The sequence below is a fragment of the Ruditapes philippinarum genome, unplaced genomic scaffold, assembly GCF_026571515.1.
Source record: "Ruditapes philippinarum isolate M1 unplaced genomic scaffold, ASM2657151v2 ctg280_1_1_1_1, whole genome shotgun sequence".
NCBI lineage: Eukaryota > Metazoa > Mollusca > Bivalvia > Venerida > Veneridae > Ruditapes > Ruditapes philippinarum.
This window is the reverse complement of record NW_026858315.1, coordinates 1-72,089: the sequence shown is the minus strand read 5'-3', so window position 1 is coordinate 72,089 and position 72,089 is coordinate 1. Positions and strand designations below refer to the sequence as shown.

Sequence of the window (72,089 nt, the reverse complement as noted above, 5' to 3'; positions counted from 1 at the left end):
ATCAAAGTAGATTAGAAATATAAAAGAGCAAGTGAAGTACTTACTATTTACGACCAAAATGAAAATATAAAACATAAAGATGTTTCTTTGACAAAACGTTTATATAATAAGGAGAAAAAAATACTCGCAACGAATTAAAATGAACAGGAAAAACTATTTCAGAATTCTAATGTACATAAATGTATTTTTTAGATAAATTCATTTTGCACTGGTTGTTTGCGATGCGAAACAATCATTTTACATATAAAAATTATAGGATAGTGACTAAGAACATAGATCTTTCCAGGTCCCTCCTAATTCCGGACATGAGTCTATCCACTACAGTAACTATAAAACTAACAGTGAAATTTTACCAAATTTATTTTACAATAGCATTGTGCAACGAAATCTAAACATTTTAAAAAACAACATACACACAGAGTATTTTATTTATCAATCAATGACTTGTTTATTTCACAACATAATGTCAATAAGACATCAACTGCTCTGTTCCATACATGCATCTAAATAACGTGTAAAGATGATAAATTTTGTGGCAACAAATGTGCCAAATGAAAGACGATTATATCTGTATAACTTAACCGATGATACTAACTTAAACGTATCAAATCATCAACTGAGTTGTTTGCCAAATATAATAATGTAAAGTGATCGAATTGCGCCGACTAAAAAAAAATAGTGACAAATTTAAAAGTATGATAATATTTTGAATTTAAGATAACCTTACACAGTTGATGATAACTTAATAAACCCGAATAGAAAATTATCGGACAAAGTTCGGTTCATTCTGGAATTTCCCTCGGAAAAAAAATCTATTTATGATCTATTACTAAAGTAACCTGTAAACATGTTATGTTTAATTGTGTTATAGTTTGGGGACCTTTCTGTTGCAAATGTGTCAGAGTTATTTCGTATACATATACATGCACAGTGCGTTAACTGGAGTGCAGGTATTAGTTGCCCGCACTCAAGAGCATTGATTCAAGTTGATTGGCTCATTTTTGCTGGAGTTTACTTATTGTGTCAGACGACAGAGAAAGGGAAATCGATAGAAATATCATATCCAGATGTTCCTTCATTGGTTTCTTTTTTCTTTGGTTTCATATTGTGACAACAGGGAATGTGTGTTTATGTTTCACTATGGCACAAAAGAGAAAGAACATCAAAACACTCGGCAATCTGATTAATACTCGGGGGTTACGGCCCCTCGTATAAATCAGATAACCTCGTGTGTCGATGCTCTTTCTATTCCTTGGAGTAATGTGATGCAGGCGTCACACTGTCCCGAATTAGGCATCAGATGGACACACGAATAAGGAAATGTTCAAATTCAGTTCTGGTCGTAATAACATCGGGCCATTCGAATGGCCATTGCAGGCTCCGGCAGCAACTTCGTGAGCGGTCGCAAAATCTTTGGCATGCCAAAAAATTGCCGGAGGACATTTCGAAGGTTCATTTTTGTGTTGAATTCGCCAATTATGCGCTTCGTAAGGTCGTCGTGAGGCTATCTTGTCAAATCTTGTAGCCTTCGTCTTGACTTCGTGTGATCATCGGTGTAATCGCCTAAAAAAGACAATACGAAGGAAACACGAAAATTCCCGATTGACTTTAGAAGGGTACACGACTACGTGAAACCCCCGCAATACCGTCGTGTCGCCATCGTGGTTTGGTACGATGTCATCGAGATGGGACTACGATGAGTAAGAACAAAGCAAATTGAGAAGAGGAAGCGTTGCATATTTATCATGGTGGACATATAAAGACCTAGCCTCAGACCATCTTCCTCATCTGTCAGTCTTGCACATCTCTACAGAGACATAAAAAGCTTCCATTATTTGCAATTAATTTACAATTATTTTCTGTTTATTCCCTGCAGAATTTCATGCTTTGATAATGAGTCAACCGAGAAAAAGAAGGCAGCAGTACTGCTAATTTTTATACACCTTAGAAAACATGATGAGCAACTCCTACAGGCCCTCCTTGGGCGACCTGATAAATTTTTATCAAATATGATAAACAAGATCAACAATGAAAGGCAGCGTTCAATAAATGCAACCCCACAAGACGCAGCAACAAGAACTAGATTTGTTTGTTTGTTTGATTTTACGCCTTTTGCCAACAGTATTTCAGTCATATAGGCGGGTAGTTTCCTAACCATCGCTCCTGGAGAGTTACACCAGTACTAGAATACCTTTCTCCGCGCTAAACTACCAAAGCATCTCCCGGGCATCGAACCCACGCCAGAGAAGTAACTGGATTAGAAGTCATCGACTCTAACCCTTCGACCACGGAGGCGTATACACAAGAACTAGAAGCAAGGAGCCAAGGAGGACCCCAAACAAAAAACAGGACAAAGCACAAGGCAGAGCAAGGACAGACTAATAAATAAAATGATACATAAGAAGAAACAAGAGTAACCGACAAGGAAATGAAGAAAACAAATAAATGATTAATTAATAAGCCCACAAAGCAAGGACACAGGGGAAGGGGGTAAGAGATTCGGAAGGGGGGAATAAAAGAAATAAAACTAGGGGCAAAAGGGGAGATACTTACAATAAACGAGAATATAAGGGACACAGACAAATATGTCACCAAAGCAGTATGAAAGAACAAAGACATACATTTGAGGAACACAGAGGGGCGCCGCCTTGGAACGGTCAGCAGCATAAGTACTGCTGGGGAGTTTAAACCGGTTAATGATGCACCAAACCTCACTCTTAGCCCCACCATGTTCCTATAAACGAGACAGTGAAAATAAAATGAATTTCTAACAGTTGTTATGGTAACAAAAGGTGAACACCGAAATGATCATGTAGAAACATATAAAAGAAAACCCATTGACCATAACAAATGTACTCAATGTCTTAAAGGAAGACAGAGCAACAAGAAAATCACCTACAAGGGCCCAACGAAGCAAGACAGAAGACGAACATTAAGGCAATTCAGTCCCAAAGGACTTTAAGAACTCTCCATCATTGAGTCTCCAACTTGGTCCGACAGATGTATTCAAAAGAGGAAACTGTAGCGTCCAACTGTAAGAGTGTTGAACACTAAGCATGCGGTAGGGTCATAACCTCTTTTAATAAAAAGTTTAATAATTTTAGTAAAGACAACAGAAGAATAGCAATGACCCAAGATCATACGAAGTTTGTTTATAACATCCCATTAAAAATCACGCTGGATAATCCCTTGTCGGAGAAATGTTATTAAATCAATATTTAATTACGATTGTAACATTTTGTAAAATATTTACGCGGTAGCCCTGTTTGAGTAGCTTGCTAGTAATGAAAATATTTTGCTCGTTAAAATCCTCTTGTGAATCTTATTAACTGAGATACATATACCCCGTTAGATGTTGCATGCTGTTCGCCTCCATCTAAATGTGGATAATTTACTATACCAAAATCAAATAATCTCTTTTACCATAGATTTTTGTGTGAATAAAATTGTTTTTGATATTAATATGAAGATCCAAAATAAAGTTTAAACTTAGTTTAGCTCCCAATATCATCTGCCATTGAAATTTGCCGCGGTTGACCGAAGGTTTTATACCACCTGGAGGTCACTTGATGCCTTCGTAACCACGTACGAACGCATCGTACTCAAAATACGACGTCGTGTGCCTTTCCCGTGACCTTCGCGTGTCCTGTGGGTAAACTACTTGGTAAAACTTTGCATCTTTGAGGTGACTTCGTGTGTGGATCTGATGCCATCGCCTGACCTTCGTGGATCGGATGCGATCGCGTGACCTTCTGCAGGAATTGTACTTGCTTCAGCTGTTGAGGGGATGTCGACCAATTTCGGGGCCATCTTCGTGCGAAATTTCAAATTCCATATTCGTGTGACCATCTGGTCCCTGCATAAGGGAACGATTTCAGATAACTTGATATATGAATAAATTGAGGTGTAGAGGTCAAAGCACAAGCTTTTTTTATTCACATGAATATTGAATTTACCTTAAAAATGAAACTAAGAATATTTGTCAGTGTTATAACAAGTTTTTAACAAGTTTATTTATCTTTTTCCAGAAGGTCATAGACCCATGTGGTACAATATGCAAAATGCAAAATGTAACAATTACAATACAGCACATACTATTAGAACTTGATAGAGGGGCTAAAAGGTCCAGACGGGACGAATAGGACCAGATGGAAAAAACTGGCAGTTTTTTTAAGAAAGGACCATTTTTTTCTTGAGCTTCCCATAAATAGTTTATACATTCGTTTATTCAAATTAGACATATTCAGTAATATTTTCATAGATTTCAATGAATTTATTTCTGCGATAAAATTATTTTACTCAAAGAGGAGCATAGTATATCATTCAATGATATTTTGCATGATTAGATAAATGTAAATTGATTTGCCTTTTTATCAAACCATTTTAAATAATTCAAAAATAAATGAAATGAATAATGTAACAAACACTTGCATTTTTAAAACTTTTTTTTTCAATTAACTGTCAATGAAAACAAATGACAGGTAAAGCGTTCGTGCACGTACTATAAAATGTGCTGACTATACATTCAAGCAAATAACGTAGTATATGTTTTTATTAAATGTATAACGATGTATTCAATAGTACCTTTTTTGTCAAATTAAACGGCACAATGTAATCGTTCAAGCAAAGTCAGAAGAATAATGCTTGAAATATTGTGTACGTATCTTATATTATGAACGTGCCGATGTTAAACAGCGAAGCTGATCGAAGACAAGACACTAGAGGAATCTTATGATTGTGACTTTATGTATATTTAGTTGATTTATCCATGCAATTTAAATGACATATAAAACGCTTATTCAAATAGTTTCTTCTACGCAACAGATGTGTACATATACTGTTCTTTAAAACCGGACATAGAACGGTTTTATGATCATCGAATCTGTAATTGCAGATATAAACTAGATAAGATTTCCTGACATAAATCCATAGGTTTAAGTGATCTTTGAGAACATTTCATTGCAAGCAACAGCAGTATTACATAAGTCATAAATTTGTGGGTTGATCAAGTACTTTTAAAATTCGTTCTTATTTCAACGTCATAATTTCTTTGCAAACACTTCAGTATAAATTGAAGGACATGCCATTGCATTGAACATATTAAGAATGTTTTTACATTTTGAATTAAATCATTGAACTTGAGTGGATAAATAAAAGCGCAACATTTGTCACTTATAAGACACATATTTCTTAAGTCGTTCACAATAAAACCAAACCTTAAGGAGATACGACAATCCTAAACTTATGTGCTACAGAGGACTTGCAAAAGTACATAAATACGCCCGGAAATTATTATGAAATCAGATCATGACTGACATTTTACTTTGTCTATTATACCCGTGTAGGATATTTGTCATTTCAAACCTGAAGAAATCAGAACATCAGTTTGGAATCAGTTTAGATGAGATATAAATGAGAAATCAATCAGTCTGTGAAGTTTTACAATGCTATATTTAACAATTCTTTTTGGTAAGGCCCAAAATAAAACTTCATTGTGAACATTTTTTAAAGGCATTTACTAAAAAAACTTATATATTCATCAAAAGAGTTATCGTCTGTATGCATTCCACTTTTCCTGAAGCATAATTAAAATGTAATAACATTAAAACTTTGCAAAAACAGTTTTGACTCTTGGGGACAAAATTCATTCTTAATGAGATGGCATTTAAAGGGTTAATAACTATACAAAGTTAATACACGAACATCACATTGTTTAACATTTGAGCCATATTCAAAGAAATCCTTATAGGGGTTAAGGTTTAAAAGAGTGGAAAGTTGGCTGTCTGTTGCTCAAACTTCAAGTGTTCCTTCACCATGAGTCGGCACAGAAGTGGAAAAGAATCAACACATAATCCTGAGACAAGATTGAAGGAAATCAAGAGGTTAAAGATTTAAATTATTAAATACAGTCCACAAATTTATTGATTTTTATTCTAAAAAAATAAAAATCTTATTTCTTTTCGATGTATAGATTTACAGACTTGGCAACACATGATTATAGTTCAAGAGTTGGTACCTGGCACAAAGAAGAGCGTTTCATTATAAGGAAAGACAGCTTAGTTGATACAAAAGTTACAGCAAAGGTCTACGTAATCGTCGGTAGTCCCTGTTAAATGGCATTTTTCAACATAAGTTAATTAAGTTGGAAGTTTTTATCGACATCACTACAAGTCAATTCGGCGTTAAACGATTTTTAACGACTTAATTGATGGGTTCAGTAATGTTTGCTCTCGTTGAAGCGTTGAAGAAAATCGTTTCTTTGTTGTGTAATGCGATCCAAATGAGCATTGCTGGTATTTAATATCAATAAAGTTAATTAATAAATATAAAGGTCAAACAAGATGACGGTCACAAAATATATGTAAACGAAAAGGAAAGTTTTGATGTAAGGGAATTTTTTGTTGACACATGTTTACTTTATAGTTTACCTTCAGGAATGCCGAATATCAAACCTTTTTACAAACTTTCGAAGTTATTTTATAGAACGATTATTGTCATTTGTCACTTCAACAACCATTATGAACCTCTTGTTAAAGTAAATTAAGAGTGTAGAATTAAACGTGGAACACAACTTCTTACAACCGAAATTATTTCTCCGACGCAATAAATACATGCAATGATTTATGATGGACGGAAATATTTTAGTACAGAAGTGTATTTTTATTGAAATTGATATTGCAATTGATGTTTACGAAGCAAAACAATCATTTTACATATGAAAAATATTAGACGATGAGTTAGAATTAATATTTGAGATTCAATCATGGTCCCTGATTATCGCTGACATAATGAACAAAAATAAAAACGAGTCGATCCACGGAAATTTTACCAAATGACTTTAAACAATATCATTGCAAATTGAAATATAAAGATTTGAAAAGACAAAGTACTTTCAGAACAAATTGAATAAATAAACATTGACTGTGTTTAATTTATAGCGTAATATTAATAAGATATCAATAGTTTTGTTTCATATTAAATTTATCTATCATGTTGACAAAATTTGTGGCCACAAATGTGTCAGATAAACACGATAATAACTTTATAACTTAACCGATGATATGTAATAAAACGTATCAGATCATCAACTTGGTTGTTTTGCCAAATACAGTGATCGGATAGCATCGACTGCAAATAGTGACAAAGCATAGTGATAAAAGTATAACAATTTGTATGAAATATAACAACTTATCGACAAAAAATTTATCGAACCTATAAACAAACAAAATCCGGTTATTTCTTGAACAACACTCGAATAATAAAAATAATAATTATTATAATGAAATACTCTTTTTATGAAAATCCTATTTAATTTAAAGGCATATTGAATTTACCTAAAACAATAATAAGACTATTTCTAAATTTGATACTGGTGCACTTGCATTGATTATCTTTGTTCAGTTTAATCGTGTTTAGAATCTAAGGACAATTTAAACAAATTGCATGTAAAGTGTTTATGTACGCACTATAAAATGTGCTGATTGAAACATTTAAACTTTATGCGTTCAAGCAAATAACGAATAAGATGTTAAATGTATTACAATTTATTCATTCGTTTTTCAAATTGACCTTGAACTTTTTTTTGAAATAGGCACATTGCAATTAAACATTGTCAGAAATACAATGCTTAAACTACTTTGTAGACAATGTTTTGTATAATAATATAAACTTGCCGATGTAAAGCAGCGACGCTGATCGTAGACGAGACACTCGAGGGATCTTATGAATGTGACTTTATGTATATTAGTTGACTTATAAACGCTTATTTGAATAGTTTCTTCTACGCAACAGATATGTGCATATACGTAAAGAACAATTTATGATCATTTAATTTGTAATTGTAGAAATTAAGAGTTAAGTTTTCATGAAGAAAATCCATTGGTTTAAATGCCGTTACTTAAGAAAAATTCAGTCAAAGAACAACACTATTTTATTTATAATAAATTTGTAGGTGTATTATGTACTTTAAAAAATTCTTTCTCATTTCGTCGTTTGATAATAATTTCTTTACAAACACTTCAGTATAAATTGAAGGACATGCCATTGCATTGAACATATTAAGAATGTTTTTACATTTTGAATACAATCATTGAACTTGAGTGGGTAAATAAAGGCGCTGCATTTGCCACTTAAAAGTCACCTGTGTCCCTTTTTTGCGGAAACAAACTAATCTAAACAATCTGCTTAAAGTTACCGAATATGCGAAACGGAACATGCTATTCTTTTTTTAGTAGATATATACAAGTATTTGATATTGATTTGTATTTAATAATTAATAGTCTACCATAAACCAGTTTCACCAGTTATATAGAGTATTCACTGTTGGATTGTCGCACAATACAACACGTAAATTATTAATTCAGAAAACTTCCTTGGGCATACATAAAATGATAACTAATTAATATAACACCTAAATATGATAATCATATACGAAGCTTGAAGTCAGAGCAACTGTTAAGTAATTAATTTGTAAGCGTACCAAAATAAATATTTACGACATGATAATGCTACTTTATGTCGTCTTAAGTCCATGAATATCTTTACTTTATGAGTTTTTTTTTGTTTTACCATATTAATCAAAGCTATATGCTATTTCACAATGTGTATTATAATATTAAATTTTGGTTAAATCGTCTGTAAACTTTGCTTGTTTGTTTGTATAGAGTTTTTTATCGTGCATACTCTGAAAAGGTCATATGACAACTTTATAGTTTTAATGGTGGAGGAACCCCCTAGATGCCCATTTATGCATTGTTTTGTTCCAGGCACGAGCGAACATCTTAGTAGAACCACAGCCCTATGCATTACAATCTATATAACCTGAAGTATCTATTACACATTGTACATGGTATGTACTATAAAATGTGCTGACCGAAGCATTATTTTACTACAATGAATTCAAACAAAACATATATCTGATGTTCAAAAACTATAGCAGTTATTTTATTATATCTTGTTCCAGCTTAATTGTTACATTACAATTAGCTTTTTACAAACAAAATCAATGACAATAACGTTATTATGCTTACTTTATTGTATGCAATCAACGCACTTTACTTAACAGATATACTTTTAAAAGAACGTATGAATATAACTCCATATCTTCAATTTTGTATCAAAAATATAACATTAATTAAAAGACGATAATTACTGCGTTTGTTCTTAACAAATTATAGATTTGCCGAGTATGCAAGAAAAAGCTTAAAAATCAGCAAGTATTACTAGACTTTTTAGAAAATGTTTACATGACATAGAAATGCAAGGTTTACATAAATTGTGTGTAAACATTTTATTTCTTAAGTGGGTTTGTACGATTTTCTTTAATATTGCATGCATTTGTAGGCGTGTCTTTAAATAAATCAAATTATGTGGCTTTATAATTATCTTTAGAAATATAGTACAATATATTGAAGTTCAAGTCATATTTTAGTGTATGAGAATCATTCTGACATTATTTTTTTTCAATTAATCAGTACAAGTGGGTAAATAAAGCCACAACAAATTACTTCAATATAACACTTGCATGTTACGAGTAAAACAAGCGTAAAACAACTTGTTACAAACATGACTACTAAAATAAAAATAAGGAACATACTCAGTAATTTTTTAAATACACTAAATAATATACAGCTATATGTCTGTTGAAAAAATGTGTTTGAATTTGAAAAAGAATACTTCTAAAATACCTGCCTGATATAAATGTGCAAGAGGGAATGCCGCATCGACATAATCTTCGATAAATGGTAAAAACTGTTCTAGATACTAGATATAGCAGCATTATATTTTGTTCCAAAGCATTTCATTGTATCTAAGTGCAATATCATGTGTGTTTTGTTACATAACACAAACATCCTGTCCCACAACTGTTTCAAGAATCAATCATATAATTATTGAAACAACGAGCCTCTAGCACAGAGTGTGACGGCTTGAAAGGCACTCTTAGAAGGCAAAACAGCCATGTTCAAGGCTATCTCATACTTTCCATATTGGCTCAGGTTAATGCACATTTAGGTTCACATTGGCCACCGTACAATGACCAATTTATGGCTCACAATTCATATCTTTGATTAATACTCCGTGGAAAATGCATCGAGGTAAATTATCACCGCTTTGTATTTCAAAATTAACCCTTGAAGAGCATGACCATACTCGACAGTGAAATCTACTTTTTGTGTCTTAATGGGCGGATGGATATTCACCTAGCATAGAATACATACAAACACTTGGACGTGATTTTTTTTATTCAGTAACTATGACATCATTATTTGTAGAGCACAAAGATATATTACTGTATTGTATGATTTGATAATGTATGTGAACTTTTAATAAATATGTTAATACATACGACAATAATTGCGTTTATACTAAATGCTTTAATTTGAAAATATATAACTTTGAAATGAACCAAGAACATTTCCAAGGTAGTGCTTTTACAAAATTGACATCTTGAGATATATATGATTTCAATACCAAAAAGAAAAAAACGGCTATTATAATGTTCAAACTCTAAAAAGTCAACGTAAAACATGAACTTAGTTGTACTTTGCACTCTTCAATTGACTTCGCAAACAATCTTATTATAGGCTAAAGAACAGGAAAGTTTGGTTGCATATAAACGTTCATATTGAAGTTATTTTGAAGTGCCTTTGAAAGATAGTATAAGTATGAAGTATGATATTAATCTTGTATAAGACAAGAGCAATATATTTCTAATGTGTTTTAAGTGGAAAGAAAACCAATTGAGTCAACATGTTCGTTTTGTGTCTGGTGATATTTCTTGACGTTCGATTTTTCATGTCTTTTTACAGGTTGTAAGTTTGCATTTAATTAAATATTTGACAAATGATATTCATTTATATTTTTTTCATTTGAAACATTAGTTCATGCCATTGTCTGAAGTAACGATGTTTTATGCTTTTAATAAATGATAATGTACAACACCAATAGATATACATTTTTAAGTTAAATGGGGAGTTGAATCAAATTAAACTGTTGAAGCTTTTGGTGACTGTAAGAAGTATCTTAATTTGATTAATGTCAGTGCAAATGAGATGTTGTAGTACTGTTGGTATATATGTAAGCAAATGTGATTTTAAATTTTCGTATAAACCTGTGGTGAAATATAAACCGTTTTGTCTAATAACTCAGTAGTATTAACAAATCTGTTTAACTTAATTGTTCTTCAGTCACTAACTTCTAGCATGTCTTGTGGTTATAGTTTGCTTGTCATTACAGAGGTAAAGATCAACGACAGATTACAACCCGCAAAGTCATGTGCAAATATTGATGACTAATTGTCAGACATACGCAATATCATACAGACATTTAATCTCATGGTTATAGATTTATGTGGTTATTCTTTCAGATAATTTATTTCTAATAAATACAGAAATTAACACACTCTTGGATCTTTTCTTATATATTTTCTTATATTTGTCATCATGTTCATACAAATTTGAAAAATGCTACTAAAAAGGTTGAAGGCTTGCTTAACGAAACCTTTGCAAAATTAAAAGACAATTTTTTTAAATAACAAGGATAGTATTGAAATTTAAAAGGCGCCTCTTCAATGTCTATTCTTAATATCAAAAAGACTTTTTTAAATCATACATTCACCTGAATTTGACTAGCAAATATTGAAAACAATATTCTGGCAGCAAATATTTGAACAAAACGTTAAATGAAATAGAAATAGACCATCAATATACATTTTGTTGAGAGACAAAAAAGACCCTATATGGAGTACTATTATAATAGTATTGATATAATAAAATATGAATTGATTAACAATAAAACACGTAGACTAGCAAATGTGATCATAGCACAACCGTGGCAGTGAGAATTTTACATATTACTAAAAAGCATTGTATAAAATAATTTAACGTGAGATTCTACATTTGTAATTGACTAGTGTCATATGTAAGACTTCAAGTATAAGGCATATGCAACAACACTCATTTTGACTAGCATTAAGAAATACTCGAGATTCTGTCATTGTTATTTCACATTTCGTTCAAATATATATCCCGAATTTCAGAAATACCCATTTAAAATCTCATATCTTTAAACATGATAAACGATTTCAAATGGAATGGAAGTTCCAGATTATCAATCTCTTTTTGCACATATCTTCCATGAGTAAGCGATTCTCTAATAGTCAATCGGGTGATACTTTGTAAACGCGGTGGTGATTTCAGAGACAATTTGATCGCGTGATATCTATCGTAAGATTTGTCTCGTCTGCTGCAGGATGAATGTGACGTCTGTTTTCGACGAGGATGGCACATTCGAAATCCAATAGAAGTAAGCTCCTTTGCTATACTAAGCCTTGTTTTTGTATGAAAGTCGTGATCATTGTGTGTATATTGGAGTAATTTTGCTAAAGGTGTTAGTCCTTTGAGATTTTCTGCATTAAAGCGACTTCCAGACTGTATGAGAGTCAAAATAGTTTCACGACAGGCGGCACTACAAGCAATGTGCAGAGGGGTGTCACTATTGATATCATCAGGCACATTGACGTCTAGTCCGTCTCGTATAAGTTCAACTAGAACCTCTGGTGCATCCTTTGCGGCAAGATGGATTGGCAATCTTCCTGCAGAAGACTTGACTAGAGGGTTTGCACCAATTGAAACAACTCGCCTTATTGTATCAGCCTTAAATAAAAGAAACAAATATATCTGAATATATATTGTAATATTGAATTTGTTTAATATTTAGTATTATAATCAAATAAATTGTAAGTGCAACATTCAATTTGTTTTACATTTAGATTTATCGTACCAGTATACAAAATAAGTTGACAAATAACAGGGAAATATATACCTGAATAAGATCATAGAGAATTTGATTGAAACAGCAATTGTTACTTTGCTAGATATACAATATCGTTAATTGTGTACACATTGAGGATGATAACTTGATAGTATGTATCTCTACTATTAGTTAGGATAAAAGTCTAAAACTTGAACGGTTTATGGATTATCGTGCACTTTTGTTTCTTTTTTTCTATTAAAAAAACAAGACATATCTGAAAGAGTGTAAGAATATAACAGGACTGTATTTTTCTGAAATCATTTTAGGCGATTTAAGTAATGTTTTAGGATTTATTTTTTTTAATCTGATATTAGTCGGTCGTTTACATGATCTCTTATAATACAGATTATGGATACTTAAATGTTAAATGATCTGTTTCTTATGTTATACTTTTTACACTGAAAAACAAAAACAAAACATATCTACCTTGTTCGTGAGTTTAGATGATATAATTGAATGTATAACATTATCTCCCCGTTTGTCAACACTGTGTATATCTGCTCCTGCTTTAACTAAATATGCAGCAACGTCCGTAAATCCGTAACTAGCTGCTAAGTGCAAGATTGGCTTTCCATTGAACAATCCATTCACATTAGCACCTTTATCAATTAGGTCTTTAACTATATCGTTGTCTCCTATTTTCACTGCACTACATAGCAACTTATGCAGTAAATATACATTGTCTTTTTGGCGGTTTGCTATCCTAATATCCTGGTCCATTGCAGACAGCATTAGCTTCATACACTGAACCTTGCCCTTTGCAAAAACATCGAGCAACAAAGAAACGAGTTCAGCTTTGAGAAGATGTTTGTGTAGTTTGAGATGTTCCTCTAAAGCTTTTGATTCCAGATTTTCTATGCACCATTTAATACACTGTAGAGCATATTCTGGTGAAGCTTTTGTATCGATAAATTCCATCTGAAACAAATGAATATATTATATAACAACTGTAGACAGAGTAGAATGTATAAATAGTTGCTATAGAACTACAAACTGTTCAAATGAAACTCCATTCATGTAGTTATATTTCTAATCTTTATTTTTTACCGTGTCTTAGTCTTAATATACAATTTTTATTATCAATTATTAACTCTAAAATGTTATGAAAATAAGACAATAATTCTTTTTTGTTTTAATTTTTATAGACTTGAGCTATAATCATAGAAAAAATTTATTAATATAGGTTATTAACTTGTGTTGTTACTTCAACCAAAAAAAAATAACTTGTTTTCCGTTAATTGCTTAATCAGAAAAAAAAACACAATAACATTTACCTTTATTTTCTCAGCTTCTGTAAATAATTCAATACATTAATAAATTATTATTTCTTTATACAAATGTACGATAACTGGCTGTTATAAAAAATCCAGAGTAATCTCGTGTAGGTTTTTTTTCTACTTCATTTTGTACAGTGAGTTCTTTCAACGCATGTTCGATTACTATCAAAAGCGTTTGAAAATAAAATATTTAAACCCCTACTCGGATCACATTTGACATAAGCCACAATGACCTTATGAATTAGTAAGAGCTGACTTTAAAGCCCGCTTGAATACACTGCAGTATACATTTCAATACAAATCAATACAGACACAGGGTTAACAGATTATATGTACAATGATATCAAATTCGGTCTTAAAAATTTAATTGCTTTGTTGAATTAAGAAAACATTCAATTTAAATAATGTTTTAATGATTGTGGTAAGCAAATAAATCTAAATAAACGTCAGTTTTTATCACTGTTTAAATAATCTTTACAATCAATCTTTTGTTCATTTGTATATTTATTTACTTTGCTACTTTATATAACAAATTAATGTTAAAAACTGCCTGATAAAGTAAGTATAAGTTTCTATTCCTTAACACTCAATAAGATGGTTAATGATGGATTATAAGCATTATAAATCAACATAATCGTCTATTTAGTATTATTATCCGTATTATTTGTAATTTGAACATAAAGTTTAACAATGACCTTTGCAACGATATATCTGTATATCTCGATGATTAAAACAAATTATCTGCAACAGTTTACTTCCTTCAATTAAGTGTATGCTATACATTCTAGTATATTTAATTTGATTAGAATTTATATAACATCAGCCCAGTGATACACCAGTTCTAAAATGATAGACAGCATTTCAAACATATTTTAAGTGAGGTGTGTATTGTTTATATGTTATTCTGTAAGCTTTGTTTGTAACACCATATAATTCTGTATTTATGGCATATGTACTTTATCAGCTTATTAATTTTGTCTTATTTTGATTGTGATGTATATGATACGTAAATAAACTATTTTATTTGATCATATAAATATTAAAATGACGTCGTATTCAACATGTTACTTCCAGTTAAAGTACCTACCTCTACAAGAACAGTTGAATATTAAATAATGGTATACACGTTGATTCAACATGTACAGAACGATGATATCATATTTTAGGGCGCTGCCGTAAAAAATTAAACTGCTCTAGCTCAGATGCGAAGTATCATATGGGCTTTAGATCTGAGTCTTTAGATTAATCCTACAGAACATAAACCAGAACCATATTGTCTGATGTCAAATCAATCCCCATTCTAAAATCTATACGTAATGACGAATGCAAACTGTCATATATAATGCTGAAGTATTTTCCTGACAACATTTGGTTAATTGACGTCATACTTTGGGGTTATTCGACATGTCAATGTTCTGAGACAAGGTTGCGAAATAATGCACTTGAAAAATAAGTCTTTGTATAATATAAAAAGGCTGCACCTATTACAAATAAATATAATAGCCGATTGATTCCATTGATGCATTTCATTTCGATAGGAAAGGCGCAGGTTATATCTATATATTTATTATAAATGAACATACTTATGTTCAAAGTACTCTTTGAAATTAAACTTAACCGCTTTGACATAATTTATGCTGTGTTATTCGTTAGTGTACAAACTGATATTGTAAAAACCTATATAAGAAAACTAACAATACTTTGCATGGAGGCGTGGACGGTACCTTGCACTTTCCAGTGCCGTTCATGAACAGGCTAAATCAAACCGAGCCTACAGCATTTTCCACTTTCCGTTTTTGACGCTTTTTTTATTCTTATTTTCTCTCTTTCCTAACATGCTTCAATAAATAACAATAAATTTGAAAAGTTTTAACATCATATAAGCTAAGGTTTAATTATGGAGAATGCCAAAAGACCTAGTCATATCCACCTACTTTGCTGAAATCAAGGCTGTGCACTTAAAGTCCGCAACTTTTTTTTTCAATTACAATGTAATTACGTTTCCAAAATTATACTTTAAAAAACATTGAGTCATGCAAGTTGAACTAAATATAACGTAATGTTAAGCATGATTATACTAATATTAAAATTATTCAAAAGTCGAATTATCGAAAATCCTTTTAGTGCAGTGTTAAAGAACTAAGCAATTTTGCGTGAAAGCAAACTAATTCAATTTTAAGCAGTAGGTTTGAAGTGGGCAGTTTTAAGTGGGCATTGACAATTTCTCGTAATGTGGTAGGCGATATTGTGAAAAGGATAAAAATGTTAACCAATGTTATTTTTTTTATAATATGAAGTCATGATTCGTTTGTTTACTTTAAAAATAAAGTAGATAAGTTAAATACTTTTCTGTTAATAATAATGTAAAAATAAATTATGAATAATGAGCGAACCAGATTTCACACCATTTATTATTAGCATACGCTTATCGTAATTCAATTATTTAAATACATGTAAAATATTTGTGTGTTTAAATGAAATAGCAAAAATAAAACGGCGATTTTGGCCAAAGTCAGTCAAAGTAACTGTATACTCATGGGCAGATGGATATAATTTCTCTAAAATAGAAACATGTAATAAATTTTAACAGAAAATAAACAAACTGACGAACTTACTTGTCAAACAATGTAAAGTATGAATGTATTTCATAGCCCCTTTCATGCACTTTATACTTATCATTAAATATATATATGCATATAAAACATTTAATTTCATTTGCAGATATGCTTGCATTGCAAATTCAAACAGAAACATACAATTTGAGCCTGAAACAATTAAGAACACAACAATAACCTTTGCAGAAGATTATCCATAATAATTCATTCCCCGAAGATTGAAAGAAAGTGCCAGATTGTTTCGATTGCATTTAACTTCATATTGGTTATGTTTGATTTAAATTCACCATCAGTTTGACCGCACAAAATTAATTCAACATACATTTAAAGATGAATGGTTAAAAGTGCAGGACAAGATTCACAAATTTGTGGTCCAAACATTAATTAAGCTCAACCTTAACCAAGAAGTACGAAACATAAATAACTTTAGTTTAATTATTAAACGTTCTTTGATCTGCCTCCTCAAGAACATGTATAACCCTTGTTTGCAATTTTACTTACTCTTTGTACTTTCCTAAATATAACTTACTCTTTTATGCTTTAATATTGTGTGTCGTTTTCGAGTACTTTGTTTTTGATGAGATTAATAGAGGTTTATTGTATGATAGCCTTTTGATAACCACACTCTCCTATCTTTAACCTTTATGTTTAAATTAAAGTATCTAAAGTAGGAGGTATTAACGTGATATGTATGTCAATATTTTTTTTCTTTGACATTCACTTAAAGGTAGAGGAGTGTATGAATCTATTCTATAGATTACCAATGAGTGAAGTGATTCAGTGTATTGGTTTTTTAACCCTCAGTTTATAGAAATATTTTGCAATTAGTCAAATTTTGAACTCATTGCTTCTATTAAAGAAAGTAAAGAAAGTTAAATACCGGTAATTCAAACTGATTCGTTATCAGATAATGTATGGGATCAAAACATTGACACTGAAAAGGAAGATTTGACATAATCATGTGAATGACACCTATTTATGAATGACACGACCTTCAAAAGTAATTTACGCACCGTTTATTGAATGCAGTGAAAAGAATGATTCACTCATAATGACTTTTCGAACGGCAAACGTTACAAATCACTTTTATTAAAGTTAAACTGTGTTTATATGACGTTATATCTGGTTTAGTAATAATTAACAATTAAATTTAATGTGATTATCATATCTAAAGAGAGATGAACAAATTGAGAAAATAAGAATCCTTAAAGAACGCCCTAAAACGGCAAAAATGAAAATGTTGCAGGCTCGGTTTGATTGAGCCTGTTCATGGATGGTACTGTCAAGTGCAAACTACCGTCCATGCCCTCTAGCACCGGCTAAAGCAGAATTCAACATTTAAACATGAAATGGTAAAATTTTGAATTTAGAAACATCCGCAAATGTGTACATACGGCGATTTTTCATGGAACCTTTAATGTGACACTTCCGTGACATTCCATGAAAAGCGGCGTATGGTCTCCAAGTTATAGAAAGTGTGTGCACTAAACAAGAACACAATGAGCGGAACTAAATAAAATTAAATTTTGGAAGGGGATCAAAGTCTATTCATATCTTGACATCTTTACTTCTGCTTTAAGTTTATTTATTTTAGATACTATTGCCATTTTAAGTGAACCATTTTTTACCCTTCTACTCCACCGTGGTGATTTTGTTCTTTTTTGGACTTGTGCTTACTGTACAATGATTAATTACACATTTGATAGACAAGGTTCTGTGGCTATGTTTTAAAGAAACTTGTCCTTGAAAATTATAATAAAAACTTTTAAATTGATGGCTGATAACGTGACCGTCTATCGGACAAACTGTTTTTAAAATGTCCTCAATCATAAGATTAATTTGTTGAAATACAGTAACAATCAAACAAAGAACATGCGTGTAAATAGAAATTATACCGAATAGCAAACTTTTTATCTAGATTGATTGGGAAAATTACCTTGCAGTTGTTACGTCAGTAATAAGTTTTTATCTTTTTTTTTTCAAATCATTTTTTGTCAAATAAGGCAAATTCAATTATAGAAACGGGACATAGATCACAGAAAACTTCACATGTAATTTTATTCAAACCAGTGTTAGATCTACTTCATTTCTTTTATTACCAGTGTAAGATAAGATATACATATAGTTAAAAACATATTGTCTTCAAGAAAGATTGCTGTCTTCGTGACATGAGTTTACGAAACAAGCAGTATACATGCACCAATTTCGCATTTATATTGCAAATGCAGAAATCCTTTTATCATGGTTTGAACATGATTAAAGTTTATAATTGTTTAATGTTTATATTGTTTTTGTCGGGTAAATAACTTAAATCGTTTTCCATGTCGTAAACATAGATACAGGTAAGATTTACTCCCCTTACTGAGAATAAACTATAAAACATTATAAATGTTCCTATGCTTCAAGACACTAACATAAACATCAGCAATTGTTTTAAAGCAATTCATCTGACTTGACTTATATACTTATCATTAAGTGTATAAACATGTATGTATAAATGTATGGTAAAAATAATTGGCACAGGTGTATTGAAAACATAGACCTGTTATTAGAAGAATTAGAAGAGTACGAAAGACCGGTGGTGACATTTCACCTTCTTGAATTTTTGGGTTCATCTTCACGAATTCACAATTTGACGATTTCAACATACATTATTCACGAATTCACGGTTTCAACTTTTTAATGAATTCATAGTTTGAAGTAGTGTAATATATCATCATGAATAAAAGAAAAACATGAGTAAAAGTAGTACATGTATTAAAATTTATTTTGGTAAAATTCACAGTTAATTATATCACACAACATAATATGTTTAACGACCACTGGTGGCTGTTCCAGTACATGGATCAACTCCATTTACGGGACCATTTGCGAATTGTTTTGACAGAACTTGTGCTCTGAAATAAAATGTAAATAAGTTTTAATATATGAGGAATGACGTGTAACTATGATATAAATTTAAACAATCAAATGGAACAATTTGTCGAACTAGAATATCTCCATTAATATTCTCCGATATAAGATATACAGATTTTTAAAAATAACTTAAAAAGAGACACGATAATATACATCCGTCATCGGCCGTAAAGACTAACAGCTAATGTACCAGTATGTCAAAATCTACAATAACTATATAATTACTGAAATTTCTAATATGATTTATCAAAAACTGTACATTCAACCTTATTTTAAGCACCGTGTGTCCCGTTATAGTTTGGTTTCATCTATAATAACAAAAATATCGATTTCCCAAATAGTCGCTTTAAAAAAATTGTTTTAAAATGATTTGGATATTTGCTGCAAAACATTACTTTACCCACTAATAAAAATTTCATAACAATGTTAGTTTATCATAAAAATAGAAATAATCTTACTCTTTGCAGACTCCAGCACAGACCAGTCCGGTGATAAGGGCATTGTGTCCGTCAATTTTGTCAAGAAGTGGTGGACATAATTCTCTTTCACACTGAGCTTCAGTCTCGTCACATCCGAACTGACTAAGGAGCTGATTGGCCAGATTGAGAACTGTAAAAAACAGATGATGGTTAAAACAAGTAGAAAATATAACGATTAGCAACTGTTTTTTTAATAAGTATATTCCTGCATTTTAATGGATAAATTTGTTTATAAAGTTCTTCACTAATTTTATAAAGTTTTTCACTATAAAAACTGTGTAAAACAAACTTGAAACTAAAATAAATATATTCAGCTTAAATATTTGCAGTCAAAAATTGAATTCTGTCAATCTGTATGGCACACATAAGAAAGTATTTGATACTTCAACAATTTATGCATTGTAAAACTAAAGATTGTATGTCATTTAACTCAATAATTTGAATAATATTTCGCGAAACAAAGACGATAATGAAATACAATTGTAAATTTTGAGATTTTATCTTTGATCATTATTTAACAATTAAATAGATAATATTTCACATGGAATTATCACATGGTGATTGCTTCATCTTCTTAAATGCAGCATTTGTTTTATGGTACTTTCATTGTAGGAAGAATATATACTGAATTGTACAAAACAATGATAAGTTAAAAGGATATGATGTTTTTCTCGTTTAAATGCATATGTATACTTGCTAATTCTTTATTTTTATACAACATAGTTTTTACACAATCATGTTACATTTATTTTGGTATATAGGTTGTATTGTAAGTTTTGTAGCATTGTGTCATAAAATATGAGCCGCGGCATGACAAAACCGACGTAATGCGTTTGCGACCAGCATGGATCCAAACCAGCCTGCGCATCCGCGTAGTCTGATCAGGGTCCATGCTGTTCGCTTACAAACTCTATAACAAGTAGAGAAACTGATAGCGAACAGCATGGATCCTGATCAGACTGCGCAGATCCATACTGCTCGCAAACCCATTATGTTGGTCTTGTCGTGACGCGGCTCATTTTATAGACATATCTTACTGTCATATCCTCCCAGTAAGCTCTCAATGAAACGTTTGTCGTCAATCTTTGCACTCATGGCAAATGGCAACACAGCAAGTAAAAAGATAGCAATCTTCATTGTTCCTGATGAACATAGAGAAAGTAATTATGAGTACAATATAAACAATAATGTAGATATGAAGATTAAATAAAAATGCAGAAACGTGTTGTTAGAGCTCAAAAAAGAAACACAACGTCAGCTATTTTTTTAGTTTTAGACGAGAGAAACATTAACGGCTTTTAATAGATGGTGGAACAAATTAAATTCTTAAATGGCATGAAGCCAAATTAAAAACAACTTATTATTTAAACTAATAAAATTTTGATTTAAAAACGTCAACAGTTATGTTGTGGAATTAACTCGACATAATTTTATGAAATGCTGCCTCCGTTATTTTAATGCACATAATTTAAGTAATATAATAAAAAAAAGAAATTTTCCCTATTAAAATATTCCATTTCAGAAATTCATGTAAAACCTGCTCATTCTCTCTCTGCCTATAACAAACATTCACAATTACTATATATCCTTAATACACTAACAAAGAGTAGATATAATAGTATGCATTTTTCACAGAATAATTAATCATATTCGCCAATTTTCTAAAGATTAATATTCTTCAATTCCAAAAACAGTTTAAGTTACGTATTCTATTCTATAAATCAATGCTTTTATTTATCTGAAACATCTATATTCTTGTTACCTGTTTTAGTAAGTCCGAGAGAATGATTTACTTGTATTCTTGAAGGAATCTCCGGTCCTTTTATAAGGGCGAGAACAAATCCGGCCACATAATTGTCGAAAATGGACACGATAAGAAAGGTCATTTGATGCAATGATAACAAGAGTTGACCATATTTATATACATTGAATAACAATATATATATATGCCTCATATTTCGTGCATTAACATCTGGAGACCCACGTGGGCGCATTTTAAGCCCAAGCCAGAGGACTAACCTGTAGATGTTGGTGCACAAAAAAGGTGCGTAAGCGATATTCTTGCATAAAAATATACATCTTAATCCTTTATTTTTTTATTTCGTATAATGAACCATTTCGCCATGCTTTCCAAGTGCATGTGCGATTGCAATGGACATTTGGCCGTCATTGCAATAAACTGTTTTTATATCGCGCACTTTCTATGTATGTTTTTTCTTGAATACCAGCGTGCGCAGTTTAAATACGAGTATAATTATTAATTCTCATATTTGAAATCATTTTATTTTCAATTTCTTAAGAAGTAAAAAAGGATTCGGACAACTTTAAAGGATATGTATATTAACAGAAATAGTCAATACCATATAATATATAAGAACCATTTGTAATTTAGATTGATCACTTTGTTGTTTTCTGTTTGGTTTGAAAGCAGTAATTTCAGCTTGCTGGATATTTACACTTACAATAGACACTTTCAAATGAAAAAAGTTCAATCAGAAACTGTGAAACTTAGGGATTTTACCACATTCAGTTCTGAAACGACTGTTCATGTTTAAAGAGTTTGGATGTATAAGGTAACTATAATTTTATGAATGATAATCGAATGATTTAAAAAAAAAAACAACATTGTTAAATAGCAATAGTAATGCTTAGTGACACTGCGACATTTTCCTTCTGAATGTTAATAAAATGCAGGAGTGTTTTAGCTATTGAACTTATAACATATTGAACATAAAAAAAGAAAACCCTTTTGCTTAACGTTGCTGAAATATCTTGTTGCATATGGTGAACGATACTGTTGTAGTTTAGTATGGTTGAAATACAAATCAACCAGTTACAACAAGGGGGTGGCTTTAAAACGTTGTCCCCTACTCGATATCATTGTTATTTTTCTGGTCAGTTGTCATCATTTTTATTACAATGTTCTTTAAGCGTTGTCGATTGAATACTGTTTAACCCATTGTATGTACGTAAGCGTAAGAAACATTGCATTTTAATGACTCTAAAACATGAAATAAGACATAATATCAATGCAGCATTACGTTAACAAATAATTGATTTGAGCCGTGTCACGACAAACCAACATAGTGTGTTTGCGACCAGCATGGATCCAGACCAGCCTGCGCATCCGCGCAGTCTGATCAGGATCCATGCTGTTCGCTATCAGTTTCTCTTCTTGTAATAGAGTTGGTAAGCGCAGGATCCTGATCAGACTGTGGATGCGCAGGCTGGCCTGGATCCATGCTGGTCGCAAACGCACTATGTTGGTTTTGTCGTGACGTGGCTCATTTGTTAAAACGTTCTATAGATGGACATAAGTGCTTTTAATTGATATGGTTGACAATGCTTCAAAATTATTTATTTAACGGCAGTTATATTATACATATTTTTCGATATTCATTGGACAAACATTTAGTCTCATAGAGTGTTAAGATTCATGATTGTTAATTTGCCAAAATGAGTAAAAATCGCATGACAAATTATGTTTATATTTAATATTTTATTTATTCAATTTTGCATATAAACATATTTAACGTCCAGAAATTCCACCAGTGCATGGGTCAACCCCATTGACTGGACCATGTGCAAAATGTTCAAAGTATTCTTTGAAATTAAACTTAACAGTTTTGACATATGCTGTGTTATTCGTTAGTATATAACGGATATGTACAAACTGATATTGTAAAAACCTATATAAGAATACTAACATTACTTTTGTATGGAGGCGTGGACGTTACCTTGCACTTTCCAGTGCCATCCATGAACAGGCCCAATCAAACCGAGTCTACAGCATTTTCCATTTTCCGTTTTTGACGCTTTTTATGGATTCTTATTTTCTCTCTTTCCTAACATGCTTCAATAAATTACAATAAATTTGAAAAGTTTGAACATCATATAAGCTAAGGTTTAATTAATGGAGAATGCCAAAAGACCTAGTCATATCCACCTATTTTTCTGAAATCAAGGCTGTGCACCTAAAGTTCGCACAGATTTCTTTTATTTTCAAAAAGAATTTAATTATGTTGAATTTTTCATGTGTCAAAAATATACTTTAAACCGCATTGAGTCATGCAAGTTGCGCTAAATATAACACAATGTTAAGTATGTTTATACTTATATTAAAATCAGTTCAAGCGTCGAATTATCGAAAATCCTTTTAGTGCAGTGTTAAAGAACTAAGCAAATTTGCATGAAAGTAAACTAATTCAATTGTAAGCGGTAGGTTTAAAAGTGGGCAGTTTTAAGTGGGTGATGACAATTTCGCATAATGTGGTAGGCGATAATGTGAAGGGATCAAAAAGCCGACCACTGTTATTTTTTGTCATATGAAGTCATGATTTGTTTGCTTTTAAAATAAATTAGATAGTTTATATAGTTTATTGTCTCATTTTTACATATCACATTACAATATGAAAAAAATACATAGCATTTAAATGTAAAAACCAATCTAAACACATTTATTGAGACACTTTTCATTGCTTAAAAACATGATAAAGTACTATCATATAGTTCATAAGAACAGAAATATTTCACTCTTCCTTTTGGATAACAAGTTAAGCATAAACTGTTCACTTCTTTAACTAACATAGTTATGTTCTGTTTATCTACCATAGAGACCTATTGACAGTACTACATTTTAAATATTTGATACAAAGTTTTGACCACTTAATTTTCCAATAGCATTACATAATCACGTGTTAAAGAACACTTGTATACATGTAAATTAATACCAACAAGGTCCGTTGAAAGGAAGGTCTTCATATTATATATAATTTATCAATTGCCTCTATTTACATAGTAAAATCTTTAAAAACTGCCATAAAACACATAAATCTTAAGAAACTGAACTTTGTAAATGTTACTCTAGTGTGTTTATAAGAAACGCTATAAAAATCAGATGTTATCTCTATCAGATCAAGGGTGAACGGACTAGCAATGTTTTGGTACACATGTTAGAAGATAATTTAAAACGTTTTGATGTTTATATCAATGTAAAAAAAATTGTACATAATGAACATACTAGATTTCTCAGCATTAATCATTAGCATACACTCAGCTCAATTCAATTCTTTAAATATATGTGTGTCTTAATGAAATATAACCAAATAAAACGGCGGTTAAGGCCAAGTCAGACGCAAAGTAACTGTATACTCCAGGATAGATGGGCATATTTTCCATAAAATGGAAACCAAATTTTGACAGAAATTAACTTATTATTGCCTTTCCATTTTCAAGCCATTACCACTGACGCTTGGGTAGAAATCTTGCCCCGAACTGTAAACACTCTATCAAAACTATTTTAATGTTTTTTATGCTATCACTGCAGATTCATGCAAAAACATGCACTTTGAGCCTTAAACAATTAAAAACACGCCATTAAGCTCGTTTAATATGTTTGATTTAAATTCACTAATAGTTACATTCATTTGATTGCATAAAATTAATCCAACATGAATTTAAAATTGAATGGTTTCAAGAGCAGTACAAGATGCACAAATTTGTGGTTCAAACATTAATAAAGCTCAACCTAAACCAAGAAATACGAAACATAAATAACTTGATTTTAATTATCAAACGTTCTTTGATCTGCCTCCGCAAGAACATGTATAATCCTTGTTTGCAATTTTACTTACTCAATACAACTTACTCTTTTATGCTTTAATATTGTGTGTCGTTTTGAGTACTTTGTTTTTGATGAGATTAATAGAGGTTTATTTATGACAGCCTTTTGATAACCACACTCTCCTATCTTTAACCTTTATGTTTAAATTAAAGTAGCTAAAGTAGGAGGTATTAACGTGATATGTATGTCAATATTTTTTTTCTTTGACAATGAATCTATTCTATAGATTACCAATGAGTAAAGTGATTCGGTATATTGCTTTTTGAACTTTCAGTTTATAGAAATATTTTGCAATTAGTCAAAGTTTGAACTCATTGCTTCTATTAAAGAAAGTAAAGAAAGTAAAGAAGGTTAAATAACGGTAATTCAAACTGATTCGTTATTGTCCAACAATATTGACCTGGCACTTCATTAATTTCCGTAAAGGTCAGGTGATAAACAGTGGTATCTAGAACAGAACAGTATTTAACAGAAATAGTCAATACCATATAATATATAATAAAAGAACCATTTGTAATTTAGATTGATCACTGTGTTGTTTTCTGTTTGGTTTGGTTTGTGAGCAGTAATTCCAGCTTGCTGGATATTTACACTTACAATATACACTTTCAAGTGAAAAAAGTTCAATCAGAAACTGTAAAACTTAGAAAGGGATTTCACCACATTCAGTTCTGAAACGACTGTTAATTGTTATGTAGTTTGGATATATAAAGTAACTATAATTTTATGAAAGATAATCGAATGATTTCAAAATTTCAGCAATTGTTAAATAGCCATAATGATTAGTGACACTGTGACATTTTCAATCCGAATGTTAATAAAATGCAGGAGTGTTTTAGCTATTTAACTTATAACATATTGAACATAGAAAAAAGAAAACCATTTTGCTTAACGTTGCTGAAATATCTTGTTGCATATGGTGAACGATACGGTTGCAGTTTAGTATGGTAAGCGTAAGAAACGTTGCATTTTAATGACTCTTAAACATAGATTAAAGACATAACATCAATGCTGCATTACGTTAACAAATAATTGATTTATTAAAACGTTCTGTAGATGGATAAAAGTGCTTTTAATTGATATGGTTGACAATGCTTCAAAATTATCTATTTAATGGCAGATATATTATACACATTTTCCGTTATTCATTTGTAATACATTTGAGTCGCATCACGACAAAACCAACCATGGGTTTGCAACCAGCATGGATCCGGACCAGCCTGCGCATCCGCGCAGTCTGATCAGGATCCATGCTGTTCGCTTTCAGACCCTATAACAAGTAAAGAAACTGATAGCGAACAGCATGGATCCTGATCAGACTGTGCAGATGCGCATGCTGGTCTGGATCCATGCTGGTCGCAAACCCATTATGTTGGTTTGTCGTGACGCGTCACATTTATTCTCATAGAGTGACAAGATTCACGATTGTTAATTTGCCAAAATTAGTAAAAATCACATAACAATCATGTTTATATGGAATATTTTATTTATTCAATTTTTGCATATTAACATATTTAACGTCCAGAAATTCCACCAGTGCATGGGTCAATCCCATTGACTGGACCATGTGCAAATTGTTTTGCTAGCACTTGAGACCTGAAAAGACAAAATATATTTGATAAATTATGTTAGAATTTGATGAAAATATTATTGTTTTACCATATAAAATAGGAAATAAACATATTTAGCAATGATTAAAATACAATTACATTTGATTTAGTACTTTTAAAAGACGTAGTATAGTGTGTTTCGTTTAACGAAGTGAAATGTTTCTTATATTATAGTTTACAGCATATGTCTAATTTGTAAGTTAATAAATATTTTAGATAGGTTTGGACAAAAAAATAGTATTTTTATTTTGTAATGTGTGTATACGAACTCTTTGCAAACTCCAGTACAGACAAGATTTGTAATGAGGGTATTGTGGCCGTCTATTTTGTTGAGAACTTGTGGACACAATGTGCTTTCACATTGTGCTTCAGTCTCGTCACATCCAAATTGACTAAGAAGTTGATTGGCAAGGGCAAGAACTATAAAGAAAGTGATAATTAAGATTTTATAACATGATTATACATTTTATAGTTTCATACATAAAATACAACTTTCATAAATAAAAACATTGATAGATTATTTTCATGTTTTAATACTAGCAGCTTAAATGTTCTATATTAAGTATTCCTAATGACAAGTCGATATACTTAATATGATATCATTTAACTTTTTAAAAGCTTATTGTGAGTGTTACAGTGTTCAAATTATTACACTTGACCAGAGCACTTTAAAATTTGCTTAAATTGAACATGGTCAAAATCCACTATTACAATGTATAGACTAAGTATGAACTACTATACATGTATTATTTTCCCCAATTCTTCAAAAGAAAATGTATTCATTTTAGGCTAAATGTGGCTTTTTCAGGAATGTTTCTATTGGACTGAATCTTACTGTCATATCCACCCAGTAAACTCTCAATGAAACGTTTGTCGTCAATCTTTGCACTCATGGCAAATGGCAACACAGCAAGTAAAAGGATGGCAATCTTCATGTTTTCAGCTACAAATGAATGAACTACTACCAGTTATTACTCTTGATGAAATAATTACGAACTATATGTATTTATCATTTATAACCGGAGTATTTTTAGTACATTCTAAAATCTGATTTTGTTTCTTAAACAATTTCATCACGATTTTCATAAATTTACTGATTATATCGGCCTGGAGTCGCATAATTTTTCTTGAAAAATAATCTCCAAGCACACTATTCTATATTAATGGATGGAACAAATGACACTTTTGATTTTATTGTATCATACATATAGAATACCTTGTAAATACATATACAAAATGTATGTGAATACAATGGAAATGGTAGGAATATTCAACCATATAAGACAGAAAGATAAGTACACTGTTGTTGTATAAGTGCTCATCAGACGTAATGGTAGAACTTCTATAAAACCGGTATAAATGAAATGTAAATAATTTCAGTTAAGTATAAAATGAAGAGAAAATGAGTTGCCTTGGTATTATGTGAAATATGAAAAATTGAAATAACAATGGCAATCAAAGAGGAAAAAGTAGATAGATAGTTATTTGAACAAACAAGGTCCGTCTTTATATTTTGATTTATATTATTCTGTAAGCGACATTCTTAAGAAAACCAATTGCTTCTTGCACGATGATAACTCTGATAATAATGTATTTGACATAAATTCAAAAGTAATCAAGGGCAGTGTGGGCTTTCTAAACAGGATAAATGATCTAGAGAAAAATTCTGTTTTTAAAAGTGGAAAAAAAACTATCGGATGATTATTTATTTTCGTATGTTACTAATAATGTGTATGCTATTAAATTAATTGTTTCAAGACAAGTTATAAATTGTGTATGATATTATATAACGTTAAACCTACATTTGAGTACTTTTGAGTTTGAACTTGTCATATCTTGTCAAGATGTTTTAGATTTTATTTTTGTAGTTTAGGGATAACTAGTTTGCATTTAAGAGTACAAACTGGCAGATATTACAAATATAAATATGTAAGAAAAGTTATGCTTCAGTTCTTCTGATATTGAAGATGAGTATCATTTCCATTTGTACATCCCATTGATATTCAAAGTAAAAGAAAATATTTCAAAACAAGATGTAATAAAATGTCCGTATTCTATAAGTTTATTTATTTTTATAAATATTGAATTCAGATACTAAAGTTGAAATAATTCAACTATCCAGAGTTTTATAGAGTCACTTACTATATGTATATGCAATTTTTTATTTAATGTTGAACTTTAAATAAATGATTGTTTATTATCTTCGTACGTCTTTTTACATTTAGTACCATATGTTTCAAGTTACATATACACATCTAAATAATAGTTTTGTTCTCTTCTAGTGGAACTAACATTGCTTTGAAACTATAGAAACAAATAAAATTTTTAGATAAAAAAACAACAGAAAATACAACTCGTCAATAAGCACTGTCTTCAAAGCATAATCAAAACTATTATGCCAGTTAAAAAAATCTAAAACATTATTATTAGAATTAAGAAAAGAAAGAAAGATCATTGCTACCTTTCAGATGGAGTCCTATCAGTGATATACCGAGGTGAGATGTGTCCTTTTTATACTCTATAAAAAAATTAGGACATACAAGTGTCATAAAATGACAACATGATAAGCATTGAATGACCTACATTAATTAAAGGTGACATTGTGATCATGTCATAACAAATACAGGACTAATGTCTTTTTCTTAAAAACACCAATAGTGCCAATACTTTCTATCAAATAGACAAATTGCAGCGAAAGGACTTTCCCTACACGGCACTATTTAATCATATTGCAATGTTTTGTGCTTTAATTTGGTTTTACGTATTTATACAAATATAATACAAATATAATTTTTAAGCTTTTATTTTTATCTTTAATGTATTAATAATTTAGTTTACTGTGTGTGTGTGTGTGTGTGTGTGTGTGTGTGTGCGTGTGTGTGCGTGTGTGTGCGTGTGTGTGCGTTGGTGTGTGCGTGCGTGCGTGTGTGGTTTCTGTTGTTGTTTTTGTTTTTCGTGTTTATACTGTTTTTCTGTATGTGTGTTGTTTTTGTTTTATTTCTTTGTTTGTTTTTTGTTCCTTGGGTTTTACGTCGCACGGACACCTTATAGGTCATATGGCGACGTTTCAGCTTCACTGGTTGAGGGAGATTTCAGGTGCCCTTCCATGCATTATTTCAGGCACCGGAACCGGATAGAACCATAGGCGTTCCGCAAGCTAGCTAGATAGCTTCCTCATATGAAAGAATACATAGTCCCTGTCGATATTCGAACTCACAGCGGTCTGAAGTCAACGACCTTTACCACTGGTCACGGGCGCCCCGTTTGTTAGTATTTCTCTCATCTTTAATAGACATTCCATCCATGAAAATATTACGGTAATTCAGTTTGTTTGTAAAATACCTTAGATATTCTATCAATTACATTTCTAATAAATAAGAAAGTTGAAGAAAAAAATGATGTCTGACCAAGAAGAAAAATAAATAACCAAACAGAAGAATTGTAATAATCTTTAATATAAGATGTACACCAGCAATGTAAACAATAACTTTCATTTGATAACTGTATTTAACGTCCAGAAATTCCACCGGTGCATGGGTCTACTCCATTTACAGGACCATGTGCAAATTGTTTTGCCAGTACTTGAGCCCTGAAACAAAATTAATGTATTTTTTTAAACAAACTAGTTTCAAGATATCCCTTTATATTACGAACATACATGTATTAAAACAAAATTTAGTGTTCTCAAGAAAAGAACAATAAATGTTTCCTTTCTAAAAGGTTTATTCTTTACGTTTAAGTAAATTGACAATCTAGTCGTAAAATACGTCTCTAAAGATATGTAAAACATGTTCCTAAATATCACCCTTAAACTCAAAATATTTAAATTCGGAAATGATCTTTTTAACTAGAGAAAGCATATTCATAATAAAATATTTGTATACGAACTCTTTGCAAACTGCGCCACAAAGTAGATTTGTGATGAAAACATTGTGGCCATCTATTTTGTTGACAACATCAGGGCACATTGTGCTTTCACATTGAGCCTCAGTTTCGTCACATCCAAATTGACCAAGAACTTGTTCAGCAAGTTGCAAAACTGTGAATAGATATAAAGGATTATAAACAAATATTTATCCGTTTGATATTTTCAGTCACAATCATTCATTTAACTTTCATGATATTAATGGTACATTTTTATGATTGTAGCAGTTTAAAAGTTATCATAAGATATTAATGGGTACATGAATGTACATAGTATGATTGTTCAAAACATTAAATTTAAGGGTGCAACTAAGATCTTACTGTCATATCCGCCCAGTAAACTCTCAATGAAACGTTTGTCGTCAATCTTTGCACTCAATGCAAATGGCAACACAGCAAGCAAAAGGATGGCAATCTTCATGTTTCCTAATTATAAATATTTTAAATATCATTACTTATTTTGTGCATTGATATGGAAAATCTCGTAAATCACAAAGAAAATGTTTTGTAAAAACTAAGATAATTAAATGACTACTGAACGAATTTGTTCGAAAGTGTATTAAATAATGGACAAGAAAGTTTATGTAAAAAGTATCGTCTTTCATCTTAGTACTTCTATGTTTTTATAGTCCTTCTGGATTTTTAATTCGAACATTTTAAGTGTTGAAGGCATTAGCTACGACTTGACTATATTTACTGTCTCTAATGGACAATCTTAATCAAATTGACTAGTCATGGACGTTCGTTTTTTTTCCAATGCTTTCGAGCATCTCTCATACATAAATGAGCCGTGTCACGACAAAACCAACATAGTGCCTGTTCGACCAGCATGGATCAAGACCAGCCTGCGCATCAGCGCAATCTGATCAGGATCCATATTGTTCGCTTACAAACCCTATAACGAGTAGGGACACTGATAGCGAACAGCATGGATCCTGATCAGACTGCTCGGGTGCGCAGGCTGGTCTGGATCCGTGCTGGTTGCAAACGCACTATCTTGCTTTTGCCATGACACGGCTCATTTCTTTAATCAGAAAACACTACGATAACTTAATAGAGTAACATGCTGTAGGAAAGGTTTGAAATTTAAAAAATGTATGACAATAAGTATTAAAAGGTCTATGTTAAAAGAGCCTTAGGGGTGAAGAATATTATGAATTTTGTAAACATATTTTAGCTGACCAGCGCTAGATAAATTAATGAGGGACTCCCAACTTCTCTGGTTTTCCTCATACATTCTTGCCTATACAGATTTTGTGAGTTCAAACATAAATGATCTTATATAAAAATGAATACCTAAAATTTCTAGTTTACCTGCTTATTGAAAGTCCAAGTTGTGTGACAAGAGAGCATGCGATCCCTTTTTATATTTGTATGTGACATAACATGGCATGATAAGAAATGCCAACGACAAATGTTACAGGGTTATCATAATACATGCATGTGTATATTATACATGCAATATTGATAGCGCAAATTGTTTCAACATTTTAGTCATCTATGCCTTGTCACTGAGTATATAAAGATGTAAATATACATCTTTGCTTATACCTAAATTTACTAACATTAAGTTTCTGTGCATTTAAAGTAAGAAAATGTTTTTAAAAATACAGTTTGTTTTGGAAGTTTTTCTTTCAAACATTCAAAATATCTGTGTCTAATACATAGGCATCCTTTAAATTGGGGAGTCATGTACCACTATTTATGGCATTGCCCAAAAGTGTTGAAGTGTTAAACGTTAATGTTAATCTTGTCAAATTGTTTTCTAATAGATTTTATTTCAGTAGAGCTAGATTTCGAATAAGCATTTTATTCTTAAAGCGGCCTTCAGCTTTTCTAACGATTAGATATGTTATTTTTAGACAAATTGTTACAATAACTGTCAAATCAAAAAGATTAAGAAACTGTCAAATCAAAAGGATTAAGATAAACAAAATGAAATCTGCCGACGATAAAATACGTAAACAATAAGGAAACCCTTCAATATCTATAATCTATCGGTATACTCTCTATATTTCAATTATTTAAGCCCTGGTCTTCTATTTTTAGACACGAATGTCACTGACTCGTTATGAAAAGCTCTCGGAACACTTGAAGAAGGTTTAACAATGATATATTACACTTCACCAAGAAAAAATTACTGAAATACTTAGTTTGAAACAACACAAAATTAAAGGAAAATAAAAATTGAAGGCCGCTTTAAAAGTGCAAACTGACGGATATGAAAATGACATAAAAGTTAGGCTGCAACTCTTCAGATATTGAAGACGAATACCATTTACAAGTATATATTTCATTTATATGCGTCAGAATCTGTCAGTTTACTCATTTTTATATTTATCAAAATAAGAAGTAAACATGAATCATTTTAACTATCCAAACTATCCAGAGTTATTAAAGGATCTCTCACTTTAAGAAATACATAGAGGATATTTGTTTAGTTCAGTGTAAGATCGGAATATATTTCACCGAGTGAGCACCAAAAGGTATATTTCACGAGTGGCGCAGAGGTACAAAAAGTGCAGTGATCACTTTGGTAAAATGGAGTATGTAGACTCTGTTTGAGAAACGAACAAGAATTATTCCATTTTTATTTAAGATAAATATATGAGTGTGATACAGTAACCTTCAAGTAAGCCAAATTTCACAATAATCCCTGTGACTAGGTGTCTAATGCCACAATTCACATTATCTTAAGTACTATGTTAAATAGAAGGGGAAAGAGAAAATAGGAGAAACGGGTTATTTTATAACTGATTTTTGTTTTGTTTTGTGAATGTAAGAAGATGGGTCTTTTTGCTTCGTTTAAGAGGTCAGTATCACCAAATAGATGTATTGTAAGTTGTAATATTTTGGATTTTCAAGAAGTTTAGCACGTTCTACATGTATATTTAAGTGTGGACACTTGCAAAAGTAATGATATGTGTCTTCAAATTCATCACATTCGCAAAGAGAAATAATGTTCTATGAAAATATATGTAGGATCAATATTACAGGTAATAATAATAATAATAATAATAATACTGATAATAATGATAAAAATAATAATAATGATGATGATGATAATCGCAAATACATGGTTAATTAATTCATTATTGATAGATCAATGGGAGTGCATTTACGTTTCTTTAAAAGACAAATGATTGCAGTAAAAGGTTTCTGCACGAATTTTTTCAAACAAATTGCAATGATTTTTTCAAAGTTTTACATTAAAAGAACCGTCCATGAACATGCTCAACCAAATCGAGCTTGCAATATTTCAATTTTTGCCATTTTGCACGTTCTGTAGGAATTTTTTTTTTTTTTCTCTATTTTATCGCTACGTCAGCGTTATTTGTGTCGTGCTGAGACCGTTAAATGTCGCCTCGTACTTTCAGTAAGAGTTGTTATATTTCTTTTCTTTTCATGATTGATGTTTTGTGGCTATTTTAGTTTTTTTTTTATTTAGCGTTTTATCTAGCTGGGTTGTTCCAGTACTACCATTGGATACTGTAATATCGCTATTGGCATATGTTGTCTACTTTTTTAAAATGGTCTTTTGTGTGACAGGTTATCCGTAATATACAGACTTTAAAACCTATGCCCCCTTTTCAAAAAATGTTTTATCATTTGCGCAATAATAATAAAATGTTTTGGGAAAACGTAGTGAGGGTACGTTCACGTCAATTCAGACCTTCATCGAATGGTACACAATTCTCGAAAATAAATACAGTCCCTTCTGTTTAAAAAAAAAACTACCTTAGAGGAGCCCCTTTATGGTTTTAGATTTTTTGTGCCGCGTGCTTCAATATCATCTGCACATTACAGAAATGATTAGTACCAAATCTTCTAATACATATCGACGACATTTACACTTTCTAGACCAATGATTTTTGTCAGATTTATGGCCCTTTATTACTTTTAATTCTAAAATTTGTCTGGATACCAGTACTGCAATTGCAATAAAACTTAACTGGATTGATCGGTAGTTCAAGTATTTGCACATTTAACATGGGTTTTCCACTCGAATGATTTTTACAAAGTTATGGCCCTTGATTAAAAGGTGTTTCTGGCCTGATAATGAATTTGTATAGCCATCTACACAGAAGCTGATACATCTACAAAGTCGCCACAACTTTATAGGGGTCCCTTTTATTGTGCTTATCGTCAGCATGTTCTGGTTCAACGACTTTGTCAAAGTTATGGCCCTGTTATGATTTTTATTTTTTAAACATTATTTCCGACTACGTCTCTTTTACCTCTTATGCAAATTAAATGAAACTTTACAGGATTGATCGCTAGATCAAGTCCTTGCGCATATTGCACGGCTTTTCCGCTTAAATCGCTTAAATGATTTCAAACTGAGTTATGGCCATAGAATGAAAATGTGTTTTAACCTGATAACAGTACACAGTTGGCTATAATCAGGCGATACATATGATCATTGATCGCTCTCGATACTGTTTTAATTTTATGTTCAGTACATAAGTAAAATAATGATGACTGATTCACAGAAAGTATTAAACATACAAAAAAAAACAGAAATTTTTAAGCATCTTTAATATCAGACGTTTACAAATAATGTAAACAATTATTTTAATTCGATATATGTATTTAACGTCCAGAAATTCCACCGGTGCATGGGTCAACTCCATTTACTGGACCATGTGCAAATTGTTTTGATAGCACTTGAGCCCTGAAACGAAATAAATGTTCTAGATAATGCTTGATTTATTTCGGAAAAAAAAATTCAAGATAAAATATCCACGTACATTTTAGAATTCAGAATTTGAAAGAAATGTGAAATAAACAATTCCCGATAAAAAGTAAAGTCTTTACGCCAAAGATGATTGACAATCAAGTTTAAAAAAAGTCTCTAGTGTGATGCATAACATGATTATATTCTAATTTAATAAATCTCCTAAAACACTAAAAATATTACATTTCGTATGACATTTTTACTTCAGATGAATTGAGCGTGTCATGACAAAACCAACATAATGCGTTTGCGACCAGCATTGATCCAGACCAGCCTGCGCATCCGCGCATTATGATCAGGATCCATGTTGTTCGCTTACAAACCCTATAACGAGTAGAGAAACTGATAGCGAACATCATGTATCCTGATCAGACTGCGCGGATGCGCAGACTGGTCTGGATCCATGCTGGTCGCAAACCCATTTTGTTGGTTTTGTCATGACACGGCTAAATTATTTGTATACGTACTCTTTGCAAACGGCGACACAAACTAAATTAGTGATGAAAGTATTGTGGCCGTCTATTTTGTTGAGAACACTCGGGCACATTGTGCTTTCACACTGAGCTTCGGTCTCGTCACATCCAAACTGACCAAGAACTTGCTCAGCAAGTTGCAAAACTGTAAATTTTAAGTAAAGAATTATATTAATATTAGTTTGTTGAATATTTCCAGGCACAATTTTTTACTTAACTTTCATAAATGAAACAAAACAACAATAATATTGATGATAAACCTTTTAGCTATACTTTTAGCTAATGCATACTGTATGCTATTTATAAAAGACTTTTTTCCCTCTAATTTGATATTTGAAAATACCGATAATTGCTATTTAGTCTCTTTTAAAATTTCAAATAAACATATTTTGAGTACACACAGAAAAGATGTGTGCCGCTGTAAATCTACCAACTATGTAAGATAAAACAGCATGCCGTATGAATATATATATAATGTCATTTAAAAACAGTCGTTTTATAAGTTCCAATAAATAATTATAATTAACCTAAAGATGAGCCTACTGAATCTTAAAGTATTAATAGAAAATATCAACATATGATTATTCTTGTTCAATAAATAGAAGTCATAATGAAAAGGGGCATGTTTTATTAAGCTAAGATCTTACTGTCATATCCGCCTAGCAAGGACTCAATAAAACGTTTGTCGTCAATCTTTGCACTCAGTACAAATGGCAACACAGCAAGTAAAAGGATGGCAATCTTCATGTTTCCTAATTATAGATTTAGCATATTAAAGATATTATTACTTAATTTTTGAATTGATCTGGAAAATTTCGCATATAACATTATACTTGTTTATATCTTGAAGGGAACAAAACACACAGTGATGACATAAATAAGTTCTGATTTCATAAACGTGAGCTGAACTTAATTGTAGGAATAGGTTGTAAATGGTCAAGAAATCGTACGTAAATTGTTTCCCTAATGTTTATAATCTCAGTGTTTTAATATTTATCTGATCTAACGCTTTACAAGACTGTTTCTTTTTAATTAAAACATTCTTGTTAAGTAACATAAATCATACAGATTTTGTCGGCTCCAATGTCAATTCAATAACATTCTCTTATATAAAAATAAATACAATGTATATATGAAATGTCAAGTGTACCTGTTTATTTTCTGTGTCCGACGCCAGTTGTGTGAATGTCAAGGAAGAATGCGATACCTTTTTATATTTGAATGTGACATAAAAGGGCATGATACGAACCCTGTGTTATCATATGCATACAACATCGGTAGTGAAAATCACAATGAGACGTATTAGATGATTATATGAGCCGCACCATGACAAAACAAACAGAATGCGTTGGCGACCAGCATGAATCCAGATCAGCAGTCTGATCAGAATCCATGCTGTTCGCTATCAGTTTCTCTGCTTGTTATACCGTTTGTAAGCGGACAGTATGGACCCTGATCAGACTGCGCGGATGCGCAGACTGGTCTTGATCCATGCTGGTCGCAAACGTATTGTGTTGGTTTTGTCATGGGGCGGATCATATGATGATTTAAAAAAACAGCTGACTGCTACAAAATTAACCAGTCATGTTTAATATATACCTAAAATATTTATTATTATGTCAAGTAAGAAAATAGTCTCGCCTGTTGCTTCCGGACCAAGTACACACATTTAAGCCGATGCTGGGGTTGGCAATAGACTGCCTAATCACATTCATTACTTTCTATTACTTCAGTCAGCTCAAGAATACAACATGTTTGTATTCTGTCGTGTTAAACGACCTTTCATGATTTTAGTTTTAATTTTAATTTTTGCTGTTATCAAACAAATTTTCTGGAACAATTAATGCTCATTTATTGGAAGTCTTAAAGATTGAAACTTGTCACTGAAAGAAAACTGTTTGGATTTTTCGATTTAACTGGAAATTTCCAATTGTACACCTATCATTCTATTGATATTAAAGTAAAGATAATATTTTCACTTTATAACAAAATAAAAAGGAGAACAAAAAAAACATTCCGGCACGAAAAAAAAACAACATTTCATTTGATTTCAGTTACATATATGCGTAAATTTTACACGCTGTTTTTAATAGTTTTGCACTTTTATTATTAAATGACAAATGCTCACATTATTTTGCCATGTGAATGAATTATCTAAGCAATCATTTGGACAAATATCTGTTCATTTATGTAAGTCACTGACCATTTCTTTCACCGAGCTTTTGTTGAAAAAAAAAGAAATTCTTGAACAACTAGTGCAAAACATAACATTTAAATGATATTTAATTACCTGTACCGGTCAATATGTTTTACGTATCTGGAATAAGCTGATCAACCTATTTACTGTATCATGTAATATTTATTTTTTTTTATAATCAGCATTTTATACGAATTGCATACTTCTTTACACTTAGTCTGCTTCGAGTGATCATATTGGCCTTTATAATCAGCTTGTAGCCAGACAAGATAATGAGTACTTCATCGTCTTCACAAGTCGACCAGACACCGAGTACTTCCTCGTCTTCACAAGTCGACCAGACACCGAGTACTTGAGCGTCTTCACAAGTCGCCCAGACATCGAGTACTTCCTCGTCTTCACAAGTCGACCAGATACCGAGTACTTCAGCGTCTTGACAAGTCGACCAGACACTGAGTACTTCCTCGTCTTCACAAGTCGACCAGACACCGAGTACTTCATCGTCTTCACATGTCGACCAGACACCGAGTACTTCCTCGTCTTCACAAGTCGACCAGACACCGAGTATTTCCTCGTCTTCACAAGTCAACCAGACACGAGTACTTCAGCGTCTTCACAAGTCGACCAGACACCGAGTACTTCAGCGTCTTCACAAGTCAACCAGACACCGAGTACTTCAGCGTCTTCACAAGTCGACCAGACACCGAGTACTTCAGCGTCTTTACAAGTCGACAAGACACCGAGTACTTCAGCGTCTTCACAAGTCGACCAGACATCGAGTACTTCATCGTCTTCACAAGTCGACAAGACACCCAGTACTTCAGCGTCTTCACAAGACGACCAGACACCGAGTACTTCAGCGGCTTCACAAGTCGACAAGTACTTCCTCGTCTTCACAAGTCGACCAGACACCGAGTTCTTCAACCAAGATATTTAACAATAATTTCTATTTCGGGGGATAAAATGGATACAATTTTCCGGGCAAAGAGTAAATATGTCAAGTTTTCAAACCAAGTGTCATCAATAACCAATATTCAATTTAGTTTTAGGGTAGAATTTATAGAATTTTACAGCATTAAAGGGAGTTTAATAATGTGTTATTTTTTATTATTCTATTTTTTTCTTTAAAATAAATTATGCTCAGCCTAATTAAGCTTGAGTGAAATATTTTTATCACATAAATTTATTGAAATCTTCATAAAATTTATTTATAACACTATGTATGGAAAGCTGTGTTCCCTATCAAAGACCAAGTAAAATTGGTCATTTCTTTAAAAAAAATGCTGGCTTATTTCTAAAAGACATTATATATTCATATTGTGACCACCTATAGTGTATATAATTTTAAGCATAACACTAGCATAGCACTTTGTGTGATTTCAAACAAGTTTATTTTAAAATTTACAAAGAGACTGTAAAGCAATTAACAGTATTCTCTGCTATCAAAGTTGAGCATAGTATATCTTTAAGTTGCATTTGCTTGCAGTATCCATCTTTTGGCTTGTTAGACTACTCGTATGGTTTTAAACATTTTTATGCCCCCACAGAGTGGGAGCATATAGCGTTGCACTTGTCCGTCCGTCCGTCACGCCGTACGTCTGTCCGTCCGTCCGTCTGTCCGTACGTCCCGAAATCTTGTGAACGCAACTCCTCTTAAACCGGATGGCAGATTTTGCTTAAACTTTCAGGGATGAACAACCTTAATATGTAGATGGTAGTAAAGGAAGGAATTTTCGCTGCGACCAAATTTAACAGAATTATGGCCCTTTGTTGATTTTTTTCACTATATACTATGTAGAAATTTTGTGAACGCAACTCCTCTTAAACCAGATGGCAGATTTTGCTTAAACTTCCAGGGATGAACAACCTTAATGTGTAGATGGTAGTAAAGGAAGGAATTTTTGCTGCAACCAAATTTAACAGAATTATGGCCCTTTGTTGATTTTTTCACTATATACCATATAGAAATTTTGTGAACGCAACTCCTCTTAAACCGGATGGCAGATTTTGCTTAAACTTCCAGGGATGAACAACCTTAATGTGTAGATGGTAGTAAAGGAAGGAATTTTTGCTGCGACCAAATTTAACAGAATTATGGCCCTTTGTTGATTTTTTCACTATATACCATATAGAAATTTTGTGAACGCAACTCCTCTTAAACCGGATGGCAGATTTTGCTTAAACTTCCAGGGATGAACAACCTTAATGTGTAGATGGTAGTTAAGGAAGGAATTTTCTCTGCGACCAAATTTAACAGAATTATGGCCCTTTGTTGATATTTTCACTATATACCATATATATGTTGTCAGTGGGGGCATCCGTGTCCTTTGGACACAGTTCTAGTTTTTCTTTACTAATGAATTTTATTGCATAGCTGCTGCTGATAACAATAAATGACTGTAATTATTTGTAGTTAGATCAAATATAAAAATAAATCAATTAGTTGGAAAACATTTGAGCCGCGTCACGACAAAACCAACATAATGGGTTTACGACCAGCATGGATCCAGACCAGCCTGCGCATCTGCACAGTCTGATCAGGATCCATGCTGTTCGCATACAGACCCTATAACAAGTAGAGAAACTGATAGCGAACAGCATGGATCCTGATCAGACTGCGCGGATGCCCAGGCTGGTCTGGATCCATGCTGGTCGCAAACGCACTATGTTGGTTTTGTCGTGACGCAGCTCATTTTTATTTTTCAAATTAAAATCACATATAAAACATCTTGAAATAACCCGACCTAACACGATATCGTTTAAGACTTCATCTCAAGCACCTTTACAGACTTTTTCCAACTTTTCAATGGAATCGACCATACATTACAAAACAGAAAGTTTGTATGTTAAAATGTATGGTTATATTTTGATTTGACAATCTAAAAAACTGAATATTAACTATGGCAGTTTTCAAATTTCGTTCTTTCTTCAATTTTAGGAACAATTGACCTTATGTTCGAAATAGAATTGCGCAAACTTGAATTTGAGAGTAGGTCAGACAACAAAGTGTTGATAAAGCTCGCATGTTAATAGCCTTAAAATGACATCAAACAAGGATGAAATATATGTCTTCCAACAGATGTTAATAAACCATAAAGGAATCATGACAAACATCACATCATCGTGACGGTCATATCTTAGTATAACAACACTAATTTTTCTATGATCACGATCTTAAACAAATTTAAATATATCTATTTCATATTGAAATCTTATCAATTAGGGAATGCAATCGGTTCACCTAGAAACTAAATTGGGATATAACTTAATTATCATAATTAGAGCCAATTAATTTGGTCATTTTCGTGCACAGGGACCGGTGTTAGGGTCTTGAGAAATGGTATACTTTTCTTGGTCCCTATTTTAAAAATTTTAATGAATAGCATTCGATGCCAATTTATAACACAATAAAGAGGTGTTCAAGGAACGATGATGACCTTACAATTTTTTATTGTCCAGACCTTACAATTTTTTATTGTCCAGACCTTACAATTTTTTATTGTCCATACCTTACAATTTTTTATTGTCCATACCTTACAATTTTTTATTGTCCAGACCTTACATTTTTTTATTGTTCAGACCTTACAATTTTTTATTGTCCAGACCTTACAATTTTTTATTGTCCAGACCTTACAATTTTTTATTGTCCAGACCTTACAATTTTTTATTGTCCATACCTTACAATTTTTTATTGTCCAGACCTTACATTTTTTTATTGTTCAGACCTTACATTTTTTTATTGTCCAGACCTTACAATTTTTTATTGTCCAGACCTTACATTTTTTTATTGTTCAGACCTTACAATTTTTTATTGTCCAGACCTTACAATTTTTTATTGTCCAGACCTTACAATTTTTTATTGTCCAGACCTTACAATTTTTTATTGTCCTGACCTTACAATTTTTTATTGTTCATATTGAAGTCAATCTCATTAAAATCAGATCATTGTTTTCGCTCCGTTACTCTCTTCGCTACATAGCGAAGGGAAGTAGAGCAATTGTTAGGATATGATTTTAATAAGATTGTCAAAGTTAGAAGGGAATTTATATCAATAAAAGGCATAAAAATGTATAATTTTTGCTGCAACAATGAAGAAGGGCAGTGGCCTAGTGCATAAGATATCTGCATTTTAAATAGGAATCGTGCGTTCCAGCATTCTTTGTCGCGACCATGTTCCCTGGTATAACACCCATACTGGTTAGCTCGGACTTGAAAGTGTTTGATTTAATTTGCAACGACTATTTCCACCTTATCAACTTGCCCATACTAACAATGAATTTTGAATTTTTGAAACGAAGTTCACTTGCACTTATATATAGGTAAAAGCGCTCTTATCAAAATGATCGGACCATTTGTTTTATCAAAATGATCGGACCATTTGATGAAACAATCCTTTATCAACAACAGGACTACGACGCCTACGTGAACAAAATGTTTAGTTGAATTTGCGAAAAGACTTTTACTTTAAATAATATTTGAAGTATAAAATTAGAAATGCATTATCACGTGTTCCGACTTATTATCAGAATGATAATTAACCTCGATTTTATATTTTACGGGTAACAATTGTTACAAATAAAATATCACACACATGCAATTGTAAAATAAGTAAAATAACATAAAAAAAATTTCTGACATACGCGTATAAGTTTTAATTGATCTAAAGGAGTTCTGGAAACGAATTATCTACATTCATAAATTTTATCGAGTTTAATTTCAGGTACATGTGTACTTAAGTTCTGTTTAATCATGCCTTCTACTACACATTATAAGTTCTATATCGCCATGCATCCTCCAACAGATTATTTTACGCTTCTTTAATTAAAGAGTTATAAAATTTTGTCAAACATTTACGAAACCACCACTTACAAGTACGTCCACGATCCCGTTTACTCATGCGCATTACTTCATACTCATGAAAATAGCGAAAAACACAAAAGAAAACGAAGTTATCTGGTATTGAAGTATTATATAACCGCCAATGATTGAATGGTTTGTTTATAATAAATGTTTGTCAAAGTATTTTTCATTTGAAAATTCATTTTGTTTTTTTTTTCGTATTCTAGGTTTCTGTCGTTATTTCCGAAGGTGTTGCAAATCTGTTGATTCGGGTTTTTCGTATCAACAAAACGTTGTCGTTTATATATAGAGGATATTTGTTTAGTTCAGTGTAAGATCGGTATATATTTCACCGAGTGAGCACCAAAAGGTATATTTCACGAGTGGCGCAGCCACGAGTGAAATATGAACTTTTGGTGTTCACAAGGTGAAATATATTTCAATCTTACTATAAACTAAACAAATTTTCTTTTTATTATATGCAAAGAAACGTTTTAAAAAGACATTTAACCTAAAACTGAATGAAAAGCGAGCCAAAAAATAATACAACGTGACGTCATTTACGACGTCACGTCATTAAGTTGGTACCTAGGACTGTGTTCGCTGGTATTTCACTGAAACAACGTAAGGGGCTTAAATTCAAAAGAGTGAAATTATCAAAGTGGTAATTTCACTGTTTCAAACAGTGAAATTACCAGTTTTAAATCACTGGTATATTTCTATAAACCACCGAAAAGCATGTAATAAATAAACTTTCTTTTACAAGTTCGATTAGAATAAATTTTAATTATTTACGTGTTTTTATTTCAGCTTAAACGACATTTACTTTAACAGAATACAAGACGGTAAAAATGAACTGAGACGGACAAAAATGAGTACGAAATAAATTGTTTTTTTTTGTTTTTTTTTTGTAGTTTTTATTTACTTCTTTATTTTTAAAGGATTAACTTCAGACTTAACATTTTTTTTCTATTTAAAATACTTTGTTTGTGTCAACATATGCATATGATTTTAATATTTCTAACATTTAAACGTTAAAGTCAATAGTAAGCTTAATACCACAGTCCTTATGATTCTATTTCCATGTTTCTTAAGATACGATATGCAAATAAACCAGTTTTAGTTCGGCCGAGTATCTTTTTTTTAAAGATACTTCTTGTTTTTGTTATTTATTGAATGCCAATGTTTGTTTAAGTCCTCAGTTACCTCATAGAAAACGGTCTTGATTTATCAATATACAAAACGACAACAAAGTAAAATATGTCAGGAATTCTGAAATGGATGGAAGGAATGCTGAAATAATTGCCAAATTCGTCATTATCTGGTTTATGAAAATAGGGTCGACCAAGAGACAACTATATAAACAAATAATGGGTTCCTAAAAGGTAAAGTGTTTCTTCATAAACTTGAACACACCTGTAATGGTTAACACAAAAATAAACATGTCAAATAATCGATAATAATAATAAAATAAAAAGATAATTATTTTGCTTTTCTCAAGAAATTTTATTGAAACTACAATTGCATTTCACAACAAAATGTATTCATTTACACTACTAAATCAGATCAACTTTAACGTATCTGGATGTTACACCACAGGAATTTTGAGCCACACATCTGTAAATGCCAGTATTATCATGGGCAATACCACTGAAGACGAGCAGGTTTGCACCAGATATAACCTCCACGTTGTCAGGAAACTGATGCCCAACTATCTACAATTATACGCACAAATATAAATGTAAGCAGGGTTAATTTTATTTCTATTAAAAATTCTTGCATGAAATAAACTTGTATTAATCTTTTTAAGGTCTTCCTACTAGGGTTAAAAACTTAAACTTATAATACCTCTTGAAACGTGTAAAATTACAGTTTTAATTTGTCAGCAAAATTTGCTTGCTTGAACAAGTTTCAAGGTCGTATTTTCGTGTTTTTTGCCTAGTGTCCCGCGGAGCGAAAGTACCACGAAGTAGTGACTGTCGTATTTTCATATTTTTCTCTAGCGCCACTCGAAGCAAAAATACGACATGACACAAATCAGCCGCCATACTCTAAATATAAATATCACCACAGGTGGATGTGTATGTGATTTAAGTTCAATACTTTATTACATATAGATGTGCTTATTTTGTTCTTCAAAAAATATATATGATCTTAACCTGTATGTTGTTATATGTTACATGAATGTATTAATTGCAACTCTTTTACTCCTTAATAAATTGTTACAATCTTGTATTTGAGTAGGCATTACTATGTGGAATATGCACCCTTTTTTACACACATTTGTGTCAATAAAATAAATTATTCCTTGTGAAGAACGCTTCCGTTTTTGTTTTGTTAACCAGAAAGTAAATCGTGATATAGAAATAATATCAAACCTTCGGGCCTTCCCAAAGTATGCTATCCGCGTGGGTTGCATTGCAATGAATAGTCACAAAGTCGCCAGCATGCGCAAACGTATCTTTGTCAATATAAGTTATGACTGGTGGTCCTGGAAATATGTTTAAATAACAGTTTATCTTTTGGATGCTTCGGAAGGGGAACGTGCTCGAGAATTGGCAGATATTGAATCAAAGTAAAAAGGGGTGTAATTATTTCGCCCTTATGACAGAATAACGAACTCTTACTTACAAGAAGGTGTTGACGGTCATGAACAACACGGATTAACAATATCTCGACTGGTTCAACGTAAAGGTGCGGTGAAACAAACAACAGAGCCAACGTGTATAACTATAACTGAGACAGTGTTATTGATAAGAGGCATGAAATGATCTAAGGAAGTGCTACTTATGCATTTCCGACCGTTTTTGTTTAGGCTGCCAACTTCACGAACATTATTTTTCTAACATTTGAGCTGAGAATGTTAGTTCTAAGTATGAAAAAAATAAACATTAAAACGTTACAATTTATAAACAATTTAGTATAGGCGTACCCAATATATAATCTTTGTACATGTATTGCAATTAAGTATACTAAATGATTAAATATAAATCACCCCGGAGATACAGATATATTGGTCTACTTTATGCCTTCAACAGAGAACCCACCTGTACAACAAGGGTTATTGTGACAAAATTGTGTGTCAATTCTAGGTCCAATGCAATTATTTCCTCCGTTCTGTGGCGTTGGGTTGTCACAATGACGAAATCTATGTTGGATGCCGTCTTTTCCACAACTATACGGACATGGAGTCCAGCTGGACCAACTTCCAAACTGTCCATCCACTGGTCGGGGCAATGCTTCAATTAAAATAGCATGATTTTGTTAAGTACAATTTTCCATGTGGCGTATGAAGTCGTTTGCGTGAACGTGTGTGCCGTACTTTGATAATTGTTTAATCACCATATAAAACACATATAGGCAAACATCAAATTATATAGTCAAATATAATGAAAAAAGTAGAAATTACAAGTTTTTTTAAAATTATTCTAATAGGTATGACAATATGATATAACTTCCACAAACATACTTTTGACTCACTGTACCTTAAATAGGCGAAACAAATCACTAAATGTAAACAATTGTTAGTCTTAAATGTCTTTTTCAATGCCGATCATCACATACAATACATTAATTAAGTCAAATGACCACATGTGTGTCGTTTAAATGGTATAAGATAAGTTATATATTTAGTTCCATTTAGTAAACGGACAAGTAAAATGTCAACGTTTAAGAATATTTCAACAAGTCAACAAACATCCGAATAACTAACATGATTCGGTATATTTACTTGATAATACCATTGTCGTTGGGACAGTTCTCGTTTGTGCTGTGCTGGTAAGCTTGTCTATAACTGGTGCGTTCGTATTTCCAACACTATTACAATCTATATCATTACAAAGGTTGTCATAGCAACACTTCATGCAGTCAAGCGTAAAATCTTGTCTCTTTCTGTACGTCTCCAGTTCTCTTTTACCAACGGCAATCATTTCATCTGAGGGGCAGACCTATAGATATTTGTTGTCTTAGATTACAAGTATATTTTATCACCGTAAAGATTGTTATTTTTAATGCTAACATTTAAGTTATATTTTTAACAATTATCAATTATGATTTCTTATTTATCCCTGTATCCAGTATCAGGGGTGTCACGACACCAAATCTCAATAGCTTAAAATAGATCCTTGTTGAATTGTGTGCCTAAAGTTTAAGCCTCATCGTTATAAACAATTTATTGTATAAAAAATCTATTGGTATCAGTTAATTTGTATAATTTAAGTGACATTATACTCATCCGAGAGTTTATAATGAGTGAACAGATACTCATTTTTTCATTGTCAATTTGAGCTGAATTCACTATAATATAAATATTATTTCTTAAAGGATTGTTGTTGTAACGGCGATTGACCATCGTTTGATATTAGAAAATCAAAATCTGCCTAAAATATAAAAATACTGTCCACTCTTTTTATAAATTGGACGTAGCATGAAAATTCCGATGGATATTTATAAAAAAAAAATCTTGAGCTACGTGATTTGTTTATCGTTCATGCAAAGTAAATTATAAAATAAGAAGGAAACTTTGCAAAATGAAAACTTAGTTTGATTTTTATTTGTTCACTCATTATAAACGCTCGGATGGGCATAATGTCACTCTAGGCATGGATGATTATGGGTTGTACTTTATCAAAGCATGGAAAACCATGGGTAGTATAAAATCAAAGTATTGATGATCATGGTTGAACTAGTTTAGGTTCATGATATGGTACTTACAAATTTGTTGACGCAATATCCATTAAACATGACACTGTCTCCTGTTAAAACCCTTGCTAACATACATGCCTGTCAATCATCAATATTCAAATTCTTAATTACCAATAATAAAGCAAATTTGATCACTGTAAATATGTAAAATATCATATATCTGTATAACATAGAAACATATTTCTATTTTTTGTCATTTTACAACTTAACTTAAAGCAACAAGATTATTATTTAAAGCAATTTGTTAATTCCGTATTTATTTCGTGTGTTCATTTCATTGAGAGTTTTAACTTTTATTAGACCGGTAAATAAATGTTGCTACTTCTTCTTCTTCTTCTTCTTCTTCTTCTTCTTCTACTTCTTGTATAACGTGTGTTGATATAATTGTGAAACCTTAAAAGTGTTGTTAGATGGGTGATAAGACTAATCACAGTACTTGCCTCATCAGCTGCGCAATGGGTAACTTGTGAACATTCATTAGCTGTATACTGGTCGTGACATGTGTAGCAGATCGGCCCTTGTTGAGGCGGCATTTCTAAAGAAAATAATAATGTTATATTCTCTATAACTTCAGGAGAAAGAGAAAAAACGTTTACTTATCAAGCATCTAATAATAAATGGGATTGAATGTTTATTTTTATCGTAACAATAACAATAATTAGTTCCGTCCGTTTGGTGATATTGTATTTATATATGCAATGTAATTTTTAAGATAGATTAATTCTCTAAACACTGCCGATGATAGTATAATATCTTAAATTTGAAGATAAATGGAATAGAATAATTTATGATAAAGGTAGCAAAATGTTTTAACTTCCATACAAAATACTAAATCACTATAAGTGAACTTATTGTCAAAACGCAAACGATTCAAAAGATGTATCAGGCATACAGCCAATGTGTAACTTTTTTGGAAATTGTAACAGGGCGCCAAAAAATAAAGGAAGATTTTGAAAAGAATAATGCATTTTTAATACTTATTCTTTTTTCTAAATGTTCATGTGATTTGTCATTTACATCTACCCCTCAGTTATGCGTCAGGAACATTACCTTTGATATCACATCCTTTATTGTTGCAGAGATCTCCATGGCAACAAGAACTACAGGTAAAGTCGGTTCTGTAATTACTGCAATTCTTTTAAAAAAACGTATAAACATTTATTTGCTCAAAATTAAATTTCTTAACTTACATTTGTAGAGATTAGGTACAAAATCGGTGTGCTACAAAATTGATAATATATATAGTACATCGCCGGTTATGCATGTTGGAAAAAAGTATTATGTTCTTAACCGTACTTGTGCTGTTAGATTTTAAGTAAATATTTGATTACTTTCCACCAATTAAAGTTTACATTTATACATATTGCAGACATGTGACTATGGCAAAGCAAAACTAGTTTGTTTTTATCATATATTTTAATGTTGTTTTAAAACAATTCTTCACTTAAGTTTAAAAATATAGATAAATATAGAATTTAAATAAAATCGAACATTTGTATCCTTGCATCCAAGATTAAGTTTTCCTGCATTTAGCAAATCAGTTTCTATGGAGCAAACCTGAAATATATTTGATAAAATCATAGTTGATGATTAGATTATTATGATTAGATTAGCAATACTTTTTTATCTATCTACTGCTGACTTGAAGGAACTGACATTCCTTGCAATGAAACAAAGTATAGGTTTACCCCCAAACATTGAATTAGTGATAAAATCAATGGGGATGAATGCATTAAGGTCTATTAGTATGATAAGATTGCTGCCTATTGATTCAACCCCATCTAAGGCTAGCCTTGCATTGCAAGAAACTTTACATCATCCGGTTGCATGAAAAAAGTTAGGTTTCCCACAAACTATATGAAAGTGATAAAAATCAACAGAAGGGACCGATTGAACATTACATTGCAGTTTAGCGTCATACTAGATATAAGGATTGTTCCAATTCCGGATTAAAACCATACAAGGGAGTGTCCAAAATTTTTATTGAGCAAGAAACCATATTGTTAGTTTGGTCCAGGAAAATTCAAGGTTTATAAGGTTTTTAGTCCCATTAAATACAAGATTACTAGACAGATAGAGACGATGTAGACAAGTCACCTATATGTATTTGTGACTAAAGTTCTAAAATTTGTACATCTAATGTTGTTAACAGATGACAACGCGTGACTCCGCTTAAACAGGACGTAAAGAGGCGCATTACAGTTAATATGGCCAAAAATCTATGATTTCCACTACTTTAAAACTATGATCCGTTTAATTAAATAGTACAGGAAAGGTTATTTAGTAAGATTTCATTAGATGATAAGAAATCCAGATAAGAGCTAACACACCTGTTGTTTGTTACACTTGTCCACGGTAGAGCATGATGAAATGTCACTTACAGACTGACAGCTATAACACACCGGCCCTCTGTCACCTACGTTTGCATGTATACAAGAGTGTTGGAATATACGCACATATGCATAGAGTGAACACATATATACTGTAAAATTGTAATAGTCGTGCCAGCTCTCTGGGAGAGACAATCACATAATCAAGTTTCGCTTCAGTAACATTTCTTCTGATATCTTTGTTCTTATTTGTAACAGCATATGACACGAAATGTACAATAGCATTGATTGTTGTAAACTAAAGTTTCTAAAATACAGCACATTCAAATCAATTACAAATAGAGCATGTACATGATCATCACTATTTAGATATAGTTCATAGTGTCAACTCACCTGATATAGAGCATATAACATGTAGTGTTAACGTAATAAATAGCAAAATAAACATAGCGTACAATCTAATTATATTCATAATTATTCATCACAAAATTAGGTTATAAGGTTCTTATCATTGCCCCGCTAAATTCGTATAATGGACGTATCTTGCTTTCAAGTTCGACCTTCACATTCTTATATTTAGGTATTATATTTAGGTGTTTTAGTATCAAACCAATTAAATGAGCTGTCGCCCCGAATACAAGACTCAATAAATTATCGGCGCATGCCTCTTGCTCGTAAAATTAATGTATGTTAAGATTATCGGCGCATGCCACTATATATGTGATTACATTATCACCGCAGTCTCTTTGTGATAACATAGATTTACATTATCGGCGTATGCCTTTCTAATTGTATCATCTAGCATAGGTTGACATTATCGGCGCATGCGCACCTGATTGTTACATTTAATATATGCTTACATTGTCGGTGAATACCTACTGATTGTTTACATTATCGGTAGATTTACATTATCTGTGTGTACTTTCTTATATGATTATCATGATTACTATAACATACATCCAATACTGCCGTGTGTACTAATAAATGCACTACATAATTATATGATAAATGATATATGGAAAATTCAACAACAAAAGAATCATTCGTTATAAATCTTTAATTATTATCTTCATTAGCACTACCGACACTGATGATGTTGTAGTTCTATATAAAAATATTGGCATAATATGTCTACATTTACAAAAACATAAAACAAATCTTGCTAAAGCGAATATATCAAAACAATTCTATACTATAAAATAACACAGTGTATAATATACATGTATGACCATTGCATACCAGAACAAGGGTAAAAACTCTTAAATGTTTCATTACAACGAACAATTATAATGATACTTGATATAAGGACATCGGAGAGTTTCAGTATATCATTTTAAAGGTCTATTTTAAATTTGTCAAATTTGTATAATTCTTATACAATAATGGTTTGAAAGGAATGTTTGACATTGAAAAGGAATAAAGGAAAGAGGCTTGATGAGGTACTACAGTGACTTGATATGGATGCTTTGGACTTGAAAAATGAAAACAATGGTAGATTGAGTACAACAGTTATTTGATATAATTTGTTTAGACTAGCTTAATTGGTAAAACTGGGATTCAATAATGATTTATATTCGGTAAACGCATGGTGCAAACGCTGGTAGTTCAATGATACAGTTTATAAGGTGTGAAGTAATCTGGTTGTTTCAATTCATGATGTGCAAGTCGTGTAAATAATATGGAAGAATGGGGGGATGATTTGCTTAATTAAATGATAAACTGTACTTGTTAACTATATTGTATATCTATCAATGTCCGATGCAAAATAAGCATAATCTTCGCTTCAGTCAACCGTGAACTATTATGCTGTAAAATGATATGCATATAAAACAAAAATATTTTTATGATGAATACTATTTACATTTGAACAACACTCCCTTCAAAAAGTGTGAAATTATGATTTTCAAAACATATCAAACACTCACACACATGGATATGTAAAAAATACAACTTGATCATGACGATTTGCCTTTACATTTTGAACACAGTCCTTTGAAATATTTTCCAATACTGAACTGGAATGTAGGAAGGAATGGAATATATGCTGCCCATCTCTGGCGTTTTAGACACTTCATAATGAATGGTAGATCATAAGTGTTGTCCTCCTCGGAATCAGAACCAGTTGGTACATCTGCCGTGTATGTCTTACGCCATGATTTTATACCCCTTTCTTCATCAGAACCTTTCAATTATTATAAAAAATGTCTTGATATTATATGTGAACAGTTTATGTAAAAAAGTCAAGAAGCAGTGCAGTAATATTTGAATTTATTACTTTTAATTTGTTTGCAAAGAAGTTCTATAACTTTTCGATGATCAAATCAAAGACTAGAATATAGAAAACGTATTATAAGAAGTTTAAAAATAGATTCAGATTTAAATAAGCAGGTTAATAGACAAAAAAAAAACAATTCAATGCACTTAATACATGTATCAAATTCTTCTAAAAGAAGCTCTATTGAGGTAAAGAAGCCTTAAAATATAAAAATTGAAAATCTTACTTAGAGCAACTGGTGCACTTAAAACGGAAAAAAGGCAAAAAAATGAGCTGCGTCATGACAAAACTAACATAATGCGTATGCGACCAGCATGGATCCAGACCAGCCTGCGCATCCGCGCAGTCTGATCAGGATCCATGCTTTTCGCTTACAAACCCTATTACAAGTAGTGAAATTGATAGCGAACAGCATGAATCCTGATCAGACTTCGCGGATGTACAGGCTGGCCTGGATCCATGCTGGTCGCAAACCCATTATGTTGGTTTTGTCGTGACGCGGCTCAAATAATAATGAAATATACTCAGAAGTGAATTCAGAAGTGATATTTATAGCGATTCTATTATCATTTAAATTGTCATTTTTGGGTCATTTTGATCAATAAAAAAGGATAATTCTAGAAAAACAGAGTTAAGGAAAGATCTGAATTTTTGCAATTAATGATCCAGACCCTCATTAATTAATAAATTAAATGGACGACAAATCCCGAAAAATTAACAATTTCCAGTAACGTCATGTCAAAAACACACTTTCTTCTATTTTTTTCTTCTTCTTTTTGTGCTTTTAAGACAGTAAAAATCCACACAAACAAAAACACAACAACTTAATCAACAGTTACCATTGAACTTTCATACAGATATAGATACACTATATTTCATACCTGTAAACATTAATTCATCATACTTAAAATTTGTTGTTTTTAATGTTAATAAGGATCATTATCGCCTAGTTTTCTGTACTTTAACAGGAATGAATACAGAGAAAAACGTTATATAGGCAATATAGTCATTAAGTTTATTACCTGGAACTGTATTGTCTAATACACATCCTACAAAACCACCCACAAACATTGCAGTGCTCAATAAAACTGTTAAAACACGATCTATCTCGTCATTTCCTGAAATAAAAATCGAACGAAATATTCTCAAAACTTGCTTTTAAAAATGCTTAAAACTATGTGCATACAATAATCACCGGGTGTTTACTCTCAATGAAATTGTTTTAAAACATTCGATGACAATTGTATATCTTTTGTTTGTTGTTGTAATCGCTACCTTTAAAGGTTTATGTAGAATGATTAATAACGGAATTGCAGCTATACTATAGTGAAGGCAGTTCACCTCTGGTACCACTGTTATAATGCATTACAAACCATCATCCACTAGTAAGCTATTACACTAAAACAGAAGGTTTCTAAATCATAGTATAACTGCTTCCTCTGTAATTGTTTCTAATGAATAATTAGCGGTCAGCTTAGCGCAAAGGAAGTCTATTGTAATGTATCTTATAAAAGTAAACAAAACTATAAAACTAAGTCATGAAGTTTGGCACATTGCTTTGTTAACAAACCTTTCCAGGCAGCTTCCTTACTTCCGAGTCTCCTTGTATTAGTTAATCAAAGACGTAAAAATTGATTTATAGAAAAAGAAATACTTTCCAAGGATATCTGTTAGTAACTGTTTAGAGCCGGGTGTTGTCAAAAAAAAACAGTTATTTCCTCATTATGTATGTACATAACACAATGTCACTATAACAAAATTTACTTATCTTATTTTATCGTATCTTATCTTGAAGAAAGTTAGATGATACAGCACAGAATATCTTTCATGACAATAAGTATTGGAAGAATGTTTCGATAATGTAATTGAAGGGTTACCTGTTTTTATACAGCCTGGATTGGATATAATATATTTTGGAGCCATTAAGCCAATCAACAACGAGGATCCTATAATCACCAAATTTCGACTCGACTGTAATGATACAAACTGAAGATTCGACAGTCCTACAGCTGTGACCATTCCAAAACTGACGAGAACAATACCACCTAGTACAGGATCAGGTAGCATAGTCAACAAGGCGCCGAATTTTCCACATAGTCCACATATTAAAAATATCAACCCTGCAACCTGGAATGCTCTTCTACTTGCCACCTGTGTGTTTAACAATACACAATGAGCGAATGTAGTAATTACAAGGTCTTAAAGACTGTAATATCTGCATATCTAAGAAAGATCCAGGCAGAGAACGGCTATATGTACATCATAAGGCCGTGCTGATCATTTTACTCTTTCTGTTACAGTCATCTAAAGCTTTGGTATACGCCTTTGTGATTTATGAATAAAATCAGTAATGTATAAAAAAAACTCGAAAAGGGGAGATTGCTAACCCAAAGGCCACGTTCAAAATATCTCAGCTGTATGCATTTTTGTTCTGGATTTTTAAAGTTTTTCTTTTCCATTTATATGGTTACTAATGTCCAGCATATGCATATAACTCTTGATTTTTTTATCAAGTAAGCTAAAAGATTGGATATAAGCTTCAAGCTCAATCCATGTAATTATTGCTACACAACGCGGCCCCTGAATAAAATAATGCCTTACATACAGGGCCGGCCAAAAATAAATTTTGTTTTCCCTCCCGCATCTCTACCAAAACTTTTTTTGTCAAATATAATTATTCGTCCTTTTTGTAGTAGTAAAAAATGTAAACTGGGATTTATATAAAACAAAACTTAGAAACTTTGGTTAAAAACAGATGATAAAATAATGAAGATACATCGACATATCCCCTTTCATTGAATGCTATGTCATTTCAATAGATACATTATTCTTAAATAAAAATATTTTAAATACAAAGGAATATTAAACTCACAATGTTGCTACCTACCCATCCCAAACCGGCATAGGTACTGGGAGGGGAAATAAAGATATTTTAAGAATGACCCAAAGTTATTCAGCATCAAAATATGTTAATGTCAAATACTGACTACATGCAATATGATATTAAATTCTGTTATGCAATTAACGTCATCACACCGCTTAACAACATTACAATAATTACGAGGGTTGTCCGTAAAGTTTTGAGACTGCTTAACCCTTTATCTCATATATACGCGAAACAACGCACTTTCGACCCCCCCCCCCCTCTTTTAGGCCTCAAATAGTGAACAAAATGTCCTGTTTGGGCTCCAAACACATGTTTTCGTGATAAAAAAGGGATTGCCCCAATCAAAAAGGTACATCAGGGGGTTGCCAGAAGGGGGATGTGCCCCCTTCTCTTTCGGGGGTTTGAAGAGGGCGACAGCCCCCCTCATCGCCAAGAAAATTTTGGACATGTGATAGGCTAAAAATGGCCTCAGGTCAATCGTAAAGTAACATGTAACCCACGCTGAAAGGCCTTTTACTCTATCTCAATCAACTGAGAAGTTGCAACACTTCGAAATCAGTTTTATCAGTTTTGATGGGAAAAACAATGCAAAATAATGATTTTTGGCAATTTTGAGACGTCCACCCGTTGCCATGGTAACAGTAAATTAAAGATTGAGCAGAGCATGCTGTTACAGAGGCTATAGTCCAGTCAACATTTGTGCCAAGTTTCATCAGTACTGAAGTATTTTTCATAGTTTCATAGAAGTTTGAACTTGTAAACGGTGGCTTTTTAACGAAAACGGCCATTTTTCACAATATGCGCATGCGGTAAAGGGTTAATTAAAAAATAAAAATGCCACAAAACATCAATTTTTTACCAAAATTTTGTGAAAGGCCACGTGTTAACATGGAAAAACTAGATTGTGGGTAAATCCAAGGATTTTCATCATTTTTTATTAAATAAAAATATCGAACTGCTCACGGTATATATCTAAACATTTCTACCAACTTTACACATATTTAACAAAGACTACATGTATTTCTAAAAATTTTAAATATAAATACCGCAAAGTGACACATTCTATAAACATTTTTAAAAAGCGCATGTTACAGCCCTAAAACCAGTTTGACACTTACTTTCAAAACGTTTCTTTTCTTTTTTCTTTCTTTTTTTTTTCATTTTCATATGCACAATTATCTATTTCAGCAGATTTTTGTTTCCAATTTATTTCACTGTTCTCCTTTGGTAATCTTGCAATGACACGTTCATTTGCAATGGATAAGACTGCTGCTCCGCTTAAAATTGTTCACTTCTTCATGTCTATCTCTACTCTATAACGATCACTCACACAAAAGCCAGTGCCCTGGAACATATCGGTTTTGTTTTACCCCGTCTTATATAAGTATGTGTATCTGTAGGGATCATTCTGACTCGTACACAGTGTCTGCTTATTGTCCGACGTCAACTTTGGAGGTTGCTTTTTCCGACATCTTGTTAAAAGGAGTGTGTCTACTTCTATTTCATGTGACACACTTGTTCCCCGTTAGATGATGCCAAAATACACAGAAGAGAATGATACTTAATTGACGTTATTTCGTCTTTTATGTCAAACATTTCGACTGATTTACATTTATAGGTGTAATCGATAATAAATATACGACAGTGCGCCATGAACCGCTACACAAGTTGTCTTGACAACCATTTTCTTTTAAAGAATGCAATTTCCGGTTAGTTATTTTCATTAAGGTCTCTCCTTACAGCTCTTTTTCATTGATTTATTTTCAATACTTTTTGACAGTCTCAAAACTTTACCAACAACCCACGTATATACCTATAGCGCTATTTTGCCCATTTAAATAATTTCAATTTATAACAAGTGGAGCATAAACTGGACAGCATGACCTCTTTATGTGTAAACTTGATTGATATAAGAACATTGTCGTTTCGTTTACCATTTGTACGGTATGTGAATTACCCATAAACACAAACTTGACATTTGTCAGTGGATAACGCTATACATAAATGATTAACCTGGGTGGAAACTTTTGACATTCAAAAAAGAAGACATGACTGTCTTTTTCCCGCTTATCACATACAAAGGTGCTATAGTCGCATTGATTTTGACCTAAAGTGTGTTTAATATTGTTTTTATTAATGCAATATAATATCCATTTATTAAAAAAAAATAAAAGTAAAAAATAGGTTTTCGTTATACTGTTAGTCTAAACAATATTACAAAAAATCGGAGTGTTTTTAATATATGGACATTATATTTCATGAATAACAAAATTAAACATATTTTAGGTCAGTCAAATCAATGCGACTAGCACCTTTGATCACATGCAATAATTATTTTAAAAAAATTAGTAAAATGTTCCTTACCTTTGTAAATCCAATGGCGCCAACATTTTGGCTGTAAGAAGTTGTCGCCCCTCCTGATCCTACAATACCAGATAGTATGCTACCAAACCCTTCCATGGCGATGCCTCTATTAACTGCGTGCGCAGGCGGTGGTGAAACGCAAGATATTCTTGCGCATGCGTAGTAATCACCAACAGATTCTATTATGGATGTCATTGTTGCGGCAAGCATTGCCATGAAACTTGCAACACTAATTGTCGGAAGACCCCATTGACCTAAAACGGTTGAAAAATATTTTTTGTGCAGATCCATTCGAATTTTGTATAAAGTTTAACGCAGTATGAACAATTTTTAAGAAATAAGTACATATCTTTAGTTAAAAAAACTTAGAAAATGAAATCCGTATTTCAAATCTTTTACCTGGGTACGGAAAGTAGAACCATTTAGCAGCATGTAGAACATGTGTTCGTGAGTCTGTGCGGGTGAAATATTCCTGGCTTTTGGGATCTGATGATAATTTGTCGGTGACAGTTAAAATGGCACATACTCCCCAAGAAATGAGAACTGCTAATATCACCTGTTCAAAATCAAACAGAGGCAATTATTACAATATAAGTATTTCTATCCCTCAGACTTCTATACGCCTGAAATGCAAGATAATGTCTGTATTTCTTTAACCTAGCGGCACCTGGGGTAAATATTGGTAAATCAAGGTACATCTTACCCGAAAATAATAAATTGTACATGAAAAGTTACAGCATTTTTTTATTTTTTTTTTTTGCATTATTGAAATTTTAAAGTTTACTTTTAAATGAAGTATGTATGCATTATGCAGTCGTTTGTAACACGCTGAAAATCAGGAATATTTATCTTATCTTTCAGTAATTTATATAAGATAAACATATACATGTATAAAAACATATACTTTACCGGCAGTAGTTTGAATACTGGATACTTTATTATATGACATTTCTTTTGTCTGTTATATGCTGGAAACGGAATCTTGATTTCACTCATGTACAGCGCAAATAGGAAAACAAGACACACAGTTCTGAAAGTAAAATTTCTAAAAAGTGTTATCTTATTCATGTGATTACGATAATACAAAATTAGTCTATACAAACGGCATACATCAATATGAGCTAACCAGGACAAAGAAAATCGGAAAACTTCGTTTAAGCAGCAAGACTCCAGATTCATGAAATTTTCATGAAAATTTTGAAAATGTATTAAAGAGTAAAATATTGTGAATTACACACTGCAAACGACACTTTCAATACACATTAATTACCAAATAAGGGTCAAAATATTGAAAATTAGCCCTTACTGCGTTAAGGCCCTGTCACACTAGAATGCGCTTTCACTGCGTTTGCACGGCGTTGTTAAATTTAACAAAACGCCGCGAGATCGCAGTAAAAAATGTGATATTGTTGATGTCATGAAGACTTCACGGCGTCTTCACGGCGTCTTCACGGCGATCATGGCGATGCTACGGAGCTTCAACGGCGTTTTAGTTGGCGATTGTCTACGTTCGGACTGCGCTTCTACGACGTTCTTTGCGCTTTCACTGCGCATTAACGGCGCTCATACGACGCTCTCGCAGCGCTCACACTGCGTCGAAATAGTAAAGCTCCGTAAAAGCGCCGTGCACACGCAGTCTAAGCGCGGTAAAGACGTCGCACAATCTTGGTACAAGCGCCGTGGATAACCATCGAGTTGATTCGGCGTTCCTTTTGCGCTTTCGCGGCGCTCCTGTTGCGTTGTAGAAGATGCTACTGAGTTGCTACGGCGTCCTTACTGCGATGCTACTGCGCTCATTTTAGAACGCCGAGTGACGGCGTTTGTTTTGAGCGTGTTCAAAATGCGCGCCGTTGGTCGGCGTTCTATGCGATGCCACTACGATGCTACGGCGATGCTGTGGCGATGTTTGCGATCTTACTGCGCTCACCTTGGCGTTCTGAATTTTTTTAGGACGCCGTGAGAACGCCGTCCTAGTGTGACAGGGGTTTTAGTTATCCAGTAAAGATATGGTGATAAATACTGCAAAAACAGTCAATTATTTCATATAACATGTACATCATTCCTTGAATTCTGAATATTTTTTTTAAATCTTAGTACACATATATATTTTTTCTGAATGTTGATTGACTAAAACTTCTTCGCTCAACTGAAGGTATACAGCTTTAATAATTTGTGTATGGTGTGCTCATACCGCTTCCTGGCCGTGTAAATGTACTTCTACATATTATGTTCAAGTCATTAAGTAAAATTTCCGATATGCTAAAATGAAAAAGGCATTTTTATAATGTGACATCATTGTACACGTCATCAGAAACACCGTCATACATATTAGTGTTGATTGCCGAATAGTGATTCACAATCAGGAATATGCCTGTACAATTCTTTTTCTTAAAAATAGAATATGGATCCGATTTATGAAAAAGAAAAAAAGAACATTTCTTACAAACTTGTAATTCCCCAGTGAACCTGGCAGAAGCGGAGTGCTACGTCAATTAGAGATAGTCCAACCAAGGTTATAGTTGGTACAATGGTTATAGGTCCAATACAATGTAAAATCAAACCAAGAATACCTGTACATCCTATAAATACCTGTACAAGTGCTGACAGAATTATTCCCCCTTGAATCTGTGAAAACAATGATTCAAACTTTACCATGTTTTCTAGAAATAAACAATATACCTTCTTTAATAATATGTATGTTCAAATAAAACGGCTAACATATTTGCCCGCTTAGCTGAACAAGGGCATCATAAGATTTGTAACTGAGGGTGCGACAGGTTTTATCCTCGGACAAGGTGAAATTTCTCAGCGGCAGTTTATCTCGGACATTCTGTCTAATGGTCATTTGTCTCTCATCGGTGGTTCGGAAACCATGTTGGATCAGTAGTCGGTCACTTACAGATAAATTGGTATAGACTGGTCAGTTTAGTTTAGTTTAAACATATATATTTAAGCTTGATTGCTGAACAATACTGTTCTTGCAACTTATTCTAATCACTTGTAGCCCTCTTCCTGGCACCAACCAGCACCGGTGTCATATGAGGAAACATGGTCGTGACCCGAGTAGGGCTCAAACATGATCCCTGAGTTCAGAGGCAGACACATTAACCACTAGGCCACCACTCTCTTAGACTGGAAAGCCAGTTAGGCGGACTGAGCGCCAAGATGTGACCAAAACAGTATGTAAAAAACAAGATCAACAAACAAAAAACCTTGGAGTAAAAGTACACGTTCCTAGAAATGTATGCAAATAAGATCAATTAACATATTTTCCAACGACTTTTTAATTGTGCTGTAATTGTTTCCATCTGAAGGAATACACTACTTTAATTAAAATACAAATGAATGAGATTCCTTCATTTTCCCTACACGCACTACTTGATATTAAAGTGCATACGAAGATTCAGGGGAAATCAAAACTCAAACAAAACAATCCCAAGAGAAAAAACATCTATTGTTGTAAGTAAAATTGTATATTCGTGCAATGCAGACTGGGTGAGCCTATAACTAAAAGAAGACCATATTTTTTGTATTTTTATATCTCTCTAGTTCAATGTTCATGTATTAAATTTACGAGACTTCAAAATAATACTTATATATATGTGAGCACAATTTATACAGTAATAATACCACGATTGTATATTAGTTCTAATAAAATAAAATATTCAAGCCAAATGAGACTGAACTTCTTCTGAAAGTTACAAATTATTCACTTATGCAACATCTTTTTGACGTTCTAAATTTTGACACACAAAAGATACACTTTTTAATAGGAATAATTATCATATGATCATTTTGAAAACGAAATCATCGAAGTGTTTTATCCGAAATCATGCAAAATTGATTACATAAGCAGAAATAAGTTATACACAGAAATAATTTTGATCTCGCTTACAATTCAGATTAATTAATTTGAAACAAAGGGCCGGCCATTATTTGAACCAAAAAGATCAATAATCGAAATAAGATCTACATAAATACAACGTATTCTTCCACAAGTCATATGAATTTCATCGAGTATACTTTTTTTAGCGAAAGCATCCTCAAAGAATCTGTCAATTTAGCAAGTATTACATGTGTGCTTAGCAGAAATGTTGTTGGTTTATACTATACCTCCCTCATTCGTGTTTGCCACATGTCTGTCCGCTGATCATCGGTAAATCTCGGTACGAATGTTTCGTTTAATTCCGATCCGTTTCCATGGACAACCAGACTTGTAACTTGGCTTAGATCCGGACATTTCCAGATGGGTAAGGCCATAAGTGCGGCAACTGCAGGTATAAACTTGTGACATCCTCCTTGTATTATTGGCAGTCTTTACAAAAAAGATACATGATGTTAATAATAAAATGACATCATTAAGTCTCATTTGAAAGAAAATAAGAATAAAACATGAATGCTTAAATGACTTATAATACCAGTATCAGCCTGAGATTTGGGTACGTATTTCTGCTGAAATGTCCCCTTTCTTAACGAATTCGTATTTACAGTGTAATATCAATTCACAGTACAATATCAGTAATCATTCCCTTTAATTTTTGGCTTTATTTTAACAAATAATGCGCAAGGCACGAAAAAAATAAGTACAGAGTACTTATTCTGGTATGACTATATATACATTATAAAAGCATACCTCACGCCTATAGCCGTCTGCAATATGGTGCAAAGTCCGCACATAAATAAAAACGTCGACATGATCTCTGACTTCACAAGGTCAAGGTCACCAGCACAAATCTCATTGGCGACAATCAAAGGAATAGAAATGGTTGAACTTATACTTAGTAACACTTGCTGAAAAAGTAAGAAATAAAAATTAATCAATGTTACGTAACCGTCCACTTGGTGTCATTATCAAAACTTAAATTTGGGCTAAGTTTAGTCTTAATAGAACGTTGGATTTCTAACCATACTTTATCCCGTTTTGTCTAACTAATCGTTCTATTGTTACTTATTATTTTTTCCGTGACAGAGACGTTCAAATATGTCTCTGGGTTTGATAATTTTATGTATGGCACTCTTTCAAAAATCAGTGGTACAAAATACTATGAAGACATGGTATATTAGTATTAATTAGTAAATAGGTATGCTAGCTGTTTGAAATATAAAGAAATGCCACAGAAATTTTGATACAACGCCCTGGAAACAAATATTAATGCAATTATGTCTCATGTTGTATATATGTGTGTACTTTAAATTCCATCTGTACAAAATTAAAATTGATATCATTTTGTCGGTACTTCAACCCATGTGCAAAATTACTTGTCAGACACCTTTTCCGAACAAATAATGCGCCGTGATTCGTTCCCAGTTAGGCTTTATATAATACAAAACCAATCATGCCAGTCAGAAAAAATATTTACGGTAGATCCAAAAGATTCATATGTATGCTTGTTTTATACAGTTATATTAACATGAATTACTAGTATAACAGATTACTTTTGTCCTTTAAAGATACACATTATAGAGCTAGTCCGACTCCAACTAATAACAAGAAGTATCTTTAAAAAGATACTCGGCCGAAGTAAAATTGATTGATTTGCAAAATTATGCTATTTTTAAGTTTTCAGAACAAAAAAAAAGAAATTTTAGCAATGCTTGCATAACAATGACATAATAATTATTTCTTGTAGCTAAGAAAATACCCATTTTATAAACGTTGAAATTTATTTATAATATACTGATATTGATTGGTTTTCAAAGTAGGACAACTTTTATTTTAAGTGTCTCTACTTGTTTTATGTTTGAATTTATAAGACAAATTAACTTGTAAGTTAAAAAACTATTCTCATTCCTAAACATTTCATTTTAGAGCTATCCTTTACATTATACATTCTATTTTCTATAGTGGCAAAAACTATCCATTACATTTTATTTTAGCAATATCCTCAATACATTTTATTTTAGAATGGTTATAACATAAGATAAATTGACACTTATTTACACAAAGAACAGCAAAAGTAATAGCCATGCATGCACAGATAAAATTACCTGCAATCCAAATGCAAAACACAAGACGGCATTAGGTACATCAGATACTTTATAATGCATTCCATGTTCATCTTTATCTATTTCAAAGTTCACCTCTATTGTGTCACATTTAGAGTCATATCTAGAATTAACAACCTTATCGCCTATATGGTTATCAGATTCCATATTTGCATCAACAATATCGAACCCACAGTCTCCCTCGTGTACATCAAAGCTGTCTGGTAATAAAGATCCATTCTCTTCATGCAAACATCTGTCCTTATACAGATCCTTGGTTTCCATTTTAGTTTTTTTTTTAAATTTAAGTTGGTTTAAATACAGCTGCACACATATTTACTAAAACCAGTGAGTTTCATGAATTTCAAGAAAAAAAAGTCCACACACAAACTCTTTTGTATTCGGTAAAGGACATGTACCAATTTCTCAAACGAAATAATTGCGTCACGTGTTTCTGTCGTATTGAAATTAAATTACCTTACTTTATTACTTCAAACGTATGCATATCAATAAAGAATTTTATATCCTACACCATATTTTGTATCTATAAGCAAGAACAGCAGGTGAAACAGGTTCTTGTCTCATGCGATCATTTGTATGTGTAAATAGCTCCTTGTTTATAACGAATGTTGTATGGGATATCATTTATTATTGTGTGTATATATAAACTGTCAACATGTTAAAGCTAGGTTAACATAGTCCCATAATAATGCTTTTTTCGTTTAGGTAACACACAAAATATGAGGCACACACACAAAATTATGTTCATTAAGATTCGTGGATAACAAGGAATGATAATAATGCAAATTGTTCTGAACCTTTAAATATATACAAATGTAGCAATTTTAAAACTGCTTATCAACTTTATGCTACCGAAATATTCATGTATATTGAAAAGTAGCTTACCAGCATTATTGTGACATTAATGTGAAATAGTGAGTACAAATGCATTACCGATGCTTTGATGTAAAAGGTTTTTATTATAAAATGAACGAAATACTTGCATCATTAACCACATTACTTTCACTTATTTTACTAAAAAGGTGAGTTTTATTTCGTCAAAATATTCAGCGACCGTGTTGTAAATTAAAAATATCATCGTAGCTAGAATTATTTGTTGTGATTGTTAAAATATTTTGCAGTCTGCAATTAACAATTTTAATTTATAAACCCCACATATGCTAATTAATCAATTGACAAATGTCCTTTTCTTCTAGTTAATCACACCATACCACTTCTTTTTTAGTAAATAATCGACGACACATCAAAAACAGACGAAATATTAAGAACGAATAGTATTTCTGTCCATTGTTTTCTGTGATGAAATAATTTAGACGAAACGTAATTTTGTCGATTAAGATTTATAGACATCACAAAGCGGGCCGTGAATCAAAGTTATGCAAGTCTGTATTGTATCAGTTATAGTCCACAAATGAGTATGTCATAAGTTCGAATGTATACATTTTTGCAGCAAACATTGAACTTTTCACAGACCCTGATTTTAATATAAGAATCATACGTCTGAAATTCCTTTCTATGATCTTCTCTCAAAGAATATGTTATTTTTACACTCATAAGGTTACAACTCAGTCACTTTCACTCTCGTACTTCTCACATAATGTGTGACGCTTGTATTATTCACTGCCGCGTCTGGTAACGTTTAAATTCCGAGTGCATCTGTGTGTACTTTAAAAAAAACCAAATTGTTTATATCAAGTGTAACCAACACAAATGAGCACAATGATTGAGTTTAGTGTAAATTAATAGCGCAGATAAACAATATTGTCCCGTATATACTGCGTTTGCGCCGAACAATAACGTACTGTGAAATGTTTTAAGATGTCACATATCACACGTCAGCTCTGAGAGATTTCCACATTCTCGTGATTGTCAGTTACACTAATAAACAAAATAAGTTCCATCTTTTTAATATGATTATCTCCTCAAACAACCATTTTACGAAACATTTATTTGGATTGTTGTTGTTGTTTTGTTGTTGTTGTCGTCGTCGTCGATGCTTAGCACGCGACTAATGATATTTATCAAGTGTACTGTACTTAAAATTTATCTCAGTTTATTTCAAACTGATCATCATTTTTTATATACATTATAAACGTACATGTATATTTTTACGATAAAATGAAAGTAATAAATATCGTATATAATGAATCGCCGCGGTGCTAGCTATTTGAAATATGGTGAATGTAGTAATCCTTGATTATTAAGATGTAATTTTTAACGATATCAATATTGGACAGAAAAGTAAGCAAAATATGATTGTATGGTACCACATATAATTGGAATATTTTATTGATCGTATAACAGGTCATCACACTACATAACTGGGGTTTTCAAGTACATAAGTAATGACACATATTACATTATAAATAACAAATAGAACGTAATTTACCAGAATATAAGTATACAATTTATAAAATTAATTAACTATTTGAATGTTTATTTCTTTTATAAGAATAATCTTGCAATCAATTTATGCGAAATAATCTGTTTTGCAAAGAAACATGACCCGTAAAATCCTAGATTTTAGTGACTACGAAGATATTCTTTAAACTGCACGAATAGAAATTTAAATGATATAACTGTAGCCATAAATCCGCTTTAATGACACGTTTTATCATCGTCATGCAAAGTGCATATATATAATGATATCAACTCGTATATTATTAACTTCATGTGAACACAAATAACTAAACATTTTAATATATGATACTTACTTGAAGACCAAACAAGAATGTGAGATGAAAAGCGGGAACATCTCCAACTTTATAATGCATTCTGTAAGTTTCAGCTGTTTTCTGATTTTTAACCTCATTTTGGTCGTCTGTCTTTTCATCTATGGCAATGTTTTCTATGCCGAGAGCCTGTTTGTTGTTGCTCTTCTCGTCGTCGTTGTCTATGTCTATTTCCTTTTCATCTTTGATGTCAACAAAGGCAGCATTGTTAAATGATTTCTCGGGCGAATGGGATGAAAATGACGCTGCAGAATATGACGTACACGTAACTGAACACATCTTGACTGACAATCTTGTTTTTACCTATACTTATAATCGTCAATTAACACTACTAAATGGTTAATTTGTACAATTTATGTATCATGCTCTGCATCGTGCGCAATCTTTGTCTGTTAGATCTAGATCTACTTTAAAAATTAACGAAACATATTTTGTATTTTTACCTCCGTTTCTCTATATTCCTAAGCAAGATTTGAATGATTTTATTTGCTTTAACACTGTTTTGTCGGATTTTACATGCATGATAAACACTTTAATGTTCTCACGATCGACATACAAATATTTACATCGTTAGGATTGGAGGGTCGTTTCAATTTCTTTTATATTCCTTTTTCATTTTTTTTATTAATTTGAGAGCTTATTCAAAACAAGATGTAGACATTTAATCCTTAAGCTTGTGAGATTTAAATGAAATATAATCACTGATTGTGTGAATTTTATTACCAATTTGATGACTCTGGTGTTGTTGTTTTTTTTTTCTGTTTTTTTTCCTTTTTTTTTCATTTCAACATAGCGTGACTTGTTATTAAACAAGCTGGTTGAAGGTTTGTATATGGTTTACATATGCGTGAAAGATGAAAGAGGACCAGACAAAAGCCACTGAAGTTGTTCAAGATTTGAGATTGATAACATGGGTTATCTTGTTTTCCGTCGGGTCACTTCATACTTCATACTATTGAAATATTTTATTTGTTTGTTCACCGTCAGTTGTTGTTTACGACATCTATTTATTTATTCATTTTTCATTCATTCATTCTTTTTTTCATTTATTCTTCGTTCATTCATTTATTCATTCTTCTTGAATTCATTCTCCGTTCATTCATTCATTTATTCATTCATTCATTTATTCATTCATTATAGATTGATTCATTGATTTTATTTTATTTCTTGGGAATGGCCTCTCACCCTCTCATTTTAATGTAGGCATGCGTTTATTTATTTTAATTAAATTCAATCAATCCTATATAAGTTCCAAACTATTGCAGTTGGGTGGCACAATTCACCAGCATACAAAATCAACACAAGCGAGCAAATAATATGTGATGACACCGTTGAACTTCTTATATTAGAACAATTGAGCAGCGTCACGACAAAACCAATAAAGTGCGTTTGCGACCATCCGCGCAGTCTGATCAGGATCCATGCTGTTCGCTTACCAACTCCATTTCAAGTAGAGAAACTGGTAGCGCACAGTAGGGATCCTGATCAGACTGCGCGGACGCGCATGTTGGTCTAGATCCATGCTGGTCGCAAACGCAGTACATGTATGTTGGGTTTGTCGTGACGCGGCTCAATTAAATTTCTACTTTCATATATATTAAGCATGATATGTCGAAGGTGGCAGATCAGCTGAATTTAATATCCTCAAAATAGGTCACAAATTATCAAAATACAATGTCCTCTTTCATACAGCATTACGTTTGTATTATTTGTATGAAATTCATAAAACAATACAAAAATAGGGGAAATGCAGGAAAGGAGTTCAAAGGTTTATTTATAATGATTTTGTTTCTATAATAAATTATATCACTTTAAGTCCCAGGTAACTTGCAGTCAGCTGTTGGAAAGATAAACAAAATGAGGTTGTTCGTAAATATTTTAAATCGTTATTTATTCAATATATATTCTCTCCTGCTCCGATACAACTAGGTGACCATATGCTTGTTTGTTGAAAAACAATGTTGCAACAGATACATTATCATATGCTCCATTCCGAAAAGTGCGAGTTACTTCCCTTCATGATATGTACACCATTTGTACCTACAAAAAAACTAACACTATACTCAGTAAATCCAACAAAATACTTAAAATAAGTAACTCTTTGTGTATTATCAAGCGAAGCCACATCATGTAACGTGTGTAAGTAAGTTTTTCCATAGGTACTGTACAGAATCAACTGAAAACTAAAGGATTGAGAGGGGAAAGGGGTGCGGGATGGGGTGCGGGATGCATAGCAACAATGAAGTAATTTTTTAGTTGTCTGTCAGAGATGTGGATATGTGTCTGTGTCAGCGCAGTGTTATTGATTGATTGACTAGAATCTAATTCGGATTTAGTTTATACCGTAAGATTGATTTTGATTTTGTTGGGCGCTATCAGCATATTGAAGCACTGCTGGAACCATACTGTACAGTCCAACTAAATGTAATTACTAATTAGATTTGTCAAAGAGATACAGGTTTCATAGCAGTTTCCGTCCCCTAACAGTTTTCCGGCCTTTTATCATTTTCGTCCAGTATCATACAGTCTATTTTTACCAGTTAGGCATCCAATCAGCGAAACATTTGTTTTCTATGCTAAACAGCATTAAAAATAGTACAACAATATATATGTTTTGAAGTTTTGCCTGTTAATAAAAGTTACATAAGAGTACATGCGACATTCAAAAATAAGCAACACCTGGGGAATTATAGTTTGAATATCCATGCGCAATAACTAAGACCCCATCTTAGGTAACTCAATACATATAGTACTTCGGAAAATATTTTTTCAGACGACACAGAATAGGTTGGAAAGTTCTGTTTGGTTGATAAAATAGATAAATTCAGAATCCCTAAAGAAAGCCCAACACGGCAAAATCGAAAATGTTGCAGGCTCGGTTTGATTGAGCCTGTTCATGGACGGTACTGGAAAGTGCAAGTTACCGTCCACGCCCCCTAGCACCGGCTTAAGCAGAATTCAACATTTAACCATGAAATAGTAAAATTTTGAATTTAGAACCATCTTAATATTGCTTATGGTACTGAATTATATTCAAAATAAAAAAGGTCCGGAAATCTGCAATGAATTTTTAATAAAGGTGAAACAAATCGTTACATTTCAGGCCTATATTCAAATTAAAAAGTAAAATAAAAGTGCAAAATTAAACACATGGCAATGCTGGCTAGGTACCTAACTTTGTCCTGTCAAAGTTTTGTATCCCTCCATAGACTGGTTTTTATTTTATTTGTTATAAAGTGCGATATGTGGCCGGAAACTGCTAGGAAACCAGTATTGAGATATTTTTTTAATGGGCGATGTCTTTTAACTTGGGAACCACAACTTCAATTGAAATTAATTGAAATTGAAATTAATTGATTAAATCATGCTGAATTGTAAAGTTTCTTGCACGTAAAAACAACAGCTTGCCACCACATGTTTCTAGTCTGACCGATTAACCAGTAGGCCAAGCCCAACATATTGTGTGCCAGGGCATTTTATTAAATCAATGGTAAAGACTAACATCTATGTAATATCAGTTTGTAAAATCAGTCGGTCTTTCTGTCGAAATATTGAGAATACCATTAACCCATACACACACATATACCTAAGTACGAGGGTTGTCCCAATATTCTGTGACAAGATTGTTTAAAAGCTATCTAAAATAGATACAAATTTGATATTTTAATATGTTGTAAACCCATATAATTGAAGCGCTTTCACAAACTTACATTGAAAAATATCAACAAACAACAAACATATGCCGTAAATACCATGGCAACTATCCGAATCACAGCGCACATCAAAGGTCAAAGACGGCGTTAAATCTATATAAGGCGCCTTTCTCAAATACTCTCAATGGCTTTCAATGCAATAATGATGCAGCTTTACCCATAAATCGTCAATTACAGACTTAAATCATTGGTTGTTAAAGTCTGTTGAAGTTTGGATGACATACATAAATTTTTTCTACACACGAACATCCGGTCTGGTTGCACCTGCTTTTAGCTGTGAAAATAGGCGACCGAGATCGGTCTTCCTATTCATGCTTTCCTTATTTTCGTTTTTTGTAGTGTAGAACTTTGGTTCCGTTCATGCCTTTTGTACACAAATGCTCATTATATGTTTCTAAACTGTTCTATTTGGTATATTTGTTGTAAATCGTAACATGTGTCATCTCGAAATAGTCACAAAACTTATATGACCTGTTCACTGCGGCGCAAATTCTTCGAACGTTGCCATTTTAACTTTCCTAATTTTTGAGATATTTTCATTTGGCCGTAGGCTGTTCGTTTCTTAAGTTATTTAACTAAAATTTGAGATGATGTAAACATAGCAACAGAGGAAGTCAATGTGGCATTGTGCAGACACATTATCAGATATTTGGAATATACGTAATTAATTTTAGCCTATTCTGTCAAAATACAAATTATTTGACGTGTGCGGCAACTCAACCCAATGTCATTAATACTGAAAATATCAAAGTAACTAAGAGAAAATATTTTGTAAATGATTTGTTATAATGTTAAATAATAAAACTCAACGGTAATGTGTGTGAATTATTATCCATTGGCGTTAAAAATGAACCATCTTTAAAATTTGTCACAGCCTTTTAGGACAACCCTCGTATGTGTATTTTTGTGTATACATGACTGAAATTTTATCAGTCATGTTTTTGCAACCACTGAATCTGGGCTCTCAACTGCTTGAGCCTTGACCTGACAAATGAGCCTTGCTTTATATGGTTTAAAAATGTTTTTGCCATGTTGATATTTAGTCAGAATAAACTATGTAGTTTGTCTGCTTTTCTCTCTTCCTTTGATATTTTCAATAAAATGTACATACTGATATTTGCAAAATAAGGCTGACTAAACAAACTTAATAATTATCTGAGAAAATATATCATCAAATTACATGTATGCACATAAAATGCACCAAAAGCTACCATTCAATATGCAGTTTTGATTCTTTTTGTTTTAGGGCATAAAAAGGTATTTTAACTCAGGCAAGCCTCAAAAGCGAATTTCTGGATCCATATCTGAATCTGTGCATGTCTGCAGTTATATCAACATATTTATTTCATACAGTTATCAAGGATTTATTATTTTTTAGAATTCAATGTGAACTGCAGGCAGCAGTGATATAGATTTATTCACTTTAAGGGAAAGGCCCCATTCCAAGTAGTGCCTCTAAAAAGGCCCAGTTAGAAAATAATGATATCTATTAGATGACATATGAATTGGAAATTTTAAGTTAACTGTAGTTCTATGAAAAATGAAAATTATTTTATTTTTTTTTTTGCTCTTCA

General features: G+C 32.2%; 7 protein-coding genes across 9 annotated transcripts; all 7 read right to left on the bottom strand.

The window, feature by feature from the left end:
* Positions 1-10,208: 10,208 nt before the first annotated feature.
* Positions 10,209-14,334, bottom strand: LOC132752781 (ankyrin repeat and SOCS box protein 8-like). The gene is made up of 3 exons (XM_060743160.1): positions 14,088-14,334; positions 13,240-13,731; positions 10,209-12,653 (listed from the first exon to the last, which is right to left on the bottom strand). The coding sequence occupies exons 2-3, from the start codon at positions 13,729-13,731 to the stop codon at positions 12,048-12,050; spliced, it is 1,098 nt and encodes a 365-aa protein (XP_060599143.1). The 5' UTR covers positions 14,088-14,334; the 3' UTR covers positions 10,209-12,047.
* Positions 14,335-19,454: 5,120 nt separating this feature from the next.
* Positions 19,455-21,986, bottom strand: LOC132752789 (uncharacterized). The gene is made up of 4 exons (XM_060743174.1): positions 21,863-21,986; positions 21,138-21,242; positions 20,080-20,230; positions 19,455-19,602 (listed from the first exon to the last, which is right to left on the bottom strand). Exons 1-4 carry the CDS (start codon positions 21,984-21,986, stop codon positions 19,518-19,520), a joined length of 465 nt encoding a protein of 154 aa, XP_060599157.1. The 3' UTR covers positions 19,455-19,517.
* A 5,205-nt stretch (positions 21,987-27,191) lies between these two features.
* Positions 27,192-29,915, bottom strand: LOC132752778 (uncharacterized). The gene is made up of 4 exons (XM_060743155.1): positions 29,795-29,915; positions 28,169-28,276; positions 27,603-27,753; positions 27,192-27,319 (listed from the first exon to the last, which is right to left on the bottom strand). The coding sequence occupies exons 1-4, from the start codon at positions 29,880-29,882 to the stop codon at positions 27,238-27,240; spliced, it is 429 nt and encodes a 142-aa protein (XP_060599138.1). The 5' UTR covers positions 29,883-29,915; the 3' UTR covers positions 27,192-27,237.
* An 855-nt stretch (positions 29,916-30,770) lies between these two features.
* On the bottom strand, positions 30,771-32,596 carry LOC132752780 (uncharacterized). Of its 2 annotated transcripts, none has more exons than XM_060743159.1 (4): positions 32,572-32,596; positions 31,579-31,683; positions 31,222-31,372; positions 30,771-30,922 (listed from the first exon to the last, which is right to left on the bottom strand). In XM_060743159.1, exons 2-4 carry the CDS (start codon positions 31,676-31,678, stop codon positions 30,841-30,843), a joined length of 333 nt encoding a protein of 110 aa, XP_060599142.1. In that variant the 5' UTR covers positions 31,679-31,683; positions 32,572-32,596; the 3' UTR covers positions 30,771-30,840. The 2 variants fall into 2 exon arrangements, with proteins under 2 accessions (XP_060599142.1, XP_060599140.1); XM_060743157.1 differs by having other exon boundaries at positions 32,554-32,577.
* A 3,181-nt stretch (positions 32,597-35,777) lies between these two features.
* Positions 35,778-37,734, bottom strand: LOC132752779 (uncharacterized). Its single transcript, XM_060743156.1, has 4 exons — positions 37,619-37,734; positions 37,116-37,220; positions 36,463-36,613; positions 35,778-35,932 (listed from the first exon to the last, which is right to left on the bottom strand). The coding sequence occupies exons 2-4, from the start codon at positions 37,213-37,215 to the stop codon at positions 35,851-35,853; spliced, it is 333 nt and encodes a 110-aa protein (XP_060599139.1). The 5' UTR covers positions 37,216-37,220; positions 37,619-37,734; the 3' UTR covers positions 35,778-35,850.
* A 7,262-nt stretch (positions 37,735-44,996) lies between these two features.
* LOC132752776 (uncharacterized) lies at positions 44,997-51,099 on the bottom strand. 2 transcript variants are annotated; one of them, XM_060743154.1, is made up of 10 exons: positions 50,932-51,086; positions 50,539-50,624; positions 49,700-49,765; positions 49,259-49,343; positions 48,649-48,743; positions 48,218-48,286; positions 47,235-47,451; positions 46,552-46,743; positions 45,883-45,995; positions 44,997-45,219 (listed from the first exon to the last, which is right to left on the bottom strand). In XM_060743154.1, the coding sequence occupies exons 1-10, from the start codon at positions 51,008-51,010 to the stop codon at positions 45,061-45,063; spliced, it is 1,161 nt and encodes a 386-aa protein (XP_060599137.1). In that variant the 5' UTR covers positions 51,011-51,086; the 3' UTR covers positions 44,997-45,060. The 2 variants fall into 2 exon arrangements, 1 of the variants encoding a protein (XP_060599137.1); XR_009628858.1 differs by having other exon boundaries at positions 45,085-45,219; positions 47,245-47,451; positions 50,932-51,099.
* A 481-nt stretch (positions 51,100-51,580) lies between these two features.
* Positions 51,581-64,297, bottom strand: LOC132752775 (solute carrier family 23 member 1-like; the record flags this gene model as incomplete). The annotated part of the gene is given in 10 exon segments (XM_060743153.1): positions 51,581-52,720; positions 53,836-53,931; positions 54,691-54,964; positions 58,065-58,318; positions 58,464-58,620; positions 58,974-59,094; positions 60,508-60,689; positions 62,178-62,379; positions 62,698-62,855; positions 64,053-64,297. Coding segments are annotated over 10 exon segments (1,916 nt in total), but the record flags the coding sequence as incomplete, so codon positions are not given.
* Positions 64,298-72,089: the final 7,792 nt, after the last annotated feature.

What these genes read in the sequence shown, in the direction of transcription:
- LOC132752778 (XM_060743155.1), bottom strand. Translation starts at nt 29,882, where the DNA reads ATGACACTTGTATGTCCTAATTTTTTTATAGAGTATAAAAAGGACACA. An exon ending in GATAGGACTCCATCTGAAAG is followed by an intron (nt 28,277 to 29,794) that starts GTAGCAATGATC and finishes ATTCATTTGTAG; the next exon opens with CTGAAAACATGAAGATTGCC. An exon ending in TTTACTGGGTGGATATGACA is followed by an intron (nt 27,754 to 28,168) that starts GTAAGATTCAGT and finishes CTTTCTTTATAG; the next exon opens with TTCTTGCCCTTGCCAATCAA.
- LOC132752789 (XM_060743174.1), bottom strand. Translation starts at nt 21,986, where the DNA reads ATGACCTTTCTTATCGTGTCCATTTTCGACAATTATGTGGCCGGATTT. An exon ending in TCTCGGACTTACTAAAACAG is followed by an intron (nt 21,243 to 21,862) that starts GTAACAAGAATA and finishes TATGTTCATCAG; the next exon opens with GAACAATGAAGATTGCTATC. An exon ending in TGTGCTGGAGTCTGCAAAGA is followed by an intron (nt 19,603 to 20,079) that starts GTAAGATTATTT and finishes ATTTTATTTCAG; the next exon opens with AGCACAAGTTCTGTCAAAAC.
- LOC132752779 (XM_060743156.1), bottom strand. Translation starts at nt 37,215, where the DNA reads ATGAAGATTGCCATCCTTTTACTTGCTGTGTTGCCATTTGTACTGAGT. An exon ending in CTTGCTAGGCGGATATGACA is followed by an intron (nt 36,614 to 37,115) that starts GTAAGATCTTAG and finishes TAAAATTTACAG; the next exon opens with TTTTGCAACTTGCTGAGCAA. An exon ending in TGTGTCGCCGTTTGCAAAGA is followed by an intron (nt 35,933 to 36,462) that starts GTACGTATACAA and finishes ATTTCGTTTCAG; the next exon opens with GGCTCAAGTGCTATCAAAAC.
- LOC132752781 (XM_060743160.1), bottom strand. Translation starts at nt 13,731, where the DNA reads ATGGAATTTATCGATACAAAAGCTTCACCAGAATATGCTCTACAGTGT. An exon ending in CATCTAAACTCACGAACAAG is followed by an intron (nt 12,654 to 13,239) that starts GTAGATATGTTT and finishes CTTTTATTTAAG; the next exon opens with GCTGATACAATAAGGCGAGT.
- LOC132752780 (XM_060743159.1), bottom strand. Translation starts at nt 31,678, where the DNA reads ATGAAGATTGCCATCCTTTTGCTTGCTGTGTTGCCATTTGCATTGAGT. An exon ending in TTTACTGGGCGGATATGACA is followed by an intron (nt 31,373 to 31,578) that starts GTAAGATCTTAG and finishes ATCTATTCACAG; the next exon opens with TTTTGCAACTTGCTGAACAA. An exon ending in TGTGGCGCAGTTTGCAAAGA is followed by an intron (nt 30,923 to 31,221) that starts GTTCGTATACAA and finishes ATTTTGTTTCAG; the next exon opens with GGCTCAAGTACTGGCAAAAC.
- LOC132752776 (XM_060743154.1), bottom strand. Translation starts at nt 51,010, where the DNA reads ATGAATATAATTAGATTGTACGCTATGTTTATTTTGCTATTTATTACG. An exon ending in TGTTATATGCTCTATATCAG is followed by an intron (nt 50,625 to 50,931) that starts GTGAGTTGACAC and finishes ATGCAAACGTAG; the next exon opens with GTGACAGAGGGCCGGTGTGT. An exon ending in TACTTTGGGAAGGCCCGAAG is followed by an intron (nt 45,220 to 45,882) that starts GTTTGATATTAT and finishes GTATAATTGTAG; the next exon opens with ATAGTTGGGCATCAGTTTCC.